At 36.7% G+C, this 72,089-nt stretch overlaps 3 protein-coding genes, 1 non-coding gene and 1 pseudogene across 13 annotated transcripts; 4 read left to right on the forward strand and 1 right to left on the reverse strand.

Annotated features, from left to right (window-relative positions):
• Window positions 1-9,428: 9,428 nt before the first annotated feature.
• On the reverse strand, window positions 9,429-10,891 carry LOC132302737 (cytosolic sulfotransferase 12-like). Its single transcript, XM_059799660.1, has one exon. It carries the CDS (start codon window positions 10,765-10,767, stop codon window positions 9,778-9,780), a length of 990 nt encoding a protein of 329 aa, XP_059655643.1. The 5' UTR covers window positions 10,768-10,891; the 3' UTR covers window positions 9,429-9,777.
• A 1,764-nt stretch (window positions 10,892-12,655) lies between these two features.
• On the forward strand, window positions 12,656-12,728 carry TRNAV-UAC (transfer RNA valine (anticodon UAC)). The gene has a single exon. It is a non-coding gene; the product is annotated as a tRNA-Val (tRNA).
• A 7,155-nt stretch (window positions 12,729-19,883) lies between these two features.
• Window positions 19,884-27,288, forward strand: LOC132302738 (D-aminoacyl-tRNA deacylase). The gene is made up of 9 exons (XM_059799661.1): window positions 19,884-20,146; window positions 20,284-20,464; window positions 20,734-20,876; window positions 22,089-22,152; window positions 23,208-23,260; window positions 23,793-23,848; window positions 24,800-24,874; window positions 25,281-25,466; window positions 26,931-27,288. The coding sequence occupies exons 1-9, from the start codon at window positions 20,045-20,047 to the stop codon at window positions 27,016-27,018; spliced, it is 948 nt and encodes a 315-aa protein (XP_059655644.1). The 5' UTR covers window positions 19,884-20,044; the 3' UTR covers window positions 27,019-27,288.
• Window positions 27,289-39,960: 12,672 nt separating this feature from the next.
• On the forward strand, window positions 39,961-45,551 carry LOC132302742 (uncharacterized). 10 transcript variants are annotated; one of them, XM_059799670.1, is made up of 7 exons: window positions 39,961-40,140; window positions 40,244-40,407; window positions 41,113-41,194; window positions 42,506-42,607; window positions 43,235-44,153; window positions 44,719-45,098; window positions 45,200-45,551. In XM_059799670.1, exons 4-7 carry the CDS (start codon window positions 42,543-42,545, stop codon window positions 45,306-45,308), a joined length of 1,473 nt encoding a protein of 490 aa, XP_059655653.1. In that variant the 5' UTR covers window positions 39,961-40,140; window positions 40,244-40,407; window positions 41,113-41,194; window positions 42,506-42,542; the 3' UTR covers window positions 45,309-45,551. The 10 variants fall into 10 exon arrangements, with proteins under 10 accessions (XP_059655653.1, XP_059655654.1, XP_059655655.1 ...); XM_059799671.1 differs by having other exon boundaries at window positions 42,510-42,607; XM_059799672.1 differs by lacking the exons at window positions 39,961-40,140; window positions 40,244-40,407 and adding an exon at window positions 40,509-40,602 and having other exon boundaries at window positions 42,510-42,607.
• A 148-nt stretch (window positions 45,552-45,699) lies between these two features.
• LOC132302740 (cytochrome P450 CYP749A22-like) lies at window positions 45,700-48,516 on the forward strand (annotated as a pseudogene).
• Window positions 48,517-72,089: the final 23,573 nt, after the last annotated feature.

The following is a 72,089-nucleotide window of genomic DNA, read 5'->3' on the forward strand; positions in this document are numbered from 1 at the left end:
TATAAACGCCTATACAACGTATCATTGTAATAGATGAAACGAGGTGCTCATCTTCGTATTTCAGTCTTGTGGCATAGGTCTTCAGGAAGCTTTTTATGTTCCAGATAATCAATGATAGAGAGCCTCCAGTCTTCTTCCTCTTGTGTCCAACAAGAAACCAAATTACTTTCTTCAAATTTATCTTCCAGGACTTGTAGCAAGACCCATCGTTGACATACAGGAACATCAACCAGGTCCTCATCAGTTAACGCCAATGTTGTAGCTAAATTTGCCAAAGCATCAGCTATCTGATTTTCTTTCCTCAAAATGTATTCTAGCATGACGTTATCAAACCGTTCCAACAAATGAGAGGCATAACAATGGTACAGCACTAGATTATCTTTCTTAACCTCATATTATTTAAGAAATTGGTTGATCACCAACTTAGAGTCTCCATATATTTCTAGATTCGTGATCTTCATCTCATTCGCCATTTGAAGTCCGATGATCAAGGCCTGATATTCAACTACATTATTTGAGCAATTTTCAGCGAGCGCAAAAGAGTATGGCATAACATGTCTTTTTGGAAAAACAAAAACTGCGCCTGCTCCGGCCCCGTCTGATCATGCTGTCCCATCGAAAAACATCATCCATGGAAGGAGGATATCCACAAAAAAAACTTCTTCATCAGGAAAATCTTCAGAAATTTCCCAATCGACTGGAATAGGATGGTCAGTTAAGAAATCTGCTAGGACTTGTCCTTTCACTGCTTTTTGTGGCACATAAACAATTTCAAACTTATTGAATAAAATTGACCACCTCGCCAAGCGTCCAGAAGGACTGGTTTAGACATGAAATTTTTTAGAAGATCAGCTCTTGCAATAAGATGTATCGTATGAGCCAAGAAATAATGCCTCAATTTTTTAGAGGCGAAAACAAACGCGAGGTATGTTTTTTCAATTGGAGGATAATTTCGCTCCGTCGGGGTGAGCCTGTGACTTAAGTAATACAAGGCTTTCTCTTTATGTTCTTCGTTGTTCTGAGCAAGTAGGACACCCAGTGATTCTTCTTGCGTAGTAATGTAAAGTATGAGTGGTTTTCCAGGTACAGGTGCTCCTAATACCGGAGAATTAAGAAAGTACTTTTTAATGCTATCAAAAGCATTTTGGCAAGATTGGTCCTAGATGAATGCACGTCTTTCTTCATGAGTCGGTTAAAAGGCTGACAGCAACTAGCTAAATTTGGGATGAACCGACGAATGAATGCAAGTTGACCTTGTAAACTTCGAAACTCGCGTAAATTCTTTGGTGGCGGCATCTTTTGAATGGCCTCAACTTTATTAGGATCAATTTCAATACCATGATGATGTATAACGTATCCCAGGAATTTCCATGAAGTCACACCAAATGCACATTTAAGAGGATTCATCTTGAGTTAAAATTTTCGGAGGCGATTAAAAACTAGATCCTGTAAATGATTTCTTCATTCTTTCGTCTTATCCACCAAGTCATCAACATAACATTCAACAATCTTGTGGAGTATGTCGTCAAAAATCCTTTACATGGCACGCTGGTAAGTTGCTCCCGCATTCTTAAGTCTGAAAGGCATAACTTTGTAGCAAAATATGCCTTTAGGAGTGCGAAAGGCAGTTAACTCCTCGTCCCTCGGAGTCATTCTTATCTGATTGTACTCGGAGTAACAATCCATGAAAGAGAGAGCTTCATATCCCGTGGTTGCATCTATAGTAAGCTCGGGGATGGAAGAGGAAAATCATTTTTTGGGCAGGCCTCATTCAAATCACGAAAGTCCACACAGATTCGAATCTGTCCATTTTTCTTGTTCACTGGAACAATGCTCGAAATCCATGTTGGATATTTGACCTCATGAATAAACCTCACTTCAATCAATTTGTTGAGTTCTTCCTCTATCCTCTGAACTAGCTCTGGACGGAAAAAACATTGAGACCGCTTAATTGAACGTGTTCCATGTTTGACAGCAAGATTGTGCACTGCAATTTTAAGGTCAAGATCGGGTATCTCTTTGTATGTCCATGCAAAGACATCCTTGTACTCAGACAATAATTGAAAGTAATCATTTTCTTCTGAGGGACTTAGGAATGCACTAACGAAAACTGGTCTGGGTTGATCATCAGTCCCTAAGTTGATTTCTTTGAGTTGATCAAAGGTTGCTTGCCCCCCATCTTCTAATGTTGGTGGAGCTTTCTCGATTTCATCTGATTGTTCAGAGTCAGGTTCCTCTTCAACAGTGATGTGGTATGAAGTAACACAAGATGATTCGCCAGTGCATTCTGTTCTATTCACTTATTCTGATTGATTAGTGAATACAATGGTTCACCTTTAAACTTTTAGTGTAACATCATTAGTGACATCTATCTCTGTCTTACGTTTTATTTGCGAAGGCACCAGGCTCCGAACTTCACTATTGTTCACCATATCGATATTAACTTTCTCTAACTTTCCACTCTTGTTATTTTTTAGCGGTGCATCATTAATAGTACCAATTCGAGAAAATACTGACATTCGAGATTGAGGTTGTGGAGATTTTCTTCCTTGGTCATGAAAGCTCATTCTGTTAAAAACACAGGTACGAGGCAAACTGCTGACTTGAGACTTTGAAACATTTGACCTTTGGCTTAACAACCTGTTAAATACAGATATTCAATCACATGGAGCTCCTATATGATCGAAGACTGATTTTTGATGCATAGTCTGTTGGTTTTGTTCATCGTCAACTTCTTCAAACCCAATGTATAAAGTGTTTGACTTATTATCCTTTTTTGTGATTTGAATTTGAAGTGACTCAGAAGTTATGAAACCGAGACCGGACTTGGGTGGAATGATCTTATATCCTTGTTCTTTCAACTTCTTCTTTGTATTGAGGTCATGCACTTTCTCACCGGTGACCTCAGAATTCAATTTTCCAAGGCTTGCAGGATTTGTAAAATCATACCTCGACTTAGTCATGAGTTGGTATGCTTTAGGATCTGATCCTTAATCAATCTTTTGTTTTTGAAGTGATCCATGATCGACTAGAAATTGAGAAGGTCGCACGAACCCTTTTAACAGAGGCTTGGAAGGTGAAGACTTTTGAATCTTGGTGAGAAGAAAAGTTAACTCTCCTTGTAACTTTTGCATATCTTCTTTTTCTTTGGTTTGTGACATCTTCAATTTAAATTCCTTGGTTTCAAGTATCTCGATGACAAGTGACTGCCCTTTTTGTTGTTGAGATTTTGGAACATACTTTAAAATAGGTTTCGTTCGATGTGATTTTATCGAGACCCCTTGCGTTTTAGCTACATTTACAATGTCTGTCACTGAAACATCTAATGAATCACTTAATACTTCTTTTGTTTTTGTAGATTGAACCTCTTGTGTAAACGGATGGCTTGGGATGGGCACTTCCAAAGGTGTATCGGGATTGATATAGAACTTGGCATCGGCAAAATGAGACTCTGCTTCTGTAAATGGCTTATGGTCTGCCACAATCGTTTGTACATCATTCTTGTAGAATTTGAAACACTGATGAAGAGTTGATGGAATAACGTCATTATTATGTATCCAAGGCCTTCCCAACAACAAATTTTAGGACGTCTTTGCATCAATAACATGGAATAAGGTTTCAGCTTAGAGCTCGCCAATAGTTTGCTTTGCCCGAATCATGCCAATAGCTCTTTGTCCTCCTTGGTTAAAACCTTGAATAATAAGACGGCTACGAGATAACTCATCGACGGTGATGCCAAGATTTTTCATTGTAAATTTTGGCATGAGATTCACCGCTGATCTACTATCAACAAGAATCCGAGTAACTTTTTGTTCTTTTATGTAACCAGAAATGAATAGAGGACAATTATGCGACTTCGAACCGAACTGAAGATCCTCGTCAGTAAAAACAATTGGTGCATAACATGAATCAAGTGTACCTCTGGCTACTTCATTATCATCGGACTTTTCAATGATGGCTGCATCCTTTACATGGTTCTCTATAGTCTGGGCTTCATCTTGATCCTCACTATTCTCATCAACGGGGCTTGCTTTCTCAGTTAAAACCATGTAAGCTATCATAACTTTGTCATCTAGATATCTTTCTGGAAGAACTCTTGCAAAGTAATGGGCTTCTGGATCCCTTTGCTCATAGAGGCGTGTTTGGATGACTGTGTCTTCTTGACCCATTTTCTATTATGGTCATATTGTCTATTGCGATATTGAGGTTTCTTCTTCCTTTGTCCCCTGTCAGAATAACTAGTCTGAAAAATATCAGCTCGTTACTTCCATGGTTTCTTTCTTATCACCGGAGTCCATCATTCTTCATCATCCTGAGGAAAAACTATTCCAAACGTTGAAACGTCAAGTACACTTCCTTGGCCAAGATAGATGGGGATTGGTTCTAATGAGCCAAACTAGATGGTTCTGTAATATACCTCAGAATTTGAAGGTTGAGAACGAGCACTCCCTACGATAGAGGTTGTCAAAATAACAGTAGTATGATTTGAAGTTACAACTTCGTTTGTGTCCAATAAGATTTTTCCTTGTTTTGCCAGATTCATCACCACCTCCTTAAAGATAAAACACTTCTCAATTGGATGACTGACAATACGATGATATTTGAAGTATTTCGGGTCGTTAACACGTCCCATCTCTTGAAGGCGTTTGCATTCAAGATGTTCTATAACTTTACTTTCGAGTAAATAGTCCAATATGCTAGGGACATCAGAATCGGGGAAGGGGTATTCCTTCCTCTCTAACTCTTTTAGCGTAGGACGCTGTCTTTCCCTCTCTTGAAACTGGCGAGGCTTTTTATCATTATTCTTGTCATCTTTAACAAATATCTTGATTGGGGTAGTTGAGATAGCCATGGAATTTTTAACATCGGTCTTTGACGACTTGTCGTCCTTCTTCCAGTCCTTCTTGTCTATGCGTGGTTCTATGGTTACCGGACCTTTGTCGTCATGAGATTTTATACTGATCTCCATGTCATGGGCACACGTAGCCAATTCTTCGAATGTGTGAGGTTTTATGCCTTGGAGAATGTAAAGAAGGCCCCAATGGATTCCCTACATACACATCTCTACAGCAGAGATTTCTGACAATCGGTCCTTGCAGTCAAGACTGAGTGCTCGCCACCGATTAATGTAGTCAATTACAGGTTCATCCTTTCATTGTTTCGTGTTAGTCAATTCTATCATACTAACAGTACAACGAGTGCTATATAACCAATTCAAGAATTCTCATTCCATTTAGTCCCAACTGTCAATTGATTCTGACTTTAGGTCAGTGTACCACTAGAACGCATTTCCTTTAAGGGAGCGAACAAACTGTTTAACTAGTAAGTCCCCATCAGTTCCAGCATTATTGCAAGTTTTGACAAAATAGGCAATGTGTTGCTTGGGGTTGCCTTTTACATCAAATTGCTAAATTTTCAGAGGTTGGTATCTTATATACATCCTCATATTGTCGATTCTCCTTGTATAGGGCTTTGAGTACATGAGAGTGCTCTGTAAGACGCATCCATATTGGGCTCGGATTGTATTCGTTATCATATCTTGCAATTGTTCGACAAATAATAAAGAGACTAAAGAAGCATGATTGGTTTGACCAGTCGCCTGTTCTATCACCGGCAGCTGTTTGGGATCCTCCATGCGAGTACCTTGTGCTATCGAATTAGGATTCCCAGATGGTGGTGGTGTGAAAGTTACAAGATTCCCAGGTGGTGCTGCTGTGGAAGATGTAGGATTCCCAGACTGTATTGGTGATTCACCGAAGGTCTGAACTTCCAATTTGTTCATCAGTGTAGCAATTTGCAAGTCCTTCTCTTCAACAGTCTTTGTGAGGTTCTCAATGGCACGAGACATAGTTGCTAGTTGTTCCTCCACCGTGGCGGCTCCAATCATTATAGTAACGACCACATTTGAGTATGATTGGCCTTGAGAGTCAACATTCCTTGAAGTGATTGATTGCTCCGAAGTTTGACGAGGTGACTTTAGGGGTGAACCGACACTAGAGTGAGCATCATAAATGGAATGAGGTAAATCTGGTGGCGAAATCTCCTCTGGAACAACGTCAGGGTTCTTGACATGTTGAGTTTTCATGTTCGCCGGTTTTACAGGACTGGTTTTCACCAAATCTTTCTGATGTTTAGATGTCGCGATTGCTTGGGACTTGCTACGTGTCACAGGGCCCGCAAAGGTACTTCCATCACTTGATTTGGCTTTCATGCCACTTTTCATGGTGGCTTTGGCGTCGACCTTTGCAGTAGCGATGTTCTTTTGGGCTTTCTTGTCTGTCTGAGTCTTAGGGGGAGCCATAAAATCTGATAAAGAAGAAACTTGATGGTAGGAGAAAGAGATGAGAGGCAAAGGAGGTCTCACCGGGTGTACCAGAAATTTGTACACACAAATTTTGTAGTATGCAAATAAGAACAAAATATGGAGCAAATATAATATTTTATTAATTTATAAAGATGGAGTACAATCCTTTGTAATAATATTCCAAAGAATAAGATCCTCTAATCCGATCTCCTTTTTGGTTGATTGGATCCAAGGGTTGCACGAGCTTAATCTTGAATCACTATGGAATTTGGATGAAGAACAACACGTCTTTGAATGTGCTTGTTGTTGATCACTGTGGAATTTGATGAAGAACGGCACGATTTGATGTGCTTAGTGTTTTTCGCTTTTGGATTTGGATGTTGGGGATAAGATTTCTTGGATCTCTGAATTCTGAATTTGATGTCTCTAAATTTCTGGACCCTCTGGATTTCTAAGTCTCTGAATTTCTGGACCTTCTGGATTTCTAAATTTTGTCCCTAGATTTTCTGGACTCTGATTGTGTGCCGTCCTTCTTCCTTCAGGCCTCTATTTATATGTTTTTTAGATTAATAGGATGATTACACGTGTCATCTTCTAATAAAGATAAAATAATAACTGAGCCGGGCCGGTTATATTATGATAATTATCCTTAAAAATAATTATTCCAAATATATTTTATTAGGAATAATTATTCTTTTTATTTAACCATCTGGGCTGGGCTAATTAAATAATTTAAATGGATCAAGCTTGGGCCAATTAAATAACTTAATTAAACATTATGCCCATATTTAATGGGTCCATTTGTCAAAACCAAAGTCTACTAAAATTTTAGTGTCTACACCCCTCAAGAGAAACCTGGTAGGAGATTCTTGAGGAAATTGATTGAGTCTTAGTGAAACTCTTCACACGTTAACTTTGATCTTCCACTTTTCGTAATATTAACTCGATTATGTCACTTTCTTAAGCAACGCACTATAGAAAGGAAATCTCTCCACCAAGTTAGGTGGGGGCCAAGCATACAGACCTAATGATTGAGAGGCACAGTGTGAGAATAGGCCCATTCCGGATGATGGACAGGCCCATCAGTTTGAGGAGGAGGCCCAAGCCCAGCATCGAAGTCGAAATTCAATTCTTGCAAACCAAAGAAAGGATTCTGCATCGAACCTAGGAAAGAAGTTGGGCAATATAAATAGGGATAGAGACTCCAATAAAGATCTCTAAACTCTCCTAAAAAAAATTCTCTTTTCTTCTCTTTCTCCACTAATCTAGTTCTACGTCTTCTTTGCACGTGTCAAAATCATATGGTCCTAGCCAATCACAAAGTTACATACAAAAGACCAAATAGTCCTCCCCAACCTTATACCTAAATATATATGGTATCGGGTGTTTTTTCTTTTTCTTTTTTCTTTATTTAAAAAATAAAAAGTCTTCTTAATATTAGATAACCCTTCATTCATACCAATCCCATGACACACGTGACATTTAAATCGCAAATTTGCCCAATGAAACGAATTCGAATCCACACTATGTACACTAGATACGTCATGCGTTTTGTTTCTGCTATTTTTATTTTTTTGCTGTTATAGTGTCGATTTTAGCAACAAAAGTATGTTTGGTGCGGCCTTATTTTATTTTACACAGTACTAAAACATTTCATAAACAGTAGCCTAAAACCAAAATATCAAAAAATTATTTTTTCTTACTTTAATAACCGTTCATGATCCAAAACCATAAAAATTATTATTTTTTTTTCTTCGACATTTTCACAATAAAATATCATACTTAAATGTGTTTTTCATTTTTTACCAAAACACTACTATTAACTTTAAATTTCTTATTTGATACAAAATGCACATAATATTCTTTAAATTTCTTATTTTATTTTTTAATTTTTTCACGACAAAAATTTTAGGAGTTAGTGATTAGAGGTGAGGGAGAAGGTAGATGACTTGAACACGAACTCTCGGATATAGAGAGCAACCCATGACACTTGCTTCCATTAGTACCCAAAAACCATAAATCTAGAAAATCTAATTTAAAATTATAAATCTTAAAAATACCCAATACATTACAAGTACAAAATTAGATATACCAAGACAAAAACATTCCCACCAATTATATATATAAATACATGTATATGCATAATATATACATTTATTATGTGATATATAATATATTGAGCATATGATAATTTATTATGAATAAAAAATATTAAATAATATATCTTATATGTAATAAAATATATGTTGTGTTATAATATTGTAAATTAATTATAATTTAATATTTACATATAATATAATATGGATATGATATATAATAATATAAAATATCTACTACTTAGTAATTTAATAACATTATATTCTATATCAAAAATGATTTTGTCACAAAAAAAATTTACATTATTATTTAATATATTATATATTAAAATATATTTTTATCAAATAAAAAATAATATACCATATTTAATATATTATATGTTAAAAATATATATTTTTATTGACATTTAATATGCAACTTAGTATATAACACAAATAATATGAATTTTATTTGAAATGAATAGTGCATGTGTAGTGATATTAGTGAAAAAGTTGTTGTGCTACAGTGTCAAAAAATAGAAAACATCATTTTTATGTTTCCTCTTTTATTCACAAAAATTAAAAACGTTTTCTGTTATAAAAAATAAAAATATTTTATTAAACGTGATTTTTATTTTCGTTTTATTTTTTTAGAGATTGACAATAAAAATAAAAAATATTTTTCGTTACTAAATGCCCCGATGAGATTTCAAAACAAGGTTACTCCCTGATTCGTCCAAACTCCCAAATCATACTTAAACCAAGATACCAATTTAAATTCAATTTCTCTAATCCTAAAAAAAATTAAAAAATAAATTAAAAGCATGGGACTAAATTTATGACAATGCATGATTTGATAACATGTAAAGTGATCTGTCACTTGAGCCTTAGCGTACCGACATAAGTTTACATCAACTTTTCAAAAGATACTAGCATTTTATTCAATAATTCAGAAATAATTCAACTTCTAACAATGTACATTAACTTTTCAAAACTTAGCATTAGAAAATAATATTTCAGCAATTATTCAGCTTCCAACGTCACAATCATACAACAAATCGATCCATATTAAACAATTAATAATGCCGTTTTCGTACAAGATTCGAAAAGCACCAGAAACATACAAATACATGCTAACCTTTCAAAAATAAAAATTAAATAAAATAGATTTTTTTTTTCTTTTCTTTTTCGATAATTAGGTAAGATTTTATTGAAAGAAAACCCGAAGATTACAATCCGAGGCAAGCCAAAGAGAGAACAAAGAAGCAATCCAACTAAATCTACCAAAGCATCAGTCAACTGGAAGTTGACTTTGAGCTTTGACAGCATAAATATATAACACAATCTTTATTTATTTTTTAGGTAATCATTAAAACACATGAACATTAGGAGACCGACCTAAAATTTTAAACCAGAACCATGCAACTTTTCTTCAATAATCTGATCAAACTGGTCAATCATTTCAGCAGTCAGATAATTGTTGGAGTCTCCGACCTCGCCTCGTCGGAAAAATGCTTTATTTTCCTCACCGGAAGGCAACTTTCCGTTCACATTCACCTCCAAATTGCTCAAATTATCGAAGCTACACAACCTCAACAGCTCATCCAACACCCCTTTGGTTTCTTCCTCTGCGGAAAACGCGCACCCCAAGAACTCAGCTAGTCTCCTCAGATGAACAGTGGGTGTTGCTTTCATGTCCTCATACTTCAAGAAAAGAACCTTTTGAGGATTTTCCAAACTTTCCTTCCAGTAACCCAAAACATGGTCCCAAAAGGGTCCATAGAGGCTCACTCCCCTACAAAACAGATCAAACACCTCTTCAAGCGAATTTGTGCCTGTGTTTTGGGGTCTCAACTTATTTGTGAAGTGCCAAAGCGAAACAAAAGTGTCCCTAGGGTTCCTGCAGAGATACACAAGCTTGCATTCCGAGTCCCCCACGGATTTTGGGACCGACAGGAATGGCAGATGAGTCGCAAAGAGCCTTGGGGATGCGAAGGAAGTGAGGTCGGGGACTTTGTTTTCGAGGTAGAGCTTGAGCTCCAAGAAGGGGACGAGAATGTGAGGGTTGTTGGTGAGTAGAGGGTGTGTTTGGGTGTCGGGATAGCGAGTCCGGTTCACCAAAGCGAAAAGGAGTGCCTTCAGCCAGGTTGTGCCGGATTTGGGGGTGGTGACAAGGAGGATGTCTGTATCTTGTGCTTGGAAGTGTTGTTGACATGAAAGTACACCTTGCAATTGCCTGGGGTGGTGCCAAAAGCCTTGGTATTGGTAGAGATAGGTTGCAACCCACCCTCTCTCTTTAGGTAGGGAGGACAATAAGTCCTTGCATTCTTGGGTCACCACATCTTCTTCTACATATTTTGGAGGAGGAAGAGGCTGAGATGTAGGCATTGGGATGAGAGGTTTTGGAGCTAGACTTGACTATCTTGTTTTGTGATGTGCAAGAACCATTGATGGGGTATGTATATATATACTATAGTCCAATCTCTAAGCGTCACCACCCAAAAAATGGGGAAATTTTCAAATTAGATAAAAGAATAAAATATGAGTAATGCTCTTAAGTGAATCGAAGAATTATGAGCTCCTTTTTTTTTATATAAAATCAAAAAGTAATAAATAAGTAATTCAATTTTTCACATATCTAAAAAAAAAAATAGAGAGAATTCATGAGATAATTCTATTAGAGAGAAGGTAGTACAAGTACGATTTGGATCAACCAGTACTTAATTGGTGTAGCGCACCCACCCATATCTATTCTCTCTTGGGAACATTACTCATATATAAAACATAAAATAATTTTAAAATGCATGCATGTGAGGTACACATGTGGTTGGCCCATTTTGTGATGTCCAACAATTATTGATAGGTATGTATAGACCAGTCCAATCTGTAGCATCAAACCCCTCCAAAAAGGGGAAGAAAATTCAAATAAAAGAATTTTCCTCACTTTTTCAAGGACTACGAGCATCATGAATCACATTGAACCGAATTACCTTCAAATCTCAATTTTTTTTAAAAAATATTAATTGGCAGTGTAATGTTCCACAATGGAAAAAATATATCTTAGAAAGAAAATGACTACGGCTTCTACCAACTAAAAAATTTTGTTTTTAGAAAATTATCTTTTATAACTCTTTGTAATTTTTTAATTTTTTAATTTTTGAAAATATATTTTAATAAATCAAGAAACCCTAACCCTTTAAGAATCTCTCATCTTCAATAAGTACGGATAGTTGATGAAGTAATTTCTCTCTTTTTCGTTTTTGGTTTATCTCCACCTTTTCCATCATTCAATCTTATTTTTCAAATTAACTTCTTTCTCCATGAGTGAACGTCGCCATATGGGTTGCTCCCCATTATCCTAGGAACGTTTGACACATCCACATTTGCCACCCAATATGGTCCCTCCTCCATGATTGAAAGTAGTTTTGACATAAACTTTATAGAGTAGACCAGTGCATCATGAATCACATTGAACAACATTACCTTCAAATCTCAATTTAAAAAAAAAAAATTTAATTGGCTGTGTAACGTTCCACAACGGAAAAAATATATGTTAGAAAGAAAATGGTTACGGTCTCTACAAACTAAAAAACTTGTTTTCAGAAAATTATTTTTTATAGTTTTTTGTAGTTTTTTATTTTTTATTTTTGAAAATATGTTCTAACAAATCAAGAAACCCTAACCCTTTAAGAATCTCTCATCTTCAATAAGTATGGAGACTAAGTAATTTCTCTTTTTCCGTTTTGGTTTATCTCCACCATTTCCATCATTTGATCATATTTTCCAAATTAACTTCTTCCTTTATGAGTGACGTCACCGTAGCCTAATAATTGGGTTGTTCCCGTTGTCCTAGAAACCCGATTTCGAGTCTTTACACCCGCTAATGTCTAATGTAACATTATTCTTTTCCTTAAAAAAAAAAAATCTTCTTTTATGACACATCTACTTTTGTCACCCAATATGGTCCCTCCATGTACAGCCTTACTTAGTTCAGAGTGATAAAAGTTTGACATAAACTTTATTTTCATGTCTTAAAACAAGGCTAGTTTAATGGACGAAATTTTCATCAATGTAGTGTTTAAGTATCTGAATAGGGTCAGATATACGTAATTTTATATTTTTAAGTAGAGGCTGATTAGTGTCTCATGTTTAAAAATAATAAGTTCAAAAGTTTGTATAACATAAATGAATGGAGCTTCCGAATGAAACATCATGGATTACAAGACCATTATAAAAAAGAATTACAAATTATAATTAGAAAAGTAGGGCACAACTGGTTGCCGTGGTGTAGTGGTTATCACGTTAGTCTTACACACTAAAGGTCCCCAGTTCGATCCTGGGCGGCAACAGTCTTTCAATTTTTTTTTTTTGGAAAAACTTTTGAGAACTAATTCATACTAATTTGATCACATATTTTTGCATAAATTTGTCTTTAATTTTTAAAATTAATTATTTAAATAAAAATTTAAGTAATTTTTTAATTTTCATGAATTTATTTCATGAAAATGAAAATGATGATATTTTTTTATTTAAGTAATTTATTAAAATTTTAAGAATATATTTTATGAGAAAAAGTATTTTTAATAGTAAAAAAGTTTAAACTGAATATAATAAGTTTTATTATAAATAGTAAATTTTTAGTAATAAGTTAATCATTTAGAAAATGGTAGTTATAATTTTTTTTATGATAAATTGATACTAATAATAAAATTAAGGTAAATGATATAATTAATTTTTAGATAATAAAAATATAAAATAATAATAATAATTTAATAAAAATAACAAATTTAATGAGAAATGACGAAATAGTTTTTTGTGATGAGTTTGTTCTTAATTATAATAAATCAATAATTTAGGAGGACAATTTATAATTCAGAGTTATTTGTAAAAAAAAAAACAATAATTCGGTGGGTCTTTTTTTTTTTTTTAATTATTGGGAGTTGGCGCTCTGTTATAAGTGAAACTTGTTCCACATCGGATTTGGATGGGGGTTGAAGTGTGTATAAATAGGTGGGTATGCAGCACTACCCAATAGTTCGAGCTTTTGGGTAAATGGGCAAGCGCCCACCCATTACAGTTGGTATCAAAGCCAGACCCAGTCCTTAATCCGGTGTCACGCCAAGTGCTCGGCCCGGAAGGCGTCCGGGTCTGTCTCCGGGTAGGCAGGGTGGTCCGACAGCAATAAGGGCGTTGCGTGGGTTCGGGTGGGAGAGAATGTTACAAGTGAAACTTGTCCCACATCGGATTTGGATAGGGGTTGAAGTGTATATAAATGGGTGGGTATGCAGCACTACCCAATAGTTCGAACTTTTGGATAAATGGGCAAGCGCCCACCCGTTACACGCTCCCACCTCTTTCTCTCTTCAAACGAAGTTACCAAAGAATCCTTGCACCGTAAAATATTTCATTCTTACAATTTCTGATTCCGTAATTGTCATTCCCCCTTTAACGCTCCATCTCTCCCTTTCTCTCCGCGCAAATTTAATGGTGATTTTTTTATTTTTTATATTTGGTTTTCCTTTCTTCTCCAAAGTATATGTTTTTGAGTTAGTTTTAAAAATATTTTTTCTTTGTGTTGAGAATAATAAATACAATTCATCCAAAGATCAAATAGGAGAAAGATATTATCGTTAATAGAAGTGAAAAAGTTTAGGATTCAATATCATGATTTGAGAGAGAGCACATATTAATTAGGATAATAAAATGCATGTAATTACAATGCATGTGTATATAAAATAAAGGGGAAGATCTGAAAAACACCCCTTATAGTTTTGATTTTGTGTGAATTACACCCCTATAATTTTATTTGTTTATATAAATTCATATTAGATATAAAAATATGCAACTAAACACCTCGAGTCAGAATTTTGGTAGAAAATGCACGTTAGTTGGTCATGTACATGGCACATCACCATTTTAAACACTTTATTCTCAAAATTACCCTTCTTATATTCCTTTGCAATATATATATATATATATATATATATAACCCCAGTCTCTTTCTACCTGATTATTGTGCTTCGATTCGACAAATTGCAGAAAATGACATTAGCTATTTGCTAATCACTGATCAATCATACACAACAATCTTGGTTAAGTTTCAACAAATATATACTGTACACTGAAAATGACATTAACATTTCTCTGCCAACTTGGTGCTGCTATTCCTCAACCTCTCTACTTCCATGGATTTCGTATCACTCTCTCTCTTCCATGGCAACCTCGTTGAGTCCCTGTCATCACTAGAACCCTCAAAACTATGGAATTCTCTATCAACCCTCGATAATTTTCCATAAAAAAAAATGCCATTATCGGCCCCAACAAGCACAGCTTCTTCCTCCTCCTGTAACCCAATTGGGTTTGAATTAATTTGAACTCTTTCTTTTCATTCGCCGTTATAATTTGCTCCTGTGGATTCTTGACCTACATTATGATAATTGTTTTTGAAATTTCTGCCAAATTCATTAATAATTTCGCCCTTTTCCCAAACATCTTGTGGATTTCTAGTTTTAAAATCAAACTGGGTTTTTTTGGAATTGCTTCCATGAACCCAAGGAGATGAAATTATGCGAATTGAGGAACCGAAACCCATCGGGTCACCAACGGGATATTTATTCTCAGTTTCCAACCTAGACCCCGAAAACTACAGACTCTGTTCTTGCACTTCTTTAATTGGCTCTCTCTGTTCCTGTTCTTGCCATGGAAGTTTCTCTCTCAAAGAAGTGGGTTTGATAGACTGCAGGCAACCTCTAGCTTAAAACGATGTCGTATTGACAAAGAGTTTCTTTTTCTTTTCCCATTTTATGTTATTTTATTATTATTTTCAAATCATAGCTAAAAAGCTATTTTAGTCTTTTTGTAACTCCAATCAATAGAAGTCAATACAGGGGCGGTGAACAAACAACGGGGTTATATGCACTATATCGATATTAAAGAAGTGTAATTCGCACGCGACCCTAAAATAAATTATACTTTTGTAATCACAACTAACACCTAAACTTCAAAATAAAAATTCCAAACTAAAAATTGATGTCAAATTTTAAACTTTTGAGAAAAAATGTTGATAAAGAGAGGGTATACGATGTGAGATCATTTCCAACTCTTTTTTATTTTATTTTGAATTATTTATTTTTAGGGTTAATTTCACTGACACTCCCTCAAGTTTAGCCAAATATCACTTTCAAATATTTTTCGAAAATAACTATCACTTAGGTCCATTTTCACTTCTCTGTCACGTTTCCGTTAAAAAATATAAAAGACAATTTTGCCCCCTAAATACCCTTTGACTTGGTTAAAAATCTCTCTAACCTTAAAAAAAAAAAATTAAATAAAAATACGACTACAAATTTACACAGACATATATATATTTATATCTATGAAGCACAGATACGCGTGGTAGGGGTGACGTACCAGTGTCGGACACGTGTCCAACACGGACACACGTATCCCAGCTTCTGACACGTGTCCAACACCCTTCTACCGATGTCCTATTTTTTTATTCATTTTTTCAAGTCGAACATGTCATAAGATACGGCCGGGACACACCGGAGGACATGGTTGGTACATCGGAGGACACCGCAGTTCAGATTGTTGTTTGAAAGAGAGAGAGGATGAAGAGATATGTGTGTGTTTTTTGTGTAGAGTTTGTGGACTGATCGAAGACAACAAACCAAAAGCTATAAAAAAAAATGGAGTGGATGAGAGAGAAATTGGAAAAAAGAGGGGAAATCAACAAAGTGATGATGAAGAACCTGATGATCATGCTCTGATTGGTGTGGATCAATCGAAGGCAGAATGAAAGCAGAAATCTCTTTAATTATTTGTGTGAAAATTTGTTCGTCTATTTTTAGAGAATATGCGGAGGAGAAAGAAGATGGAACATGGAACATGGAAGTTCAGAGACGGAGTAATGTGTTTGGCTAGAGTAGAGAGAATATCAGTCAAACGTGGGAACCGAGGAGATAAGATTACAATCCTCTTTCAGTGTGTTTGGTTATAACAATAAAACTATTATAGTATTGATATAAATTCTAATGTTGGAAGTAAAGATATACTACATATTTATTGTTTGAATTTTAATAGAATTTGGACTGGACATAATTTAAATGGATCATATCTATTAATGTAAATTAAAAATTAAGAGAAATTAAAATTTTATATATAATAAAAATATATATTATTATTTTATTACCGTATCCTTGCCGTGTCCGTATCCTATTTTTTTAAAATTTATCGTATCGCCGTGTCAGTGTCATATCATATGCGTGTCCCGTGTCGGTGTTGGTGTCGGTCTCCGTACTTCATAGATTTATATGTATGTGCTGCAAATAAGTAGGAAAAATCGAAAGAACATTGGCTGAAAGGAAGATACAGAATCAAATCGTACAATGGTCCATGTTGACCAGACAACTGCTATCTGCGACCGAACTAATAATAATGACTAGATCGATGACTCTTCGTCAATCAATGGAAGAAGGGGTGGTATAATTCTAATGTTCCACCTGGCCGCCATAGCTGCCCTAATTGAAGCGATCGGATGACAGGGAGAAAAAGTGGATGATTGGGATTAGAGCCTGCATCTCCCAAATTGCCATAGGCTTCTTAGGGCCCGTTTGGGAAGTGTAGTGTAGTGTAGTGTAATGTTCTAGCTTAGAACAGAGCAAGTGTTTTGTAGTGTGCTATTCTGAAATGAGACCAAAATATGTTTGGTGACAAAAATTTGCTATGAGAATTTTGGAACAAAAACATTGTAGAACATGTTTGGTAATGTATTTCGTTCCAAGAAATATAGGAACAAAACATGTTTGGTAGAGTAAAAGTGTAACCAAAATCACTAAAAAAAAATCATGAAATATATATTTTTTTTAAGTGACAAATTCCAAAACTTTAAGTTACCAAAAAAAATTGTTGGGTTTCCTTTGTTAAAAAATTACCAATAAAAACCTATAAATATTACCAATAAATTTCATTGCATGAAATTAGTATGAGTGTTGGGTTTTTTTTATTAAAAAATTACCAATAAAAACCTTTAAATAGAAAATTTGCTTCTTCATAGTACCTTTTTACTAAAAATAGAAAAACAAATTTAATTATATATTATATTATCTAATAATAAGTCACAATTATTTTCTTTCTCCATTTAAATTTAAATTTTTTAAATTTCAGATAGACAAATATAAAAAATGAGGATTCAAGCTATTTTGATATATACATATATATAGAAAAACAAATTTTATCATATATTATATTACCTAATAATAAGTCATATATTATATTATTTAACAATTTTTTTAAAATTTCAGATAGACAAATATAAAAAATGAGGATTCAAGCTATTTTGCTATATATATATAGCAGGTGAAGAAATTGCAAGAGATTTGAGAATTTAGATCAAACAAAAATTCAATTAAAAAAACGCAGATGTGGGGTTCGTCGGAACTGAAGCTTTGGGTTCGCCGGAAAATGCAGAGGTGGGGTTCGCCGGAAAACGCAGAGCTGAGATAGAGATCGTTTTCAACAACTCACAAATCGTATTCGGTAATTTTTGGGTTGATCTACCTGTTTACCTAGAGAGAACGGATATACAAGGAGGAATAGAAATAGTCAAATAAGATCAGAGAGCCAAAAGAGTCCTTTTCAATTAGCTGTAAAATGCTAAGTCTGAGCTTATCTATGTATGAATCAATGGGGTTCTTGGAGGGGGGGGGGGGGGGGGGGGGGAGATGGAGGTGGGTTTCGAACTTCTGATGGAGGTGGGTTTCGAACTTCTGATTCTTGTAGATTTTGTAGCTTGCAGTTGCAGAGAGAGAAGGCAAGTTCAGAGTGTTCTTTTAGAAATTAGGGCAAGTTCACAGTTGAGAACGAGAATAGAGATGGAGGCAAGTTCACAATTAAGGGCAATGTTCCACCGATTCTTTAAATATGTGTTCTTAGAATGCTCTAACTTTGGGCTGTTGTTCTGCTTTCTACAGTGAATAGTGGGCCGAATTTATTTTGGGTACACTTTGGAACACGAATTTTTTGTTCCGAAAATTGGCCCATTCTTGCAAATTGTTCTTGCACTGTTGGACACAATACAACCATGCCAAATAAGTTAGTATCCTCAATAGTGTCCATTTGCACCGTAAGGAAGGGCACTGAACAAGTTAGAGCATCCCTCAATAGTGTCCATTTGCACCGTAGTCTCCTGTCTACCTAACTTTAACCTAGTTTCCCTTTCTCTTAGCCTGGCAGTATAGTAGAGCAGGTGAGAAAATGAACATTCCATTTAAGTCAGCCAGTAGCGCAGCCCCATTTTGACATCCGCAATTTTTGTCTCTTCGATTTTGTAAAAGAGGCAAGATCTCGCTGCCAATTCTATGCACAAAATCATCTATTGATGATCAAAAGAGCTATATAAGACAATACTTGTAATAGACGGCGGACGATTCGGCAAGAGAAGGAACCGAAAGCAAGCGACCCGGAGACGTCGACGTCAACGTCTCACTCCCTCCCCGGCGACGTGTGTGTATATATATATATATATGTCTGTGTATGTATATATATATATAATTTGTAAATTTACAATAAATTGAGGGATCTCTAATAGTATGTTAAAATATTCTTTTGTATAAAATATATAATGCCACTTATGATGTGTAATTTTTTTTTTCATCTCTAATAGTCTGTTAATATACATTGTCACATCATCAATGTGTAAAAGAATCAACCATATATGAAATATGTTTATTTCCTTTCCCATCATTTTTCTCATTTCATTAAGAATTAACCATATATTAAGTAGGTTTGTAAAAATTATGTAGGGTCTGGCATGACAAACCGTTGTAACTAAAATTAAATAATTCAAATTTTTTGAATAAATTCATCGTGACACATCAGATTTACAAAAAAAAAAAAAAAAAATATGCACAACGGTTGGAGATGCTCTAAAATACATAATAATTTTACACATTGGTGACGTGGCAGTGTATAGTAAGAGTATCTTCATCAATATGTTAAAACACTTTTTTGTGTAAAATATATAATGCCAGCATGATGTGTAAATTTTTTTTTTTATCTCCAAAATAAATTGCCAACACCACCTCTTTATACAGCCATATCAACATATTTCTTTCCTCCTCTCTCTTTCTCTTATCATTAAGAATCAACCATATATTAAGTAGGTTTATAAATATTCTGATTGGTTGTTATTGGGGGATATATTTTTACATAAAAGATATAAGATATCCAAAATTTTTGTATAAATCTATTATCACATATTAAATTTATACAAAAAAAAAAAACACTAAAAAAAAAAATTTAAGTTTATATTTTACACAAAAAAAAAAATATATTTTAACACACTATTAGATATTCTAATTGTCTTCAATAATAATAAAAAAAAATGTTAAATTTTCAAAAAGGAAACTTACTGTTGACCGAGGAAGTAATTTTTTTTTATTGTATTATTAATTTTCAATTTTATTCCAATGTGCTGAAAACACCGTCTGATTCCTTGTTTTTGACTTACCAAATTTTGTAAACCTATATTCAACTTCTTCCTCAAGAATTCAACAATTTATAATACTCCTACTAATTTTTTTTTAGCCTAGCGAAACTATCGGAGTCTCACCGATACGCGCTTATATATATATACACACACACAATCCTATATAGAGAAAGAAATATGGTGACTTTAGTAGTTGCCACCACCACCGATCCTGCCTCAATCGGCCCTGCCACCGCCTTATTGGCCATGCCCGGCTGGCAACCTGGCGCCTCCTTCCAGGTTTGCCCATCCCCCTCTATGTATCATTTGATTAATTTTTCCATGAAATATCTATACATATATCTATATTGATATATGCATGTTTGTGGGTTTTCAATTGTACCCTTTTAATCTTCTTTGGGGAATTGGATCAAAAGGGTATCAGAAGTTTCAGAAATGGAGAAGTGAGACTGTTAGAGCACGACAAAGGCATTGTGGAAGAGGATGACTTGGACATGCGTTGGGAAGAAACCACCGGTGAGGTGGTCGACGAGCTCATCTTCTTAAGCAAACACACCGCCGTCTCTAACCGCCCTGCCCTCACTGTACACCCAATTGGTATACATATATATGTGTGTCTAGTTTTATGAATTTAATATATATATATATATATGTTTGTGTTTTTATATGCAATTCATTTTGTTGTTGTTGTGTTTTTTATTTTTTTTATTTTTTATTTTTTTTGTAAGTTTAAACAACTGCGCACATACCCACAATATTGCCCTTAGTCGGTTCGAACACTCAACCTCCATTTAGAATGATAGATTATACCTTGTCAATGCATTCATATGTTGTTGTTAACGGGACATGTTATTATTTTTGGTCAGGAGTACCACATTTGAGGGAAGGAGATGTGCCACCACAAGGTGGGAAGCCTGGATGGGCTGCACCACCGAGTCCTCGGATAGCACCATGGCTGAAACTCTTGAAGAAAATCGCTGAATCCCATAATCTAATTCCTGAATTTGAGGTATATTTGTATTATGCTTTTTACATCAGTCAATGTTTTACGTCGCGGTTTGTTCTAGGTACAGTTTTGAGTAAGTTAAGAATGTTGAATGTTGATAATGAGTAAGTTAAGAACATTGATAATGTACTGAAATCCATTAATTTTTTATAATCGCGTCTACCAAAACTGCAAAGAACTCATTTTGAATTGCAGAAATTCATTACTGATAGGAAACGGCCTGAAAATTAATACTCACAAGATAATACATGAGATATGTTGTTGTTTGGCCAAATTTCATCGTATAGGGTCCCAAAATCACAAAATCACGATTTTCAGTGATAACTTGCAGGAAGACTGTCAATTTTTTTTTGGTGGTCCAAACAGACTCGGATTCTTCTAAAATTTGGCAGTTATATTAGTTTAGTCATTATGAATGTATCACTATTTTTTCCTAATTTTTAGGGAAGTGCCAAATTGGACTTTTTTTGTATTACTTTTGCTCTTAGGATTTCAATACTAGTATAAATAGATGTACTGAGCATACCTAAACATTCATTATTCATCAATAATAGAATTGGTTTCTTTGAACTTTGTGGATTCAAAGCTATTATCCATTTGTGAACTTTCATGGCTTCCACTTCATCAAATAAGGAAGGCACACTTCCTACTAGGGCAATGTTGGATTTGTTAAGTAATTGTGCTTGTGGTGAATTTTAGTCATTTTAAACAATGCAGGTTTAACACACATTATAACATATGTTAGCTTAATGTGGACACAAAAGCCGTCCTTATTATTACTGCAGTCATTTCTGTTTCCATTGTTGTTGCTGCCAAAAGTGGTGTTGATGGTAGTTGTGATGGTGGTGATGGAGTCTTTCTAAACACCAACACTGCTTTTGCTTGCGGGCATCAATAGTATCAGCAGAAGAAACTGCAATGTTTATGTTAATAAAGGCTTAACTGCCACACCCACCGCTGCTTTTGCTTGCGGGCATCAATAGTATCAGCAGAAGAAACTGCAATGTTTATGTTAATAAAGGCTTAACTGCCACACCCACCGCTATCACCACTTAATTCGTTATACTAAGTTAATTTTGTGTCGTATTGTCACTTTTTAACTGACATTACTCAGGCAGACTTGTTCTTTTCACTGGTGAAATTCAATTTTTTAAGTTATATGGCAATGTAGGGTCAATATTTAAGTAATTCTTTATTATCTTTTGGTTGATGTAGATTACTCTTGAGGCCACTCATCATGGACCTGTGACAAATAAGCCAACCATGTTTGCGGAGATTGGTAAATTCTTCACTGTTTTATACCATTTTGATCAATTTAAATTAATGTTGTTTGGATTGGTAAATTTAGTACGACATTGTGTAGATTGACGAATGTTTCAGCATACTGAAATATTATATCTTTCAGCATTTACAAGATGATCTCCCTCTTTTCCTAGTGATTGATCTTTTCCTTTATGTAGAGTTAATATGGATGTGGTTAACCGATGGAAGTTAGATAGTGTCACTCATCTTGTTTTAACACTCCAACATGTAACTTCTCATGTTCATTGTCATACTCCATTCTTTCATTTCCACCAACTTTTCAGTGGAAAAGGATTTAGTCGTCCAAGTGGAAAATTTTCAGTTCTGCTTTTCCTTTCCTGTCCATTTTCCTTCCTGCCAAACAGTAGGCACTCCATCCTTCCCTCCCCTCTCCTTTCTCTACTTTCCTTGTACTCATCCCTCCAAGTATACAGACAATAACAGATACTTGCCTGTCTTGTGGGTTTAATAAATGGACTTTATCCTTGGTTACTACCGTATTGTTTTATTTGTTAGAAGTAAATTCTTCCTTTTATAAAATCTTATTCATATTATGGAGTGTTGTAATTATACTTTCCTAATTAATGACCGAGTGGTACTTCCTTCCCTTCCAAAGTATAAGGTTGATGGTTATACTCTCCTTAGAACCAAAGAGGGTGTGTGAGTTTCAAATAGGAAAGAAAAAAAAAGTGTAGAGTTTGGTGGATATGTTTATGTCTATTTAGTAATAACTGAACTTAAAGCACTGTCTACCTTTGGGCTGGTTCTGAAAATGTTCTCTCTCTCTCTCTCTGTCTCTCTTTTCCCCAAATTTTCCTTTACACAGGGCTTAACATTAGGGTAAGTGTTGGTCTTCTGGTTTAACAGTCTCAACTCAATTATTCTGGCCTTTCCATCATCCATCTATTTACTTCAGCTTGAAACATTCTTGATAATTGCAATTATTAGTCTTTGTTGGATTGACTTGCAAATGATGAAAACATATTGAACTTTTTGTTCTTATTTCTCTTATTTTCTCTTCCTTTGATCTAGGTAGTACAGAGGAGTACTGGAGGAGGGAAGATGCTGCTCATGTTATTGCTCTAGTTGAGTAAACACTCATCCTTTCTAATATTAAAAGGAAGCTATGGCATTTCGCTGCTCCCAGTTGATTTTTATTTGATTATGCTTGAGTTTGTTCTTTCTTACAATTTGAAAGTTGTTATCATATTTCAACTTCCGTTGAGTGGTATAGCATTGCTTCTACGTGTTACTTGTCTTTTCTCTTAAAATGGGGGGAAAAGTCAGATTAATGCAGAGCATTAATATACACATCAGATTATGTAGTTTGTTAAATTCTATGTAGTTTGTTAAATTCTAACGACTCTTTGTGTTGAAGCATAAATTGGTTCACCAGACCTTGCCAGTCAGTGATATTAGTATTTGATGGTTGCATTTTGATATCACAATTTCTTAAAATGTCACTATTTTCCTAACGATCTCTTTTTCATGCTAAACCTTAGTTTCAAATGCAAGCATCATGTAGCTCATTGATATTTTTATTAGGTTCAAAGTGATATTTATTTGATTTTTTTTTTTTTATTCCACTTAATAAATTGGGATTGTTTCTGTGTGAAGTTAGTTTGGGAAGGACTTGGGCTTGGAGGAGGTGGTGCTGTTGGAAACTGGAACAGGTACCATTGGCTTGAGCGAGACCTTAGGCTTCTTTCATGTTTGCTTCTTAGACTTGCATTTATTTCTGCTCTTGTAATTAGTATTATTACTATTTTTTGTGTGAGATGGTATTTCACTAAAAGGCACCAAACAGAGGTGGAACCATGCACTGTAAAGGCACGAAACTATAAAACCCTAGAAGGGAACAAAAGAATAAGAATTCTCTTCAAAATCCTGAAAACTTATGCATTCCAAAAAAGTCTAATAATAAATAAAGACCGTCTCTAGCTACTGTACATGAATCAAGAGATGCTTCTCCGACTCTGCTATCTCCGTACACTGTACACACACAGCTCCAATGATAAAGTTCTGTTTTCTATCAAATTGTCTGTCATTAGAATCTTCCCTTGAGTTGATGTCCATGTAAAGGCCACCTTGGATAATATGTAGTATTCAAATCTCCAATCATGTATCACATTATTAATTCTAACATAAAGAACCACTGCATGCCCATCTGGCTGAGGTAATATGACTCAAAAAGCATCTTTATTCCACTGAAATCATAAATAATTCTGTACATATCCCTTTAGAGGATTGCTCTACATCTGTCATTCCAAAAGCTCATCCTGTCCCCTTCCCAAACTAGAAATTGAACATGCTTATAAAACTCATCCAGCCTTTACTGATGCCATTCCACAATCCACAATTAAACACTGTATGAGGCATGCGCCTCAAGAATTTCACTCTGCTCCTGCATTATTACTAGCTTCTATTTTGTGGTTTGCTCTTCGCTTTCTCCATATGATGGTGCACTAGGCCAACGTTTATGGTCAACTGTTCTCCATTTATTTGGTGATTAAAGTTGTACTTTTCATCTTTCTATATATGCCTGTTGAATTAACTTTGTGATAACCTGTATATTACTGTTCAAGATTACTCTCTGACCTCAATTTAAACTCTTGATGTTTCAGTAAGAACGATAAAAACAAGGTCCTTCTTGGATTAGGAGGTGGACATTATGTACCTCGGCACATGGATATAGTTCTGTAAGTTACCTGTTAGCTTCTCTGTTCTATGGTAATTGGTTTTGAAGCGTGTTTCCTATACCACCAGCAATCTCAGTGACTTGTCTGCTGTCATCTCTCAGACTAGCTCATTCTTCTTTAAGAATGGTGAGTAAATGTGGTAATATATAAATATAGGAGAAATTTACTAGACTCGAATCTAGTCATTTCTATGAGGTTTGTTAATTACATTTTGTCCAATTGACATACTGCATATACCAAAGTCTCAATTTCCAAAGGAGAAAGTTGAGATAGTAATAAAACAGTTGCACTGATCTTCGAAATTTACTGATATTTGAATATTAGATGAAAAGTAGATATAAATGTAAATACTGTGAGATTTTGTATGTACCATGATGAGAAGACATTTCTTTCTTATTAATTATAGGAAAGATGGTGTTTGGGTGGGCCATCTGCTTTCTGGATATTCCTTGCCGATGGAAGATCCTAGCCAGTCAAAAGCAGAAACAGATGCAGATGTTGGTGGGACTTGGAAGCAAGCAATAAAAGTTTCATTTGATGCTACAAAAGCAGCTTTCCCCGGTGGGGAAATTTTGGCACATCTTGATCAGAAGTAAGTTTGTTAAACAGAACTTTCAATGACTCAACATGTCATTAAAACGCCATTCCAAGTTTTGCTTAATTATAATTATTACAGAATACTTAGATTGTGAAATGTGCATGTGTCCCAATACTTAAAGTGCTTATCTACTTTTCAACCTAACAAGTAAGCACTTGATGCTAAGACATGTAAAAAATGAGTACATGTTCTGAGGTTAGGAAATTATTGACATTCCTGACTATTGTTCCTCTTCCAGAGGATTTAAACTCCACAGTTATATATTTAACATACAGTAAAAGATGGTCTATTGTGCATGTACTGAAAAAAGTGCCAACACCCTAGTGATCTCCAATTTGAAAAACACATTTTAAAACATTGTACACTACTTATTCCAAAAAAATTTAAAATGATCTGAAAAATATATCCCCATTCTTTTTGTTATCTTCTTTACAATGGTTTGAAGAAATGAATTGAAATATACTAAGATTGAGTTATTTAGGGACAAATTTGAATCCATGTAGATTTGATCCATTTTTATTTTTTGGGAGGGGAGATTTTATTTCATTTTATCCTTGGCAAGAAACTCACACACACCCAACTAGGCTGCCCTTGGTTGAGAGGGGAGATCTTTTTTTTTTTTTTTGGTTTTTTAAATAAGTAGTTGGGAGGGGAAATTTGATTTAGTTAAGATTTGAGTCTCTCCAGATTTAACAAAGCAATGTTTTATATATCCTTTAAGGGGATATTTTATATAATATTACATAATACAGTACCATAGTAATTTATATTTTTAGATCCTCACATTTTATGTTAATCTCAGTCCTGTTGCCTTCGAATTGAATTTGGATTTTCAGATACTTTATCATATTTGAACTCTGTATTATATATGATCTGCAATTCTGATTTGGACTCGAGTCTTGGTATATATAATCAGAATAAATTCAAATCTTTCTACATCTGCACTGCTTGCAACCCATTGATGATAGCCCTAAAAACGTATTGATAGTATCGATTGAACTCATGGTAGAAGTTTGCCTAATGTAGATGCAATAAGGGGCAAATTCAAGTGTCATATTTTGTAATGTAGAAATGGCTGATTTAGGGCCAACATGGCGTTAACAATCAGCAAGAAAGATCGATCAATAGATGGAGTTAACCAGGCACATGGAGAAATGTAGTGTTTTCTGTAATAATTTTTTTTCTTATTGTTTTTATTGTTGCTGAGAACAACGCATGATCCAAAGTGAATTTTCCAATGCATTCAACGAGGGAGAATTTATATGGAAAATAAGATGGGGAAATTTAAGAAACATACTCTATATGTTTGTTGTGATAAATAAGAAGTAAAAAAAAAAAAAAAAAAAAAAAAAAAACCGTTGGCAGTCTTTTAACCCTACTCTGTAGATAACCTGATGGAATTCTAAGTTGGAAGAATATCGGCCACTTTATTCACATTACGTTGATAATTGGTTGCAGGAGTTTCAAGGGCTGGCAAAAAAATGCTGTTACAAGGTTTCTAGGTGAACAGAAGATTAAAATTGGCAAACCTGGGGACTTCAGCTGATTGTGAAAATTGGTCAGGGCGATTACTTTTCCCTTATTTGGGCAAATCTCGGATTTTGGCAAACTTTTACCAAATATACTTTTACCAAATATATTCATCATCGATATAAATTGTTGTTACAGCACCAGCACTATGTTCTAGTTCATTTCTCTAGTAATTCCATCACCATATGCTATGAACAAGTGCAACAGAAAGTAGAAAGTAGAGAAAATGCGAAAGAATTTGAACTCTGTATGACAATTGAGCATAAGTTTTGCTGATTTTCTGGTACTTCCGTTTTTATCTTGTTTTTCCTATGCATGTTGATTGAATCTTAATTATTATAGAAAATGTGACGATAACGGAAACTAGCAAAGCCTAAAGGTGCTTTGAGTTTACGTAGTCAGGTTTTCTGGCATGTTTATTGCGCATAGAAATTGTTTTGAAAAAAGCTTGTTTGCACACTGGCTTTGTTCAAACAAGTTCTAGAAGAGTCGCGTTGTAGCGTCGTTTTTCCTCTTATTATTGGCAGAAAATCGAAAGATGAAGCTCATTTTGAAGTGTTCTTCCTTGGAAGCTTAGCACATTTTTGGTGCAAATATGAAATTGGTCAGCAGTTGGATGGATTTGAACCCATGAAGATGTCTACCAAGAGCTTCAAAGACACCCCCATCTTCCTTAGTTGAAGTGTCTCAAGTGTGTGTGTGTGTGTGTATTTTTTTGTTGGGTTTCAAATTTCAATTATTTATCATTTCCGAATAAGTAGTCTGCTATTAGGTTGCAGAATTTTTGCCCAAGTGGGCTGTGCCCTTCCTTTTTTCTGGTCCAACTGATCTGGAATGATGGGTTACACAACAGGTATAGAGAAAGTGAGTTCTCAACCAATGTCTTTGTTATTGCCTTTTCTGTCCAGTTGGCATAGGAAGTTATATTGTACCAATTTCTAGTGTTTTGAGTCAGGGCCAATCACAACCCGACATGTAAAGAAAAAAATACATATATATCGTTGACGATTAATTGATAAAATTCTAGTTGAGAGAGTGGTAGTCTATAATGCATGTTATAATCATTGATTATAAGTTATAACCTACAATGAATTAAAGATCATTATCAATAATATGCTTATCAAGAATATCAAATCATATACATGTAAATTGATTAAGGCGAGTTTTGAATTTCACCTTCGAAAAATATATATATATATATAAATTTAACAAAAATAACTAACTCGCCCAACCAATGAATTCAACTTCTATCTAGATTGATAGGCCAATTTGAGGTTTAAATTAAAGGAAGTTGCAATGGCCGCTTAATTGACAAAATTCTAGTTGAGAGTGGTAGTCTATAGTGCATGTTATAATCATTGATTAATGATTATAACCTATAATTAAAAAAAAAAATTCATTATCAATAATATGCTTATCAAGAATATAAAATCTTATACATGTAAATTGATTAAGGAGAGTTTTGAATTTCACCTTCTCAACATATTCAATACAGAAATTATGTTAAATATATTTGTTTGGATGTAAAATAATTTTTAAAAAAATATTTTTATTTTTATTTTTTAGTGTTGAATTATCGTAAAATATTTACAAATATATATATATATATATATATATATATATATATATATATATTAAAATTTAATAAAAATAATTAACCCATTAATTTCCGACAAATCATTTTACACAGCGGACTGATGAATTCAACTTCTGTCTCTATTAATGGGCCAATTTGAGGTTTAAATTAAAAGAAAACTTCCTTTGGCCATTCACATTGAAAGTCAAAATCAATCCAAGGGCCAAAAACCACCCATTGACTTTATTCCAACTGTCGAATTGGACCATCAAATTCTCGGATAAGGTGTTGTCCATTTAATATTGGTTTATAGATCCAAGAAAATAATGTTGAGGTTAACAACTCTTATCTGTTGCTGCTCTCTATCTCTAGTCTAGGGTTTTCTTTTTGTTGGCAGCATTATTTCACACGTTAGGATATAGTTGGGATGTGAGGTCAACATCCAATATTTTGGTACCATGTATTCCAAACAAAATTTATGGGCTACAATAAATATATTATTGTGTCGAAGAGAATTTTGATCCTTATTTCATGAGTTAATTATTATGATCTCTTAAGGTTAGTGTGAATTACACATATTTATTATTGAGGGTCTGTTTGGTATGTGTTTTGTTTTTAGTGCTTTTATTTTTATCGGGTACTATAACAACAAAAAACTATTTTGTTATACATAGTGCCAAAACGTTTTATGAATAATGGCCAAAAAAGAAACATCAGTTTAGTTTTTTTATATGTTTCTGCAATATAGTGTTTGGTATATAGCAATGAACAATATTTAAAAAAAAAAAAAAAATCCTTAAATGGCATTTTAAAACTTGTAAGAAATGGACGTTACCAAACACTCTATAACAAAATACTTGTTTTGTTTCGGGTTAAAACAAAATATAAAAAATAGAACGCGTACTAAACAGGCCTTGAACGTTTGTTACTTTGATTTCTTTTGAAATTTGTTAAGTGCGCTAGATGATACTGAAGGGGCATAAAATCCCACTCGGCTGAGGCCACCCCAGCACATCAGTCCAGAGGAAGGCCTAACGACCCTTTAGCCCGCTGACTCTCATTCAAGGCCTACCTTGACCAAGAGTAAGGCTCGCTTCGAACGAGAGATCGGTCCTAGAGGTAATCAAGCTGGGCCGAGGCTACCCCGGCCCATCAGTCCAAAGGAAGGCTCAACGACCCTCTAGCCCACTGACTCTCGTTCAAGGCCTACCTTGACCAAGAGCAAGGCCCGCTTCGATCGAGAGATCGGCCCAAGAGGTAATCAAGCCTGTTTGGAAGAAAGAAAGCCCACAATATTTGAGGGTTCGAGAAGAACAAAAGATTTTTAGGGTAAGAATGGATTTCTATAAATAGAGGAAGATAAAAAATATAAATGATTCAATTGAAGTGTAAAAAATATACTTTCTTAACAGAGAGCAATTTCTTATACATTTAAATACCCTTAATTTTTTCTTTCTGATAGAACTGTTAATCAAATTTTATAAAATAATAATTTCATCATTTCCTTATGTAAGATGTAATATAATATATTATTATAATATAGAGATAAAATTATCTTTCCACGTTCAAGGTCACTTTTCTATGATTAACAAGGAGTTTAGGAAAAATCAAACTACTAAACCATAAATGATCTACTCCTCAAGCTAATGTAATTTACCTTATTTTATTTAGAGTACTGATAAAGGAACCGAAAAAGAAATTTTGAATTAACATTGAAATTTTTGAATTAATATCGAATTTGACGTGATTGGTTATACTTATCACGTGTTAAATAATAATAATTATTATTATTATTATTTTTTATGATAGATACAGACAGCGAAAAAACATAAATAAATAAATAAATAAAAGTTACAGATCTCTCTATACACACCAAAAAAAAAAAAAAAAAAAAAAAAATCTTTTTGTTGGCTGCATTATTTTATTGGGTTTTGTATTGTGGAATACAACAGATCTCTCTGTACATAACAACAGAAAAAAGGAATGAAAGTAATACATTGGCCGACCAGGTCCCCATCACCAAAAAAGTGTGTCCAATTGTCAAAAAGTTTTGTTATTTGTGTCCCCCAATCCCAAGTGTCCAATTCAAATACAAGAACCAAGCTTCTCATATAATCTAACTGCCCCTGTTTCTTGCTTGCTTGTCTTTTGGACCGGAAACAATGAATATATATATTATATTGTATTTTTCCACATTATACATTGCGGTACATAAATATCTCTTATGTGGAAAGTGTTAGATTACATAGGCTCATAATTTAGGGGAACGATTTTGGACGGGTGTTTCGTCTCTCGTCTTCGTAACTGTTTAGAAACCTTTCTTTTATTTTTGTCCAAAATTGCTTAAACAGAGGTCTTTCTACCTTATTTTTGTCCTGTTCAAGGATATGATCGTTCTTAATTCGCAAGACTCTGTTACTCTCTAGAACGATTAAGACAGTGACTGAATATAACTTTGAGATTTCTAAAACTAACTACATATATTAATAAAATTAAGGTAATTTGGTAATTTATCTAACTAAACGGGGCGGGGCAGGGTGAGTTGGCCTCCCCCCTCTCTCACTCCGAACCCGTGCGAATTTTCATTAATAAAAATCATCTCTGCCCAAATAAGTTAAACGGTTCCCAAAATCGCTATAAACGGGACAGGATGGGGCGGGTATCCGTCCCCGTGGGGGCAAATTGCCATCCTTAGACATACATTGAGTCTCTCTCATTTCATTTCATTTGCGTTAAAATTGGATCTTCTCTTGTGATACAAGATGTCCCGTGTTATCATAATAATTTTACATCACATGTTGCATAATTATGTAATGTATTGCATAATAAGTGATAAGATTTATGATAGAGAAAAATAAATCTATCTTGACCTAACGATAGAGGCAACCAAGTGTTGACCAGCCGCCAGATCTTTTCGGTGATCAACGATAATATTTTATTATTAGAGGTAACGATTTCCATGGATAAGAATGATGACAAATCTTATGCAGGATAAGATTTCCATGGGGATGATGATCAAGGATAAGATTTCCATGGGATAAGTCCCGTGGGATGAGGATGATGAAATTCCCTTATCGAGAATAAGGGAAGCGACGATAAATAGGACGACGACTCGGGAATAAGGGACGATGAAAAAAACTATTATTAAATTCCTACCTTATTTTTAGACCTCCGGTGACTAACTTGACAGTCGGAGAGCTCTTGGCAGGCACCACACCGGTGCCCTCAAGGTTCATCGAACTTCTCCTCTCTTCCTTGCAGGAAAACGGTGTCGTATCGGACCGCGTGAATTTCACCCTCAGCAGTTGGCGCCGTCTGTGGGAAACGACGATTCCCTTGAATCAATTAATTACTCTGTTGGGTATATATGTTTGCAGTCCGGTATGGTTACCGAAGGAACACCGTCGCAGGGATTTGGTCAAAGGGTAGAGTCGGGTGAAAACCTAGACGTCCCAAACGACCAGACACGGTTTGCAGCGTTGGAACTGCAGGTCCAAACTCTGAGTCAGGATATGGACCAGTTGATCCAGCAAAATGTAGCACTCCTGCAACATCTTGTTCCACCGGTTCAACAAAACTTGCCACGACAAGATCTCTCAAATCCAAACGGAGGGAATGGGAATCTTGAAGAGCAAGATAATCATTCCCCCCAAAATAGGACTGAAGTGGAACAAAGCCAGGTGAGAACCCAATATAGAGAGGTGGTCCACCTATCTCTCCCACGGAGTTCCCGACCTCCTGAAAGCACAGCCTTCTGTCTTAAGGAAAAGACAAAGAAAGTTACCTATCTCGACCTGCAGATCAAGGATCTCAAGGGGAAAATGGAAGATGTAATGCAGGCTCTGAAAGGGAAAGGTCCTGCCGCCTAGATGACCTGGTACAAAGGACCAACTTGCCGTTCAGCCCCGCCGTTATGAAATGTCCACTACCTAGCAAGTTCAGGATGCTCTCGTTCGAAAGCTTCGATGGGTCCAAAGATCCCCTCGATCACCTGGAAAACTTTTCAAGCTCTTATGCATTTACACTTTGTGCCAGACGAAATCATGTGCCGAGCTTTTCCCACTATACTTAAGGGATCAACAAGAGTTTGGTTCAACAAGCTGAAGCCAGGAACCATCAACACCTTCGAAGAACTGAGTAAGCAGTTTGTGAGCCACTTCATTGCAGGTCAGAGGCATAGGAGGCCGGCTACCTACCTGTTTACCATGGAGCAACAAAAGGAAGAGTCGATTCGGGAATACATCACCCGATTTAAGGCAGAGATGTTACAGGTAGAAGAGGTGGACGACAAGGTAGCTTTGACCGTTTTCATAGGAGGACTCCAAACCTCCAGATTCTTGTTCTTCTTATCAAAAGAACCTCCCACCAGCATGATAGAGTTGCTGATCAGAGCGCAAAAACACATCAACGCTGAAGACACCATGAGTGCACGGAAGGAAGGAGAGGACAAGAAGAGGCCAGCCCCTCTCGCTAGGGATGAAAATAATACCAAATATAAGAGATTGTTCTTCAGCCAGAGCAATAGCACATATCACGAGAAGGACTCAGATGAGTATACCGACTAGAAATTGTCTCACGGCTGGAATTAGCCTTATCAAGTCATTCACAATAAAGACTAGGGGCATCTTAGTTAATCATTTTAAATGGAGGGTAGCTCCCTCACTTGTTATCTTGTTTTTAATAAGCCTTGAGGCAATGATGACCTTTAATAAAATTCTTTTTAGTTGCCTTGACTCTTGGTTAATTATCTTTATACGTGCAGTATCCCCGTATTATAAGGGATAGTAAATGAGTATCCTGTATTATAAGGACCCAGGTTGAGTGAATTCCGTAATCCGTATCCCCGTACTATAAAGGATAGTAAATGAGTGTCCTATATTATAAGGACCCAGGCTGAGTGAATCCCGTAATCCGTATCCCCGTACTATAAGGGATAGTAAATGAATGTCCTGTATTACAAGGACCTGGGCTGAGTGAATCCCGTAATTCGTATCCCCGTACTATAAGGGATAGTAAATGAGTGTCATGTATTACAAGGACCCGGGCTGAATGAATCCCGTAATCCATATCCCCGTAATATAAGGGATAATAAATGAGTGTCCTGTACTATAAGGACCCGGGCTGAATGAATCCCGTAATTAATATCCCCGTACTATAAGGGATAGTAAATGAGTGTCCTGTATTATAAGGACCCGGGCTGAGTGAATCTCGTAATCCATATCCCCGTACTATAAGGGATAGTAAATGAGTGTCTTGTATTACAAGGAGCCGGGCTGAATGAATCCCGTAATATATATCCCCGTAATATAAGATATAATAAATGAGTGTCCTGTACTATAAGGACCCGGGCTGAATGAATCCGGTAATTAATATCCCCTTACAATAAGGGATAGTAAATAAAAATCCCTTACTAAAGGGGTGAGCTGAGTAAAGCTCGTAAAGTTCAATTCCCTTATTAAATGAGTGACGATCTGAGTAAAACTAGTACCCAGGGGCAGAGTACCCAAGGGTACTAAAAATAGTACCCAGGGGAAGTGCACCCCAGAGAAAGATTACCCAAGGGTACTAAAAATACCTAGGGGCAGAGTACCCAATGGTACTAAGAATAGTACTCAGGGCAGAGTACCCAAGGGTACCAAAAATAGAACCCAAGGAAACAGTACCCAAGTGAAGCGTACAAAAAAACAAAAAAAAAAAAGAATTACTGTTCATATGAATAGTACCCGCGGGTACTGTTCCTAGGGCAGGGGGAAAAAAAATTATTATTCTACTGTTCATATGAATAGTACGCGCGGGTACTGTTTCCATGGCAAGGAAAAAAAAAAAAAACTTATTCTACTGTTCATATGAACAGTACCCACGGGAATAATACCCGCGGGTACTGTTCCTGGGGGCAAAAAAGAAAAAATCTTACATTCCCAAAGCTAGACGAGCAAGCTTGGGAATGTGGGGCAACTGATAGGGAAAAATAAACCTATCTTGACCTAACGATAGAGGCAACCAAGTGTTGACTAGTCGCCAGATCTTTTCGGTGATCAACGATAATATTTTATTATTAGAGGTAATGATTTACATGGATAAGAATGATGACAAATCTTATGCAGGATAAGATTTCCATGGGGATGATGATCAAGGATAAGATTTCCATGGGATAAATCCTGTGGAATGAGGATGATGAAATTCCCTTGTCGAAAATAAGGGAAGCGACGATAAATAGGACGACGACTCGGGAATAAGGGACGATGAAAAAAATTATTATTAAATTCCTGCCTTCTTTTTAGACCTCCGGTGACTAACTTGACCGTCGGAAAGCTCTTGGCAGGCACCACACCGGTGCCGTCAAGGTTTATTGATCTTCTCCTCTCTTCTTTGCAGGAAAACGGTGTTGTATCTGATCGCGTGAATTTCACCCTCAACAATTTACACGAAACGATTTTAAGATGCTCCCTCCGTCTCATAATAAGTGTCATGTTTTAGGAACCGTAACTCATAACAGATCTCCGCATATTGCATAAGCGACACAGAATACCTTGTGTCACAGAAGTTGATCTTGATTCTTACACATGATGACCATCAAATGTAAAAGATTGAATCCTCTTATCACATATAGAATTCAACAGTTCTTAGCTCACACGCGTGTAAAGGCCATGGCTAAGCCTGTTAATGGATCCGATTCGGATCGGATCAATCAAATTTATATACGATTTGTCAAGTTAACGGATTATCGAATTCGGATCATTAACGGGTTATCGGATTGAATATTCTAATTCATATCTTATTTAGCTTGGATTCGGATTCGGATTATTTTTTATTTTATTTTTACAAAGATTAAAATGACATGTATAACTATAAGGTAAGGTGGAATGGGAAATTGTTAATATATAGGATGATGCATAATATAACCATGTAATTAGATGAATATATTTATGAATAATTAATATATAAAAATTTAATTCTAGTAGATAAATAATATATATAACAATAATGTATAGTATATTGTAATGTAATAATATATATATATAATCGGAATGGATTATTATCAAATTGGATTATTTATAATTTATATTTAATTTTTTAACATAACGAATTGTCGAATTTGAATCATTATCGAAATATTGAATTTTTTTTCTCAATTCATATCTGAATCGGATTCGAATCAGGTGGGCTAATTCGGTGCATAAGAAGTAAGAACTAGCAGATGGTCCATACATGCATGCAGTCAATGTTAAATGTGATTCAATTTTTAAAAACTTTCAATCTTTTGTTTTCATTTCCTCATTTTTCAAACGACATGCATGCTTTGCTTATGCATATGTAGACAATCACACGTGTGTGTAGATAATTACAAATATTATATATATATATATATATATAGATTGTCAAAAGATGAAAGAGTCAAACGCCCCATGACGTGTTCACCAAGAATTAACATAACATTAATAGAAGAATTTAAAATGGTTAATTTGTTACACCAACTCTGATAGAGATTGAGTCGTGAGAATGACTGTAGACTTTTTCAATCTTACAATGTACCTGAAATTAAAAAAAAAAATTATAGTGTTTAAATTTTACTATGTCTGATAGTTTAGTGAGTATCATCTTTGATAAATTATAAAGTGTCAGATTTTGACTATATGCATATATTGATCTATTTATTAGAAGTTATTTTCTCAATATGTGATTTTTGGAGTTTTCTCTAAATAATTGTGATTGTGATATTTTTAAATAGCTATTTTCATTATTAAACATTCATAGTTTTGTGTTTCCCAAACTTTGTGAATTCAAAGTGGATCAATTTTAGTTTCGTAGCCAGCTTTCGTTTCATCAATTAGTTATGATATATAACTCAATTTTACTTTATTTTTTTTTCAAAAAAAAAGAATCTAAACCTTTTTTTTTTTTTAATGATTATATTATAATATCATATCTGAAAAAATTATATTTTAATGTTCATAAATTGTTAAATATATATTTGGAAGGTGAGAAGTAAATTTAGGTTTAGAAGAAAATAGTTAAAAAGTGTCAGATATGTATCTTAGTTGGAAATGTTAGACAGAAAAAAAAAAAAAAAAATTCCAGATACACTTAATATATGTATTCATAGATCAACCTTTCCTATGGGATGGCAAAATATTTCATCCTCGGTATCAACAGAATAGTTATGCGAGTGGTTAAATGATTTTGGAGTAGGAATGGAGTTATGATTGAAAACTAGCATGTAGGAATGAGTAAAGGTCAACTCGCTTCGTTCCGCTTATAGTAATAAATTATAATTTTATTCTTATACTTTATTTTTATATTCAATATATTAATTATATATTAAAAAAATTATAATTTCTTCTATTTCAATCACTAAATATCCTTTTGTATTATTTTTACTTTAGAAATTCTATGTATTATTTTAATACTCCAATAATAATATCAAGTCTCAAGTTTCAATTGAAAAATTAAATCTTATTTGTATATGCACAAGAGAAAAACAAATATTACCATGATTGAAAAATTATTTCATTATTTACTTTTTTTTTTTTTAAAATTTGTAATACAATTATCAAAATACTCTACTAAATCCACCCCGTTCGATACACCGTGCATAGGATTGATCCAAGTAATAAGTATTATACACGCGCGTGTACGTACGACTTAAATAAGCCCCGTGCATAATACCTTCTCGTCCATCACGGTGGGCTCCATTTGCGTCTTTTATAGGCGGTAGATGATTCAATGCACCAGTTTAGAATATTGTGCATCGAACTTATCCAAATAATAAATATTATACACGCGTGAACACGTGTTGTGCATGTACGACTCAGATAAGTCGTAAATAGTACTTTCTCGCTCAGCACGGTGGGCTCCATTTGTGCCTTTTGTAGGTGGTAGATGATTCAATGCACCAGGTCAGAACATTACTAATAGCTAACACAACGATAAAGACAACAACTAGTGAGCTTTATGAATTGTACATAAAGTTATTGTTACGAATATTAATTATTTCCTATCCAAAGTGCATGACTTGAATACATTGTCCTTTGGTAGGTTGGAGGGTTACTTTAGCTATTAACGTTTGATTCTAATTATGTATTGCCATTTGATGATTCTATATTTTAATTGGTCGGTCCCATTTAATTTCTTTATTTTTTTCTCACTGTGTTCATGTTTAATGTATCAAGTACATAGACTATGTTTAGCTATAGATTTTAATACTCTTTTTATGGTAGATATACATACGAATATATAAATGTACAACTTGAAAGATACCATTATTAATTTACCATGGGATGACGGTAAAAAAAAAAAAAAAAAAAATTATGAGAATTTTAATGAGTACTAATGGCATGGTACCATTAACTAATTAAACATTGACATATAGTATTGGGACTCACAAAATTAGAAATAAATATTCATTGTACACGGTACACCGGACGCACCGGATACTTACTTCTCAACTGGTTGCATTTTTGTTTACGCAGCAAGATATAATTGGTTAATTTGTTATTCCTCATACAAAAAATAATTTCTCAACTCACACAATGAAGTACTAGGTGGATCGGGACCTTGTAGTCCCGAGCAAATAGAAAGAAGTCATGCAACTAAATGCGTTTATTTTATTAAAAAAATTTATTGCATGGCTTCACTTCATTGAGCGAGACTTTATGATCCTGAATTATTTGAAGAGAAATAAAGGGGACTAATTTACTGTAAACAGAGAGAAGGTTGAATGGGTTAAAAAATTCTCATGAATGAGGAAATTGCTTCCACTGCACCCCAACTCTGTCACTAATTACATGTAATTTCTGCATATTATAAAATAATTTGAGAGTTATTAATCAATGAAAGCCAATTTGAAACTGCTTCACTTGACCAAAACATTAAAATAAATTTGAACAATATATATATATATATATATAGTAGTCAAATAGAATTGTTATTAATCCCATTTAAAAAAATCCAAATTACGAAATATTTTGGTACTCTTTCAACTTACAAGGTCGGTGTGATTCTTGTACAAGTTATTAGGTGGTCGGAGATCATATGATCCCAAACAATTAAAAGAGGCTATGTAATTAAATATCAGTTTTATTAAATTTTTTAATTAAATAACTTTTCTTCATTAGCCGGAACCATATGATCCCAGACCACCTCCAGAGAAGTAAAGGAGAGACTAATTTTAGGATTAAGAGTGAGAAGTTTGAATGGGTTAAAAAATTCTCATGAATGATGCAATTGCTTCCCCTACACTCTTACTCCGTCACTAATTACATATAATTTTTGCATATTATAAAACAATTCGAGAGTTGTTATTATTAACCCATGAAAGCTAATTTGAAACTTCTTCTCTTGATCAAAACGTTAAGGCCTGTTTGGTATATGCTTTTGTTTTGCGTTTTTTTGTTTTTGTTTTGGCGTAGTATTATAGCAATGTTTTGGACGGCAACATGTTTAGTAAATAAAAATTTATTTTGTACAATACTCAAATGTTCAATAAATAATGAATCGAAGTCAAAACACCAATTTGGTGTTCTTAAAAGTTTTCACAATGTGTGAACAATACTAAAATTTATTTTGTACAATACTTAAATTTAAAGACCAATATCAAAAAAATAATATCATAACACACTCCAAAATATGCCTTAAGAAAATAAAAATAAAAAACTCTTAAATAACAGTTTTAAACTAGTTATTATATATTTTTTTATCAAACATGTTTTTATGTTCTTGCTTTAAAAAATCTTGCAGCAAATTTTAAATTACTAAACATATTTCTAAGTACTACTAAACACATTCCATAACAAAAACGTTATTTTTATGAATGAAAACAGAAGCACTAAACGTTTTCGATTACCAAATAAACCCTAAAATAAATTTTCTCTAATATACATATATACCATTAGAGAAAATTGTTATTGATCCCATAAAAAAAAATTGACCTCTACAATCTCTATCATTAGTTGAACTTAAATAACCTTAAAATTCAAAAGAGCTACTAATAACTATTTAGTAGGAGTTGCTTAGTAACTTTCATAGTTGCATATCATTTTGTCCATTATTATTGAAGAGTTACAATCATAACTATATTTTAACAAATTATTTATTAAGCAATGCTAGTCACAGTTGTAACCAATCTAACCATTTTTTTATTCTTTCACCTTTTACCATTTTTAATTCATTTTTTTTTTTTTTTTGATATTTTTACGTTTTTATAATAGTTCTATTAAGGATTAAAAAAAAACATTCGTGTAACACAAAAATAGTAAATAAATAATTCTTTTATAAATTTAAAAAGAGATTGTAAAATATAATAAATAAATTAATAAAATAGACCACCAGCTCAGATCGATTTGTCAGAACCTGGACACAGCATTATATCTGACTCTCAGAAATGTATCTTAGCCTTTTCTCATATTTTGCCGTCACTTTTCCAACCGGCCAAACAGACCAACCAAGGTACAAAGCTCTCTGGCGAACAAACAACAACTTTGACTTTATTTTTCTCTCTTTTTATATATCCACTCCAATCATCACAACATCTGATATTCTCCGGCATCAATGTCAGACTTACCGGTACTTCTCAGTTCTCATCTTTTCAGACCGATACACACCTACATATATGTATATGTATATATATATATATATGTGTGTGTAAAACAACAGGTCTCTGTTTCAGATCTTTTAATTTGGATGAATGAACGAGTTTGATTTTGGATCAGAGGACGCGGCTTTTTGCGGCGGTGTGTGGCGGTGAGATCGACGGAGATCGGTTGTGAATTAAGGAATTTACAGCCGTGTGCGGCGGAACAGAGGTGGCGGAAATTGAAAGCGTGTAGAGAGGTAAGTAGCTTTAAATTTCTCTGATGGCGATATTTACTGCTTTGAACTGCCTATTTATTAGGCTCTTTCCGAAGGATGCTTTTTCTCTTCTCCTATCTCTAACATTAATTACACACATAATATATATATATACATATATATATTATATACATTCACACATGTAGAGAGAGAATTGACTTCTTATGTGGCTAGAAGGTGAGATTATTGCTACTTTCTCTCCACTCTGCACTCTTCCATTTGTTTCATCTCTCTCTCTCCTCCCACCTCTCCATAACACCTTTTCCCTCTCTCTCACTCCCTAAAACTTCATTTCTCTCACTATATAACCAACAGAAGATGCAATTTTACCCTCCTTAGCTTTATTTTCTTTTGCAGTATAATTCAATTACTCATGTCTATCTTTTTCATTACTGCACAACAAGCTGAGGTTCTCTCTGTGACTATATATCTAATATACACACACATACACATACAGATTCTCTCTCACAGAGATCTATATATATGTATACATATATATATTTTACAGAGAGACACAAACACATCTATGTGTAACTTTTCTCTACCATATTTTTGATTAATTGATCTCTTTGCTATATTTCTCACGGATCTACTCTGTTTTCTATTTTATACTATGCTTTTTTTTTTTTTTAACCGTTGCATTTGATAATTATGATTTTTATTTACTTAATTAATTTGGTTTTGTAGTGAATTACAGACTCGGTTCTCTGTTTTGAAGCAATACGGATAGAGCAGTTGTTTTTTTGTTCAGTGTTCACTAATCAAATAGGTACTGTTATTTTTTGTATTATAGAAAATGCCCTTTTTTCACCGTCCTTTCATTTTTTAATTAATTAATTAATTAATTTATTTTGTACTTTGTGCCTTTTAGGGCTGTGGTAATGTGAAGGTCTTGGGATCTGATTAAGATCTCTTTGATTCTATCATTTTGGGATCTGATTACTAATTTTATTTGTGAGAGTGTAAAGTAAACCCTAGGTTAAAACATGGGTTAGATCTGTTGAGAGCTAAAGAAGGATGTGGGTTTATTGCAGAAGATGCCTCCTATGTGTTTGATTCAAAAGTTGTGTTATATTTTAGTGGTAAAGGTAGTTTTGGTGGAGGTTTTGTAAAATAAAAGTTGACTTTTTACTGGCTCTTTTTGTTTTCTTGTTGACAAATTTAAGATTCCATTTTTTTAATCCAAACCTTTTTCAAGGCTAATGAGTAATCAGCGCCTAAGATTATGATATATTTTAGTTTGGTCACTTTATACTTGGTGAAGCCCTTTAACCAGAGTCAATAATTTTCATTTGTAGAAAAGAAAGAGAAACAGGAAAAAAAACAGAAAAGCAAAGAAATGAAGTAAGGATGAAAATACAGTTCAGTTTTATTTTGTTAGAAAATGGATCAATTGGTCCTAAAATTTCCAATTCATCTGCAATTTGCTCTCCTTGTTTTGATGCAGCTAGTTATTAGGCATCATTTTCTGCTTATCAGTGATCTAATATTGTAAATTGGACACTTATTTATTTTCATTTTGTTTTGGTGTTCAAAATCTCACAGACCGGAGGTTATCTTTTTCTGTTAAACTAATTTGGCGTTCAGCTAATTGTTTTTCAATTGTGTATCGAAAAAATAGAAAGATAACGGTGATGATCTGATCCTTTCCTTGTTAAATTTAACCAGTCATTGGATGTAGAATTGTAGATAATAATCTTAGTGTTACTCTCTTATGATACATCAATAAATTTGTTTAGCAATTTTTCTTGGTCCTTTATTTTTAAGATTCATTCTATGATGTTTCAGAACTTTGTTTGCTCTATTGTTGTCTACACCGTTTGATTTCTCAGTATCCTTTGGACTTTGCAATGATTTCCCAATTGCTGATTCATTTATTTCCCTTTCACTAATATATGATATTCACTAGTTGGTGAATTGCGAAGTTAACTTGAGTGGTATGTTTATGGTTTGTCTCGGTGATCCGACTTTGCTCATTCCTTACTGCACCTTATATTCGATTTCGCTTTCATGTTTTTGCAACATTACCAAGTTGTGCTTGGACTTGTGTGCTACACTAACGTGACCATCCTTGTGACAGACAGGTTCCTGAATTGTCACACTTGCCAGAATAGTGGATGAATGCTTCGCAGCTGCTAAGAGTTCTTCAAAGTCTCCCAACCCATGTAAACCATGAAGCCTGGTAATGTTGCAATCCTTTCATTTATCTTGAAAGCCTGCTGCTTTCGACATTCTATATACGTTGTCTCCTCTTAGCGGCAAGTAAACCTTTGTCATATATATATATATATATATATATATATATATATTGTGTTGTATTAAGTTGAGTATTATGTGGGCTAAGATATATATATATATATATATTTCCAATAAAATATGTGGGCTAAGGCTTGAGTAACCTACTGATTTATTTGTGTATTAGTTCTTTTTTTTTTTTTTTTTTTTTTTTTTCTTTTTCTTTTTTCTGTGTATTAAATTTAAGGAATTAGCAGTCATATGTTCCAATTATCACACAAGCTTCCGTCTTTCAGATGGACCAAGTGCTATCAGTATGTGTGGTTTTCATTTCCTCTCTTCAGGTACTGCTATGGAATATAAATGTTGGTTTTGTGTCATACGTTTTCAAATTTTCACCTATCATTCAATTTACCTTGTCATGCATTGCTTTTCAAGATAAAACAGAAATGTTGTTTTTGTGAGTTTTCAAATGTTCACAATCATCGACTCTGTACGCACATGCTAATAATGAACCTGTGTTTTTTCATTCAACTATAGTGTATAAGCATGATTCTAAACCAATTAAGTACAGCAACAGCGCTAATGACACAGCTGGACCGAAGGCAACCATGAAGGAAAATCATAATGTAATCTTGTGTGATCAAAAGGACTGTGAGAGGGATGAAGATCTATTAGCATCTGACACAGCTGGATCGAAGACAACCATGAAGGAAAACCAGAATGGGACTTTGTGTGATTTAAAGGATTGTGAGAGGGATGCTGATCTATTAGCATCCGAGATGAATGATAAAGATGAATTTTGGAACAGTCCAGATATTGACTCTTCTATGGTTGTGGGTGATCATACCAAAGTTGATAAAGATGATGTCAAAGATTCTGTCACACCATGTACAATTCCTTCTGGCAAAATAGAATTGTTAGAGGAGACGTATTTTTACACCGACAAAAATGTTATGGAGTGTGAACTGCCGGAGTTGATAGTTTGTTACAAAGAGAGTACATATCATGTTGTAAAGGACATTTGCATTGATGAGGGAGTGCCTTCTGAGAAGAGGATTTTGATTGAAAGCAGTAAGGATGATCGCATGGTTGGCTCTATCTTTTTACCTTCCAATGTAGAGGAAAATGGTGATATTATCAAAGAAAGAGTTGACACTGAATTGCAGATTCCTGATGGGTTTAAATCTTCATCTGAAAAAGATTGTGACGAGAATACTGCTAATGATTCTAGGACCAAAGAAAAAGTGGATAATGAATTGCACATTCCAGATGGGTTGAAATCTGAGTCAGAAAGCAAGGATGATAACAAATATCCAACTAGGAATTCAACACATACAGGTGAAACAAATTGTTGTACCACTGACTCAAGAGAGAAGTATGTGGCCGATGGCATGCTTTTGGTGCAAGAGTTCAGTAATCAGAAGTCCCTAGAATCTCTCTCCAAGTCATCCGATCACCATGGCGATGAAGTTGAACAACTGACTTGTCAGGTTTGTATCTACTACTACCTGCCTAAATCTATGTATGCATAATATCAAGCTTTTTATATGACTGCTCGCTTAGTAAGTCGGCTTGGGATGGACTGAGCCCTTAGCTCAAGCGGTATGCCTTCCTCCTTCCCAATGGAAGGTTGATTGTTCAACTCTCCTTGGAGACAGATAGTGTATTGTGTGAATGACTTACCTACCAAGAAGAAAAATTGAGTTGGCTTGGGATGGTGGGACATGATTTCATTTAATTGGAAATTTGTTATCATGCTTAAATTTAGCAAATTTATTCCTCGAGGAAAAAATACGTGTCGACTCTTTATACTGTTTACCGAGAATTCATTAGTTGCAAAACTGTAACCACCCACTGTGAAGTGGATCTTTATTAAGAGAAAGCTATATTCATTGTCAATTATCTTTGCTTGTTATTGGCTTCCTGGTCTGCAAAAATGATTAATCCAATAGGAAATAGTGCTTTTTCTTTATTCTTCTAGCAAGAGTTACCCACATGTTGTACATGCATATGAATGCCACCAAATCCTGGGATTTAATGTAGATGTGATTGCAGATTCCATGCGCAGAAGTGACTTCTGGAAGCCCTGCTGCGGTATCTGCTGCTGAAGAACCAAACAGTAGCAAGGCAGAGACCGCCGCCACTTCTGATTTCAATTCTTCTACAACCGCAGCTAGCAGCAGAGATAAGATCCCTGAAAATGAAGATCATCGACAACCCTGCGAGTCACAAAATGTGCCTAATCATGAGGATGGGTTTTCTGACAGTCTTTTGGTTGTTAACCAATTTCAATATGCTGATGGAGAGTCGAGTTTCTCTGCAGCAGTTCCTTTATCAGGTCTTTTAACTTACTCGGGGCATATAGCGTATTCTGGCAACATCTCTCTTCGATCAGATAGCAGTACAACCAGTACCCGATCCTTTGCCTTCCCCGTGTAAATTTCTTCCCAAATCCTTGTCTATTGTTCTTTTTTTGGTCCCCATGTGTAAAAAACTAATGTTTAACAAAATTGGTGAATCCTTTCTGTATTTGCAGATTACAATCTGAATGGAATAGCAGCCCAGTAAGAATGGCAAAAGCCGATCGGAGACAATTACGAAAGCATAGGGGTTGGAGGCAAGGCCTTCTATGTTGTAGATTCTAAATGCTTCTAATTTATTCTTAGGCTCTTAGCTCAAATATATACATCACAGAAATTTTACACAATGGTCCGACTATGATCCATATACATCTTGATCTTTTTCTCAGGCTTAGTTTGTCATGTTCAGTAGGTTGTTCACTACATTATGGTTTGAGTTATGGTTTTGTATTATAAGGGTTGAGATGTAAATGATGCATTATATTCTGTTTTAATCTTCATCTATTTTACCCAGTTGTTCCGAAATTATATATATATTTTTGTCTGTAATGATTAATTCTTCGACCAATTCCTTTCCAAATTGTTCATAAAATTAATATTGCACTGCTAAAGTTTATGCGTTACTTGTGCTTTTAATACCTTGGAATGTTCCATTATTGGTTCTTAGTAACGACAGAATGCAAACTTTATTATATGAATCTTAAAATGTATTTTGAAGTGTTATGACCTTAAATGTGTATTTAAGGAAGTATGTGGAACTTGGAAGAATTAGATAATCATTGTCCAGAGACCAGAAGATGAAGCAAAGAATGAAAACAATTAAAAAAGAGGGAAAAAAGAAATCAAGGTCAGATGTTCCGGAAAGTTTTCCAACTCTGCTTCGATAAATTGTTACATGGTCCCTACCAATCACTGTCTGACTAGTGGTCCCGACCAATGGTCTGGGGATCATGTAGTAATTTCTCCTCAAATCTTTAATGAAGTAATCCCTTTCAGCACATCAGCATGGCTCCATAGTTTATAGTGATCATCATGCTGAAAGTGAATTCCTAATATGAAGCCAAACTTAGCAGTTCCTTTCAGCAAACTTATTGCCATTTTATATTTGTTTTTGGTGTATTTAACAATTCAATGTAATCTATACATACTTGTCTTCTACTTTGGACAGCAGGATTCTCCTGCCCAATATATATCTATATATTATGTGTATATGCATTCTCAACCCATTACCAGAGAGCAAGATATGAGATCACTGAGGAATGTGTAAAACACTTGCTTGATCTTGACTTTCGAGTTCATAATTGATGAGGTATGGGTGTAATGGAAGTTCTTATAATCCTCTTTTCAAGCTGTGTGTGTGTGTACCTCCTCTGGACTCTATAGTTTCCTTCACAAAGCATTTTGGACGCCAATTCGCATACAGAACATGATGAGCTCACAGGGGATCAAAGGACCGCGTTACAAGTTCCCCCATGGGAACACGAAAGACATCTCTGACATGAGAAGCCAATCCATGGGCAATCCCATGGAGATATCACATGATATATTCCCAAGAATTCAGCCTCATGTTTATGTATGGACAAAGATCTATGGTAAGAAATTCATACTCTACACACTGATTTTCAATATTGTTACTATTATTATGCAAAATGAATTAATTTAAGCTTCTTGCTCTTTTCAATTGATTTTCATTATTCTTGTTATTTTGGATGAGTGATAGGGATGAATTTTCTCAACTGATTCGGTTCAAAACCCCATCTGTTTGTTACGGAATCAGAGCTTATCAAAGAAATACTGAACAACAACGAAGGTGGTTATCCGAAAATGGACATGGAAGGCAATCTAAAGAAGCTGTTAGGAGAAGCACTTATTACAAATGAAGGTGAGAAATGGGCAAAAATACGAAAACTGGCCAATCACACTTTCCATGCCGAGAGCTTGAAGGTAAAGCTTTCTGACTGCATTGCCATTACTAATCTGCTATCATTATTGTTTGCTTAAACTTGTGCTGATGACAGTAGCAAGAAGTGTGTTATGTAAGCAGAGTATGATTCCTGCAATGAGTGAAAGCGTTGAGAAGATGTTAGAAAGCTGGAAAAATTACGAAGGAAAAGAGATTGACGTGTTTAAAGAATTCGGTGTAATAACAACAGAAGTGATTTCCAGGACAGCTTTTGGGAGTAGTTACTTGGAAGGGAAGCACATATTTGAGATGGTAGCGAAACTGACCTCCGTTACTGTTAAAAATATTTACAGCACTGGTTCCCTGGTATAAGGTAAGCTACTCTTTGATACATTATGGGGACATGTAGTCCATTTCACATTAATTCGGGTATTGATTGATCTTCGGATATTTCTCTTCATTGTCATTCTTGTCCTCATTTTGATGATCATCCATTCAATTTTGCAGCCGAGTACTAAAAAACAACGATGAGATTGAAGCAGAGAAGCTTGAACAAGGAATAAGAAATTCCATTCTAGAGCTTGTAAAGAGCAGAGAGAATTCGAAGAACGGAGAAATAAAGGAGTATGGGAGTGATTATCTTGGACAACTTGTAAATAGCTCACGAATCTGATATAAACAAGAGGGTTACGCTGGAACAAATGATAGACAAGATCAGGGCAATTTATGGTGCTGGACATAATACGACGACAAGTTTGCTTTCGTGGAGTGTTGTCCTTCTGGCAATCCATGAAGATTGGCAAGATAAAGCAAGGAAGGAGGTGGTCGAGTTATTTGGACAGAAGAATCCTACTTCAGATGGCATTGCAAGACTAAGAACTGTAAGCAAATCATTCTCTGATCAAAGACACATTTATTAAAAAATAGGAATTTTTATTTTTTTAATTTCTGCCCCATTCTTTCTTGTTTGAATGTAGATGAACATGATCATTAACGAGTCTCTAAGACTATATCCTCCGGTGATTACCATGACAAGGAAAGTTCGGAGAGAAGTCAAGTTGGGGAACCTCACTCTTCCAGCTAATATCAACATTTTCATTTCGATTCTGGCACTTCACCATAACCCTCAAATATGGGGCAAAGATGTACACCAATTCAAACCAGAGAGATTCATGGAAGGGGTTGCTAAAGCCACAAACAACAACGCGGTGGCATTTTCCCCATTTGGTTTGGGACCTCGAACTTGTGTGGGATTGAATTTTGCAACCAATGAAGCGAAGATTGTCCTTTCGATGATTCTGCAGCGGTACAAGTTTTTCCTCTCACCAAATTATGTTCATTACCCTGCTGATCTATTTATTCTTAACCCCAAAAATGGAGTTCAAGTTATCATCCAACCTATCTTAGTGTAAACAAGAGTCGGCAATATGTACATGTATAAATAAGGTGGAGAACACTGTTTGTTAATATTTGAGTTTGTTATGGGGTCAACTGTTATTTGAAATGATGCTGCTACTGTTTAAGAAGAGTACAAACTAATTATTTGTTGGCAAATATAATTATATGCTACCATTTAATTAACTAGCTTATAAAGAACTTGTATTTATTATAGGGTAAATTGCAAAAAAAAAAACACTCCTGAACTATGGGGGGTTTTGCAACTAACCCTCTGGAATTACAAGAAACTCTCCTGAACTTTTAATTTATTGCAATTTGCCCACACAGGCCACCGGAAAAAGAAAAAGACGATGCTACCCTTCTTATAAAATGACGCAGTTCCCTTTAAACTCCATTTCACTTGACGTGGCAAACACAAACCAACCCAAACAGCTTTGTATAATACACACATATACATACATACATACATACATATATATATATATATATATATATATATATATATATACATATATATTGTGATGTTTCCATTTTTCAGTTTTTTTTTTTTTTTTCCAGAATTTTGTTGCCGCAAGGGTATTTTGGTCATTTCGCATATTGCGTGCGGGAATTTAGTTGAGCTCATGTGCATTTGGTGCATTTTAATTTATGTGATGATGTAGCATTTTAAGGTGGTATGCATTTGAGCGGTGTTGATTTAATGCAAAAAGAAAAAGAGAAAAGAAAAGAAATTGGGTGGTGGGACCTACCACTATGCACAAGTGGTCTAGAGACCACCTCACTTTTTCTCACTTCCTCTCTCTCTCCACGTAATTCTCTCCCTCTCTCATTCTTCTCTTCATTTTCTTCTCATTTGGTTTCAAGCTTTGAGATTTGATTTCTCCTTCATTTCTTATCGGATTAAGGTGCCGTTTGAGGCAAAACGAAGAGCACGACGAACTCTACGCACTAGTACCAGCAATTTCAGACTTTGAGCACCCTATGGATTTCGAATTTGAGGACCCATTTCAAGGGTTTTTTGCAATCTTGAGGTAGGGGCTTCCTAATCCGTATATTCTTGCTCCTTTGTGAGTTATTCTACTTGAAATGTGTTAAAGCATGTTTAATTGTGTAAATGCTTGTTTTAAAGAGCCTTGATTGTATATGTATGGGTATATGGAGACATGTTTTGGTTATGCTGTGTGATGAGCATGTTATTTTATGAAATTTATGTCTATCATATTATTTACATGCTATGATTGATGTATGAGAACATGTTCTATTGTATTTTGTAATAATCTTTCATTGATTAAGCATCAAAGGCATGAGCAATACATGTGAATCATGGGGTTGCATGATGGAAAAGGTTTTGAAATGAAAATGGGGAATTTTGGAGAATTGTTTTGATGAAATGGTTTTGTGCAAACCCAGTCGCTGCGGGGTTACCAACGGGCCGAAGGTTAATATAGCCTAGAGGGGACTAAGGAGTCGCTCTAGCGTGGTTGAGCTAGCTGGGCCCCATAATGACGCCGCGGGATTACCAAGGGTCAGGGACATTAGTCAATCCTCCTCTTGTGTCGCGGCGGGGTTACCAAAGGGCGGGCTGTATTAACAGTTGAAAGTGATGGTTTTGGAATATGACAATGGGGAGTGACACTAGCATGCATTGCATCTCATTGCATTGCATTGTGTATACTTGAGATTGAATTGTTGTGCTATACTATCCCGACATTGTATAACCTCGTTCCCTATTCGCCTATGCTTTATTTGGATTCATGGGGCTTCAAGAGGTGAGTCTTAGGCGTCACCTACTGAGCATTACGCTCACCCTACTATATATTATTTTTTTTCAGGTCTTGGGAAAGAACCGGTGGACGATAATCCACCTCAAGCTTAAGAGACGCTAGAAGATTACTTTTGTTATTTTTGTAACTAGGCCATTCCTTTGTATAAGGAGCATTCTGGAAATGTAATTAAAGTTATTCAAATGGCTTTGTAAATTAAGAATGGAACTTACTTTGTTGATATAAATGAACTTGTTGAAGTTATTGTATATATTTGATTCTATGTAATTCAATTAATTGGAGTTGTAGTATGGTCTCATGTTGGTACTCGAGTTCTTGATCTTGGAATGGAAGATTTTTAGTCGTTTAACTCAAGCACGGACCATTTCCAAGCTTCCATTTCTATTTTCCTTCCCTTCCATAGCACAGCAGGTTGGCATTTGGAATTCAGGCTCGGGATCTCCATTTCGGTCGACCAAAATGGTGCATCGGTCGACCGAAACAGTTGAGGGTGCTCTCGGGATCTTCATTTCGGTCGACCGAAATGAGGTTCGGTCGACCGAACCCCTCACACCTTCTCAGGATCTCAGCTTCGGTCAACCGAAGTAGCTCTTCGGACGACCGAAGTAGTGGAGCTCATTTCGGACGACTGAAGCTCCACTTCGGTCGACCGAAATGAGGCTGTTGGGCAATCTTCTTCTCTCATTCCGGATTTTGTCACTTTGAGTTTATCAGTGTTCATGGAATCACCTCTAAGTGTATTTCAAGTGTTGTAATGGCGTGTTAACTTTAGAAATGTCGTGATGGACCTAGGTAACCTCGGGTTCGAGTAAGGACCCGTGTAGTGATCCGGGCCTTCAAGTCAGGGTCGTTACAATGAATGGTATCAGAGCCGTGGTTCGAAAACCTTTAGGACGACGGGTAGAGGCCTGCATAGGGTTGTATGAAATGTCGATTGCATTGTTTATGTGACTACTTGCTACTTGCTTATTACTTGAAGAAACATGCTTAACTGTCTATGTGCTTACGGGCTTACTTGCTTACTTGTTAATGTTAAACTGTTTCTTGCACAGCTGTGCATGCTAAGTGTTGGTATGACGCCATTTCATGTTGAGTCATTTTCAGTGGACCTTAATGTTATGTCATTGGACCGTTTTCTCGTTTTATAGTACGATGTCACGACGTGAGGAAGCAAGGGAACTTGGCCCCTGGCCAACAAGGGGTGATGTTGGTGAGAGCTCGAGCTCCAATCCGGAGGAGCTAAATGATGAGAACACACTTCTTAGGGACTTGATTCCCCCAAGAGTTGTTCCCACAAGAAGGGAAAATGTTAAAGCACCCGTAGAAGTGGGTGAAGGTTCTGTGGCACTGGAGTTGAATCGTTTGTTGTAAAGTGCCGTGAGGGCCACCATTACTACTCAGTCGCAATTGGCACCACAACCTACAGTTCAAGTTGAAGAGACGCCAGCTCAAAAGCGTCTCAAGATCATTAAAGGGTTTTCTTAGTTGATGCCAGTTATGTTTGAGGGCGGTACGGATCCAATGGTAGCCGATGATTACTTGGATCAAGTGGAGACTCAACTAATCTCAATGGATGTGACAGAGGATCATTTGAAGATCATCTTAGCTACTTATAAGTTTGCTAAGGATGCTAAACTATGGTGGAAGTCGGTTACGAGCCGATACAAGGTGGAAGAGATGAGTTGGGATAAATTCAAGGAATTATTTTATGAAAAGTACTTTTCATTTTCCAAAAGATGGGAGTTACAAGACCAGTTTCATAATCTTATTCAAGGGAGCATGTCAGTGGCGGAATATGAGAATAAGTTCACCTCACTTTCTCGTTTTGCTCCAGAAATGGTGAAAGATAAAGCTAACAAGACTCGGAAGTTTGTTTCTGGTCTTAATGATCGAATGAGACCGATGATCACAGCACAGTTCATTAAGGTTTACTCTGAAGCAGTGGAAAGGGCTTTGATGCTGGAGGCTGATAATAAAGAAAAAGACGCAAGAAGAGAGCAATTGAAGCAAAAGAGAGGTGTAGGGCCATCTTCGAAGGGATCTTCTTGGAAGAGGAACAGAGGAAGCTCGTTTCAGTTTTAGGGGTAACAGTCTACATGATCTGCTCCTACCACTCCTATGCCAGCTGGATCTGACAAGAGTGGAGTTGTTTGTTATCAATGTCAGCAGCTTGGACACTACAAGTCTAGTTGTCCCATGAGATTGTTTTCAGTTTCTTCAGCTCCAAGGGCTTGCTATGGGTGTGGCCGGCAGGGTCATTTGATTCGGAATTGTCAGAGTCAGGGAGGCACCGGTAGTGGCAGAGGGTCACGACAGAGGCCGTCACAGTTGGCTACAGTTCAGTCAGGTTTTAGACCACCACCACCACAGCCTGCCATGACTTCTCAGGGTTCACGACCAGGTAGGAGGGATACTCCTACTTTGTCGATGTAGCAGTCTGGTGTTCAGGGTGACAGTTCTCAGGCACAGGCACCACAAGGATGTGTCTTTGCACTCGCACCGGCGGATCCATCTTCTGGACCGTCAATTCTTCGAGGTATCTTTCCCGTGTTTGGTTCTTGGGCTCGCATTCTCTTTGACTTTGGTGCATCTCATTCCTTTATTTCATCATCGTTTGCATTTGCATCGGGGTTAGAGATTAGTTTTATGGATCGGGCGTCATCAGTTGATACACCAGTGGGGGTTTCTGTGTCTTTGAGCCAAGTTGTGAGGGATTGTTCCATTGTTATCGCCGGGCGAGCTTTTCTGTTTGACCTTATCCTCCTAGAGATGACTAGTTTTGATGTCATTCTCGGGATGAATTGGTTAGCCTTATTTCATGCCACGATTGATTGTTTCAGAGGAAGAATCACAGTTTGCACTCTTGAGGGAGATTGTTTCTTTTTCATGGGAGATCGGAGTGATTCCCAACCTTCATCGTTGTATGGAATTCATGGAAAAAGACGTAGTGATTACTTTTTGGCTAGCCTTCTAGCTAAAGAAGATGGTGTTGTGGAAACAGATTATCCGGCAGTTGTTCGTGATTTTCTGGACGCGTTTCCGAAAGATTTGATGGAGTTGCCTCCACACCGAGAAGTGGAGTTCACTATTGATTTAATGCCCGGTACAACACTGATTTTTATGGCACCGTATCATATGGCACCAGTTGAATTGGAAGAGTTGAAAAGATAGCTTGATGATTTGAGGATGAAAGGTTTTATTCGACCGAGTGTGTCACCGTGGGGCGCACCGGTCTTGTTTGCGAAGAAGAAAGATGGTTCTTCGAGGTTGTGCATTGATTATCGGAAGTTGAATCATGCCACCATCAAGAACAAGTTTCCTTTGCCAAGGATAGATGATTTGTTTGATCAGTTGAGGGGAGCCAATTGTTTCTCGAAGATCGATTTAAGGTCTGGCTATTATCAGTTACGGGTTAGGGATGAAGATATCCTGAAAACAGAGTTCCATACACGGTATGGACACTATGAGTTCCTTGTTATGCCTTTTGGCTTGACTAATGCGCCAGCAGCATTCATGGACTTGATGAACCGCGTCTTTCACGATTACTTGGACCAGTTTGTGGTAATCTTCGTGGATGACATTCTTGTGTACTCATGGACTCGGGAAGAGCACGAGGTCCATTTGAGTACTGTTCTACAGATTTTGCGGGAGCACCGATTGTATGCCAAATATGAGAAGTGTGAGTTTTGGCTACAAGATGTAAACTTTTTGGGACATGTTGTTTCAGAAGGCGGAGTGTCGGTTGATCCATCAAAGATTGAAGCTGTTTGGAATTGGGAGCAACCCAAGAATGTTTTTGAGATCCGTAGTTTTCTTGGTCTAGCGGGTTATTACCGGAGATTTGTAAAAGATTTCTCCCGTTTGGCAACGTCTATGACCCGTTTGACTCGGAAAGGGATCAAGTTTGTGTGGAATGAAGCTTGTGAGTCATCTTTTCAAGAATTGAAGACAAGGTTGACTACGGCTCCAGTCTTGGTGTTACCTGAGCGTGGCTTGGGTTATGTGATCTATTGTGATGCTTCATGCGATGGCTTGGAATGTGTGTTGATGCAAGATGGTAGAGTAGTGGCTTATGGGTCTCGGCAGTTAAAGACTCACGAATACAACTACCCTACTCATGATCTGGAGTTAGCGGCAGTCGTGTTTGCTTTGAAGTATTGGAGACACTACTTATATGGTGAGAGATTCGAGGTGTTCTCGGATCATAAAAGTCTCAAGTACCTTTTCTCCCAAAAGGACTTGAACAACAGACAGAGACGATGGGTTGAGTACTTGGAGGATTACAATTTTGATTTGCAGTATCATCCGAGTAAGGCAAATGTGGTAGCTGTGATACCCCTCGGATCCGAGACACGGGTTGATCAGGCCCAGGCCCAAACCCGAGGGATATCAAACAATTAATTTGTTAAAGCGAACACGGAATACAAAATAATGAATTAAAGAAATAAATAATAACGCTGAACGAATACTAAATAATAAATCCTCAATTATTAATCATTAAAACTAAACTTTCCAAAACCTCTAATCCATACAACTCGGGAATCCATCCTGTGGACCCCTAATAAAATCTCAAACTGAAACTGAAACAACAGAAATGAAAACTAAAGCTAAACAAATAGAGTAGTCCTATGTAGTCGGAGGAATGAGTGTCTGTATTTGCTCTGCACGTCTAAGCTCTAACCCTGGAACTGACGAACACCTGGAAAAATAAAAGAGTGGGTCAGGCCCACATGCAAGTCCTATTCTACTACGATCCAAACAGTAATCCGATACGCAGATATATCCTAGATAGCTCAACAATATCTAGAGTAATCCATATATATATATTCACACTAAGGGACATTCACTGGACTACAGTAGGGGTCTCAACCTGAATAGAAGGCAACATGCGAAAACGCACCCAAGGGTGGGCATGAGTACCTAGACCTAACAGGGTACACCTTAACCTATTATAACCAGCTACGCATCCACTGCATATACGCACCCTAACCAATGAGTCTGAGACTCAAGCTCATCTCGTGGTATCATAACCATATATCTAAAATCCGTCCATCCGAAGTATGTCATTTCATAATTTACTGAGCTGACATACAATATACAAACTAGCTCACTCAACTTATTCAGTTGATATGACTTAACTACAACCAATTAATCCAGAAAGTCATTCAACTTAGTCACAGTTGATTTGACTTAGTCACAGTTAGGATTCAATATTTTTCAATCCATTCCTTTAATCCGGTAGGTTAGGTTTAAGCGTTTTGAGCTAAACCATCCCTAGTATGTCACCATCCCATACCGGTGCATACAATCCACAAGTCCGTATAATTGGCAAAGCAATATTAATAACTCATCAATCATATTCCAAAATATGCCTCAATATAAATTAACACATATCCAACAATATTAGGAAGTCATTATAGAGCCTAAAATCCAATTCCAATAATGTATACAGCTAAAACAAGTATAAGCGTTCACATCCTCCAAAATATCCATACACTGATGCAGTTGAAAAACAAAGTGAATATTAATATGATCCAACACAAGCATGCTTAAGTTCAAGTAATTCATGTTACTTACAATCCTATCCAAATATGATTAATTAAAATTAAATCACATATAAACAATCCTCCAAGTTCCAATGTGTAAGCTGATTAACATTCAAAGTTCAACATGTAGGATCTTCCCCTAACTGTACACTGTCCACACCTTAATCCATTTATGAATCATTGTTTACCTATATTCTTACAAGTCTAAAACAATAATATACATCATTTAAGACAATTTAAACGAAGTGCTAACACTCTGTGTAGTCCAAACAGTGCACAAAAAACCCAAACTAGGCGTTTAAAACCAAAAATCCCAACTGAGCAAGCTAAGTTACAACTGAGCAGACTCAGTTGCTAAATTAGGGGGCTGAATTGCTAACTTAGGCGCCTCAGTTGCAAACTTAGGCGCCTCAGTTAGTGCTGAGGTCTTCTTCTTCTTCCGTTCAGCCTTTGTAAACCCTAAAACTTCATTGTTAAGGCCCCTAAGCTTCAACCTAAGTCCCATACATCCATACTAAATTATTTTAAGTGTTTTAGTAGGCAAAGATTCAAGTTAAACCACAAATCATACATAAAGATCTAAGAAAATAATAAAATCACGCACAAGTATATATAACCATAAAACTCTCAGTTTTAGTCCATTAAGCATGCATGATTACTTCGTTTTATCATTAGTTAAACCCCTGGAGTCTAGCTAGGCATGCACAGAACACAGATTAAATGGAAAGAATAGAACAAAGACTTGCCTTAGATTTTAGTCCAGAAATCTTAAACCTCCGTCTTTGAGTTTTCATCAAAGTCCTAGGTTGCCGTTAAACACCTCCAGCGCTCTTGGTTCAACCCAGAAGCACTCCACCCCTTCCTCCTTGAACCTCTCTGTAAACCTCTCAAGGTTCACTATCTATTTCTCTCCAATTCTTTCTCTATTGCTCATTGTGTTTTCTCTCTGTTACGTGAATAGGGTTAACAAACCCTTGGCAGACGTATACCTAGGTATTTATAGGCTTTATGGGAAACCCTAAATTAAATCCTAGACCAACTATATGTGTCGGCTTAAATCCTAGACACGATTTAATTACAAGCAGAAAGAAACCCTAACACTAATTAATTAATTAATTCTCCTAACTTAATTCAATTTAAAACAAATAATTAACAATAAAACAAATTATTCAATTTAAAATAAATAATTAACAATAAAACAAATAATTAACAAACAAATACAATTAAAACCCCAATTAATTCAAGTAACAAACCAATAAAACAATAGAAATCTTAAAAAAATGCAATTAAATAATTAATTAAAATACCAGGACTATCCTTTTAAAATTAGGGGTATTACATTCTTCCCTCCTAACAAAAGGAATTCCGTCCTTGGAATTCGCTCTTACCTTCTTCCCATAATTCAGGAAACTGCGAGCGAATGACATCCTCCCGCTCCCAAGTGGACTCAGCCTCATTGTGATTACTCCACTGAACACGCACCAAAGGAATAACCTTATTATGAAGAATTTGATCCCTACGGTCGACAATACGACACGGTGGCTCCAAATATGTTGCTTCCGGATACAACGCAATCTCCCCTACATCGATATGTTGATACCGATCCTCATCTCGCAGAAATTTCCGCAACATGGAAACATGGAACACATTGTGAACACGATCCAAAGTATCCGGAAGTGCTAACCGATAAGCAACAGCTCTAACGCGATCCGTGATCATGAATGAACCGACAAACTGCGGTGACAATTTCTCTTTCTTCCTAAAGCGCATAACACTTTTCATAGGTGACACTTTGAGGAGAACCTGATCTCCAACCCTAAACTCCAAAGCACGAGTACGACGATCAGCATAACTCTTCTGCCTACTTTGGGCAGTGCGCATGCGATCCCTAATAAGAGCAATCTTCTCAGAAGTATCGTTGATGAACTCAGGACCCAAAAATCTGCTCTTGCCAACCTCTATCCAACAAACAGGTGATCGACACGGTCGGCCGTACAACGCCTCAAACGGTACCATCCCAATAGTCTTCTGAAAACTATTGTTATAGGCAAACTCCACAAGCGGTAAGTAATCCTCCCAGTGGCCCTTGAAATCAAGAACACACGATCGAAGCATGTCCTCCATAATTTGATTTACCCTCTCAGTCTGTCCATCAGTCTGAGGATGATACGTAGTGCTAAGATGCAACTCTGTACCCAAAGCCTGCTGAAAACTCTTCCAAAATCCTGACACATAGCTCGAATCCCTGTCTGAGATGATAGACAACGGAATGCCATGCAGCTTCACAATCTCGGTAATGTAAAGCCTTGCCAACTGCTCCGAAGTAAAGTCAGTGCGAATAGGTAAGAAGTGAGCTGATTTCATCAATCTGTCCACGATGACCCAAATGGAATTTGATCCTTGAAAGAATTAGGCAATCCCTTCACAAAATTCATAGAAATACTCTCCCATTTCCACCCCGGTATCTGTAGTGGCTGTAGAGCTCCTGGCAGCCTCTGATGATTAATCTTAACCATCTGACAAGTACTGTATTGTGAAATAAAAAGAGCAATGTCTCTCTTCATACCTGCCCACCAAAACTGCCGCTTCATATCCTGATACATCTTATCGCCTCCTGGATGAACAGAGAACTCAGAGTGGTGAGTCTCAGTCATCACATCCTTCCTCAAATCATCAGCAGAAGGTACCACTAACCGTCTCTTGTACCTCAAACCTCTATCAGCCCCAACATAGTAGAATGGACCCTTTCTGGAAGCTATCTCTGTAACCTTGTCAATGCACTGCTGATCCGTGAGTTGTGCCTTCAAAAGCTTGTGAATGATAGAAGATGTAACTACCATACAAGCCATGAACGCATCTGATAATTTATCCTTCTTCTTCAACACATTCTACTCAGCAATGAATAGAGCAGAAAGACTACCAACAGGTCGGCGACTGAGTGCATCCGCCACCACATTCGCTTTCCCCGGATGGTATTGTATAAAAAAATGATAGTCTTTCACGAACTCCAACCACCTGCGCTGTCTCATATTCAGCTCCCGCTGAGTGAACAAGTACTGCAAACTCTTGTGATCACTAAATAACCTAAAGGACTCACCCAACAGATAATGCCTCCAAATACATAAAGCAAAGACCACAGCTGCCAACTCTAGATCATGTGTTGGGTAATTAAGCTCATGAGGCTTAAGCTTACGAGATCCATACGAAATCGGTCGCTCCTCCTGCATCAAAACACATCCAAGACCCTACAAAGAAGCATCTGTGTAGACAAGATACTCTATCCTGCTCTGTGGGGTAGACAAAACCGGTGCAAAAGTCAACCTAGTCTTCAGCTCATTAAAAGCTTTCTGACAATGTTCATCCCATACGAACCGTACACCCTTTTTAGTTAAATGAGTGAGTGGTCCAGCTATCTTGGAGAACCCCTGGATGAACCTACGATAATATCCTGCCAAACCGAGAAAACTCCGAATCTTGGTAGGTGAAGTAGGCTGTCCCTACTCAACCACTGCTGAAACCTTGGCTGGATCTACCGCTATTCTCTTTTTTGACACCATGTGACCCAGAAACTTCACTTCCCTCTGCCAAAATTCACACTTCTCGAACTTGGCATATAATTGGTGCTCACGAAGTGTCTGCAACACAATCCGAAGATGTCTAGCATGATCGTCCTCAGACCTAGAATAAATCAAAATGTCATCTATGAAGATAATGACAAATTTATCTAAATAAGCCCTGAAGACTCTGTTCATTAAGTCCATGAAAATCGCTGGTGCATTAGCTAACCCGAACGGCATCACCCGAAACTTATAAGATCCATATCTAGTGAGAAACGCTGTCCTCGGAACATCCTGCTCCCGAACCCTCAGTTGATGATACCCAGAACGCAGATCAATCTTGGAGAAGTATGTGGCTCCCCGTAATTGATCAAACAAATTATCGATCCTGGGTAAAGGGTACTTGTTACGAATAGTAACCTTGTTCAACTTCCTCTAATCTATACGTAGGCGAAATGAACCATCCTTCTTTTTCACAAATAAAACCGGTACTCCCCAAGGTGATGTACTCCTACGAATAAAACCCTGGTTGAGTAATTGCTGAATCTGATCCCTCAGCTCTCTCATCTCTACTGGTGCCATCCTATAGGGTGCCCTAGCAATAGGCGCAGTGCCTGGAGCTAAGTTTATCACAAAATTGATCTCGTGACTAGGTGGCAACCCTGGAATCTTCTGACATACATCTGAGAAATCCTGTACAATCGGTATGTTATCCAATGATACAGTAGTCCCCTCCTCCGTTTCTTCCTCCATATGGAACAAATAGGTGTTACCGACCCCGCTAGAACGTGGCATAGCGATGACATACATGTCCTGATCAGGTAGGGTAAACATAATAGACCTATCAAAGCAATTAACTTGGGCATGGTAGTGAGACAACCAATCCATCCCATGTATCACATCATAAGTGTGCATGTCCAGGACCAATAGGTTGGCTAGAAATCTGAGTCTGCCAATATCTGGTGTCATAGGCCTATCACTCTCATGTATAATAGCTGTATCGACCAATGGTGTAGAAATACCCTGAGGTCTAGTGCATACCCTCGTACTCATCCCAGATAAAACAACAAAAGTCCTAACTACAAATGAGTGTGTAGTACCCGTATCAAATAAAACCCGTCCATGAAAACCATGTATAGAAAACTTACCCTCAATAGCCTGAGGTGCCTGCATATCCTGTGGCTTAGGGTTGTACACCCTGCCATAATGTAACTGCTGCGGTGCTTGTCCCTGAGGCTGCGGCAGTGCCGGTAAGGCTAGATGTGTCTGTCCCTGAATTCGTGGAACCCGTGAAGCTGGTAAAGGCACTGACGCCCTCTGCCCCTGCTGCACATGCTGTCCCTGTCCCCGTCTCTGTCTAATTGTAGGACACTGCCTGGAAGTGTGACCATACTCTCCACAAGTGTAACAACTACCCTGGAAAGTACCAAATGGCCTCCTCTATAGGTTAGCCTGTGGCTGACCCTGTCCTGCCTGTGGTCCCCCATTCTGCTGTCGCTGAACATGTGCCACATCCCTGGGAGCATCTGAACCACCCTTGTGCTTCTTCTAAGGCTGATGTCCTTGGAATCTGCCTTTGTCATTCTGTCGGTGTCCGTTCCCATTCCCTTTCTCAGCTGACTGGTTAGCAGAGTCTCTGTCACCCCGCTTCTCACCCTTGGCCTATCTGATGTCCACAGTCAACTAATACTGTTGTAGAGCAGCGTTTACCACCTTAGCATTGGTAGTATATGATGAACTACCTGTAATGGCTCTCTTGATAGACCACATCAGTCCCTTGACGAAACTGTTGCACTTTTTCTCCTCTGTATCCACTTCCTCTGGAGCAAAAAGAGATAAGCGTGTAAACTGCTGCTCATACTCCGCCACTGTCATGTTCCCCTGCTGCAGATTAAGAAACTCGGCCTTCATAGCTGCCCTGACTGCATAGGGAAAATATTTCTCGTTAAAGCGAGCACTGAACTCATCATAAGTCAGTGTCATCCTCTCCGCTGGGATGGTAACCGACTCCCACCACTGTAGTGCATACCCAACTAGCTTGAAAGTAGCAAGCATCTGCTTCTGCACCTCCGTGCACTGAACCAAACGAAGATGACGCTCAATGTCCTGTTTCCACTGGTGAGCTGTTTTCGCATTGGTGGAGCCTGAGAACACAGGTGGACTCCCCTTTGTGAAAGAGCTCCTAGCCTTTTCCCAAGAATCCATCTGAACCACTGGTGTTGGTACAGGTGCCTGCTGAACCTATGGTTGGTTCCGAAATGCAGCTGTTACCCTAGCCTCTGTAGCCCGAGTAACAAGGTCATTGAGGTGTGGAGGAATTTCTGGATCTCTGACCTGACCCTGAGCCTGTTGAACGTCCTCATGCTCCTTCTGAAACCCTGGCATTTGCTACTCTTCCTCCATTTGCCGACGTTGTAGACGTTCCTGCTGTCTACGTGCCGCTTTCCTCTGTCGACTGTTCATGTTCTGTCCTCTTCTAGTGTTGACCATGCTGTTAACATAGAAAGACAAACATCAGTACGAGTTTAAACGAACCGTAAAAGAATTCAATGATTCCTAAACATAAGCTCTTTTCAAAAGAAAACGCTACGCGGAAGTCTTAATATGAAACGTCCTAGAGACACTTGAACCTGAAGTGCTCTGATACCAACTGTGATACTCTTCGGATCCGAGACACGGGTTGATCAAGCCCAGGCCCAAACCCGAGGGATATCAAATAATTAATATTATAAAGCGAACACGGAATACAAAATAATGAATTAAAGAAATAAATAATAACGCTGAACGAATACTAAATAATAAAATCCTCTATTATTAATCATTAAAACCAAACTTTCCAAAACTTCCAATCCATACAACTCGGGAATCCATCTTGTGGACCCCTAATAAAATCCCAAACTGAAACTGAAACAACAGAAATGAAAACCAAGTGAGTCGGCGTTCTTGTTCAGTCTTGTGGCTCAGCCTACTCTTGTTATACGAGTGATTGAGTCATAGAGACAGGATCCAGATTTGGATGCCGTTCACGCTTTGATCTCCAGTGGTGAGACAGTGAAATATTGGACCTTGCATGAAGATGGAGGTCTACGGTTCAAGGGTTTGTTGGTGGTTTCCACAAGTTGTCGTGAGGACGTCTTAAGGGAGTTTCATATTTCCCGCTTTTCAGTTCATCCAAGTGGTACCAAGATGTATCACAGTTTGAGACGTCAGTATTGGTAGAATGGGATGAAGAAAGATGTTGCACAGTTTGTGGCTAAGTGCCTTACCTGTCAACAGGTGAAGGCCGAGCATCAGAAACCGGCAGGGTTGCTGCAACCATTACCTGTAGCGCAGTGGAAATGTGAGCATATTGCTATGGATTTTGTGACAGGTCTTCCAAGGTCACAAAGAGGCAACGAGGCCGTATTGGTCATCATAGACAAATTGACCAAGACGGCTCACTTTTTGCCTATTAAGGCTACTGATGATACGGAAGCACTTGGTGTTCTTTATGTGAAGGAGATTGTAAGGTTACATGGAGTTCCGGTAACCATTGTTTCGAATAGGGATGCAAAGTTCACTTCCAAGCTTTGGGAAGGACTTTAAGCAGTGTTTGGCTCAGCGTTGCACCTGAGTACAGCATTTTACCCACAGACGGACGGCCAGTCGGAGCGTACTATCTAGATTCTAGAGGATATGCTTCGGGCATGTGTGCTTGACTTGGGAGGTAGTTGGGAGGATCACCTTCCACTTATTGAGTTTGCCTACAACAACAGTTATCAGGCAAGCATTGAAATGGCTCCATTTGAGGCGTTGTATGGCAGACCTTGTAGATCTCCAGTTTGTTGGACTGAGGTAGGCGAAACAGCTGCCTTAGGACCCGACATTGTACTCGAGACTACAGAGAAGATTAAATTGATCAGACATAGGTTGCTCACAGCTGCCAACAGAAGAGCTATGTAGATAAGCGGAGACGACCGCTATCTTTTGAGGTGGGAGACCATGTTTTTCTAAGGGTTTCTCCACGGAAAGGATTGATGAGGTTCGGGAAAAGTGGCAAGTTGTCGCCACGATTCATTGGGCCTTTTGAGATTCTGGACCGTTTAGGAAAAGTGGCCTACAGACTTACTTTGCCACCACAGATGGACAAGGTTCACAATGTTTTTCATGTGTTGATGTTGCGGAAGTACGAACCAGATCTATCTCACATTTTGGATTGGGTTGATGTAGACGTTGATGAAGATGTTTCCTATGAAGAGGGACCCCTTGACACACGACAGAAGGTGTTAAGGGGCAAGACGGTGCAGTTGGTGAAAGTTCTTTGGAGACACCACGGAGTCGAGGAGGCTACTTGGGAGCTCGAACAGGAGGTTCGCTCCAAGTACCCAGACTTGTTTTCTTCCCCAGGTATGGCTTGATTTCGGGGACGAAATCCTTTTAAGTTGGGGAGATGGTGATGTTTCCATTTTTCAGCTTTTTTTTTCATTTTTTCGGAATTTTGTTGCCGCAAGGGTATTTTGGTCATTTCACATGTTGCGTGTGGGAATTTAGTTGAGCTCATGTGCATTTGGTGCATTTTAATTTATGTGATGATGCAGCATTTTAAGGTGGTATGCATTTGAGTGGTGTTGATTTAATGCAAAAAGAAAAAGAGAAAAGAAAAGAAATTGGGTGGTAGGACCCACCACTATGCACAAGTGGTCTAGAGACCACCTCACTTTTCTCACTTCCTCTCTCACTCCACATAATTCTCTCCCTCTCTCTTTTTTCTCTTCATTTTCTTCTTATTTGGTTTCAAGCTTTGAGATTTGATTTCTCTTTCATTTCTTATCGGATTAAGGTGCCGTTTGAGGCAAAACGAAGAGCACGACGAGCTCTACACACTAGTACCAGCAATTTTAGACTTTGAGCACCCTTTGGATTTTGATTTTGAGGACCCATTTCAAGGGTTTTGTGCAATCTTGAGGTAGGGGCTTCCTAATCCGTATATTCTTGCTCCTTTGTGAGTTATTCTACTTGAAATGTGTTAAAGCATGTTTAATTGTGTAAATGCTTGTTTTAAAGAGCCTTGATTGTATATGTATGGGTACTGATGAGCACTGAAAAGTGCGTATTTAAACCCGTTAAGCTTAAGCATTCTAGTACCTTTATCTATCTTACTTTGCCGTTTTAGACTTATTACGTGTTATTTATATTTTCAGGCACTAATCCCAAAATTGAGCTAACTCAGCCAAATAAGAGCTTAATTGAAGCAATCCTGAGATAAACCAAAGGAGGGAGCAAAGTGGAGAAAGAAAGGAGCAAAAAGGAATCAAGTTGTGTAGCTGAAAAGTTCGATCGATCCAACTTAGAGTTCGATCGATCGAACATCTATGATCGGTCACAGTACTTCTCGATAGATCCAACCTTGGCCTTTGCTGAAATTCCAAGTTCGATCGATCGAACATCACCTTCGATCGATCGAACCCTATTTTATCCTATTCAAATGATTGATCTTATCCACAGCTGTACGCCTACCAACCACTTTTGTTTTTTTCCCATTAATATCTTGAAAATATCCCAGCCTTGTCATTATCCGGAGGAGTCAGACCACTTCGATCGATCCAAGATGCAGTTCGATCGATCGAACCCATTTTCGATCGATCCAAGTTAAGGTTCGATCGATCGAACTTCCTCCAGCGAGAAAAAGTTAAAGTCCAGCTCATTTATTCCGTCCTTCATCCAATCATTGGAGAATATGCCTTGCACGACCACAGCTCATCATGGGGTGTATTTGACCTACCTATATAAGGAATATGATACACTTTTTGAGGGAGTCTCTTATCACATATTGAAAATTGATCTTAGAGGCTATTCTTGGAGAGGAGGAAGGAAGGAAGCTAGAGCACCATTGGAGGAGATCTTCACCAACAAGGAGCAGCCATGGAGTTAGCCCTTGAGGGTTGGATCATCACTACTATGAGTGGCTAGACATCCTCTTGGGGCTAGAGTTAGCCCTAAGCATGCTTTCTATACTGTAATCTTCTGTATTATTGAAGGATTAGTGTTGTATGATACATCTTGATATTCATGTATATATAAATCTTGATTATTTCATGGTTTGTATGGTTTAATGCTTCCAATTGACTATTCTATTCTATCCATATGTCTATGTATGCTAGAGTAGGATATTCATGTGCTTATCTCTAGATTTAGTGTTTGTGATGCATGTCTATGTGTATTGATACTATAGATCTATAGATTATCAAGATGATATGCTTAATGAATGCTATTTTGGTTCATTTGATGGTTTATGCCTATTCTTGATGGTTTGTGCCTCTCCCTTAGTCTAGATAGCTTTATTTTCATGCTAGTAGTGTAGATTTAGTGTAGTGGTAGTGTAATGTTAGATGGGAGGACAATCTACTCTTGATGTTTGATGTTCCATGCTTGTGAGTCCAAATGGCATATTCCTCTAATATTATGTTGTATGTGGATTGTGAGCTTAATGAAGGATTAATGACTTGTTTTGATCTATTGTGCTATCCCCATGTTGTCTAGACAATATATGCTCTATTGTTTAGATATATTGTGCTCTTCACATGATGTTTAGACAATACTTACTTGATTTGTCATCCTTGCCAATTGAATCAACCTAATGCACACACACCCTTATCATATTGCAAAACATCCATTACCCTCAATTGATCACTTGTTAGTAGTATAGAAAAGTATTGCTTGGTGGTAATATCACACCCCAAGACCTCTCTCTCTCTCTCTTGTTTACTTCATATTATTTTATTTAGTTGAATTCAATTTAGCTTAATCAACCAACCAATCAATTGTGTGATCACTAGACCTACTAACCCTAATTACCATAGTTTCACAATTCGATACACCATCAAATCCCTTGGGACGATCCCTACTCGCCCTATCTATATTTTTATATAGAGAAAGGTAGTAGTGGCTTTCTATAAATGTAAAACTTGGCCACCTCCTAAATTCACAACTCTTCAAGCTTGACTTGGTATCGCGACCCTTGTAAAGGACCGGTCAGGTACATGGAGACATGTTTTGGTTATGTTATGTGATGAGCATGTTATTTTATGAAATTTATGTCTATTATATTATTTACATGCTATGATTGATGTATGAGAACATGCTCTATTGTATTTTGTAATAACCTTTCATTGATTAAGCATCAAAGGCATGAGCAATACATGTGAATCATGGGGTTGCATGATGGAAAAGGTTTTGAAATGAAAACAGGGAATTTTGGGGAATTGTTTTGATGAAATGGTTTTGTGCAAACAACGGGCCGGAGGTTAATATAGCCTAGAGGGGACTAGGGAGTCACCATAGCGTGGTTGAGCTAGCTGGGTCCCATAATGACGCCGCGGGGTTACCAAGGGTCAGGGACACTAGCCAATCCTCCTCTTGTGACGCGGCGGGGTTACCAAAGGGCGGGCTATATTAACGGTTGAAAGTGATGGTTTTGGAATATGAAAATGGGGAGCGACACTAAAGTGCATTGCATCTCATTGCATTGCATTGTGTATACTTGAGATTAAATTGTTATGCTATACTATCCCAACATTGTATGACCCCATTCCCTATTGGCCTATGCTTTGTTTAGATTCATAGGGCTTCAAGAGGTGCGTCTTAGGCGCCACCTACTGAGCATTACGCTCACCCTACTATATATTAATTTTTTTTTCAGGTTTTGGGAAAGAACCGGTGGTCGATAATCCACCTCAAGCTTAAGAGATGCTAGAAGATTACTTTTGTTATTTTTGTAACTAGGCCATTCCTTTGTATAAGGAGCATTCTGGAAATGTAATTAAAGTTGTTCAAATGGCTTTGTAAATTAAGAATGGAACTTACTTTGTTGATGTAAATGAACTTGTTGAAGTTATTGTATATATTTGATTCTATGTAATTCAATTAATTGGAGTTGTATTATGGTCTCATGTTGGTACTCGAGTTCTTGATCTTGGAATGGAAGATTTTTAGTCGTTTAACTCAAGCACGGACCATTTCCAAGCTTCCATTTCTATTTTCCTTCCCTTCCATAGCACAGCAGGTTGGCATTTGGAATTCAGGCTCGAGATCTCTATTTCGGTCTACCGAAATGGTGCATCAGTCGACCGAAACAGTTGAGGGTGCTCTCGGGATCTTCATTTAGGTCGACCGAAATAAGGTTCGGTCGATCGAAATGAGGTTTGGTCGACTGAACCCCTCACACCCTCTCAGGATCTCAGCTTCGGTCGGCCGAAGTAGCTCTTCGGACGACCGAAGTAGTAGAGCTCATTTCGGACGACCGAAGCTCCACTTCAGTCGACCGAAATGAGGCTGTTGGGCAATCTTCTTCTCTCATTCTGGATTTTGTCACTTTGAGTTTATCAGTGTTCATGGAATCACCTCTAAGTGTATTTCAAGAGTTACAATGGTGTGCTGACTTTAGAAATGTCGTGATGGACCTAGGTAACCTCGGGTACGAATAAGGACCGGTGTAGCGATCCGGGCCTCCGGGTCAGGGTCGTTACATATATATATATATATATATATATATATATATATATATATGCACTGTTCATCTTCATCATCGATCTCCCTCTGTGTGTTTTGAAATTCAAGAAATCAAAGCATTACATGAATCACTCGAATTGGTGGAGACTTATCTGAGCCGATTATGTCAAATCGTCACCTAGTCGCATAATTGTCTGCAAAAACCTAACCCATTTTTTACAAAATCCCAAAATTGAATCATTGTATATACCAGCGGCGGCAATGAAGAAGGACAGACATCGGGATGGATGGGGTTTAACAACAAAATATGTATGTGTGTTTGTGTGTATATATGTGTGAGGTGGCGGTGAGGGTAGTGGCAGAAATTGGGTGATGGGGTTAATTTAAGGTGTTCTGATTCTCTGAAGGTTCAGCCTGAATTATTTGAACTTCTAGAGAGAAGGTCGTGGTTGGTGAGGAGGAGGCAATGGTGGTGGCATGGTGGGTGGTGGCTTGGGTTTGTATGGTTCAATTGAGAAGATCAGATGAAACCTTCGGTGTGAGTTCTTCAATAGGTCTTCAACAATAGAGTTTCCGGCCATGTTCTAGTCTTCAATCAATGGAGTTCTTCCGGCCATATGCTAATCTTCAATCAAATGATGAATACCCTATTGATGACATGATTCTGAAGGGTAGTAGCATGGCCAAATCCAATCGCCGCGTGGCAATCGACGGCAGCGCCGAGTTCATCCTTTGTCTTCGCCGGATACCTCGTCGACGCCGTTTCTGTAAATGGGATATTGTTTTGACCAAACCAAACCTAAACAGCTTTATATCACACACATAGTATTTTTTTGCTCTTATTTATTAAATATGTTTTACACTTATATATATATATACATATATTAAGGGCACTCTTGTCTTTTCATGCTTTTAAGGGCAATATGGTCTTTTAAAAAAATCTAACAGAATTTAACGGCTAATTCTCACCGGACATTGGCCGGATTAGGTGATCTGCAATTTTTTTGCATAGTTCAGGATTTTTTTTTGCATTTTTGGAAGTTCAGGGGGTTAGTTGCAAGTTTTCCCATAGTTCAGGGGGATTTTTTGCACTCTACCCTTTATTATATTGAGGTTAGAATTGAATTCTATTGTTTTTTTAGACAATATTCGCTCCACGTGATGCTAAATTGTGAGATCAGCAAATCAAACTTTATGTTATGCTCCTGAACCACTCGGATTCAAATTTGAACCCATAAAAAATGGACTCAAAAAACATAAATAGAGAGAGAAAAGCTATATTTATAGGCAACCAGGTACCTACTAGTACGGTCCAAACCAGAATTTGGCTGTGATCTGGCTGTGAGTGTTTTTTGATGGGTTAGGACCCAACCTTGCCTAGGTCGTCCACATCCTCAACAAAACTTGGAAGCCCATTGGGCTCAACCTCAATCTTCCTATGTGGGAACAAATTCATTTTCACTCCTAGAAACTATGACCAAATACCTCACTTTGAATATAATTTTTTATTCACCCTATTTTGAGCAAGTACCCATATTATTATGTTCACGGGGTAACGCATTTTACCATGAAACTACCGCGAAAGTTTATTATTGTGAATGGAGGAGTGGAGAAAACAGATAGTAAACATTGGCTTGTATTTTTATTTTTTTAAGCTTTTCTTGTGGAATTATACATCAATGTCTCAGTTTGAGAATAGTGACTTCTGCAGAAAGTGATGGAATATGCCTTATATTTATGTAATGTTTCTCTCTCCCTGTTTTTTTTTTTTTTTTTTGGTACTGTTTATAGTTATAGTACCATTGCGACAGTGCGGAAACATTGAAAAACATGTTTGAACTTTTGGCTACTATTTCACGAAACAATTTCGCACTGTATACATTTTTTTTTCCCCTCACTGTTCACTATTACGAAACTGACAAAAATATAAAAAATAAAACACGTAACTGTTCTTAATTTTCTTTGTTTCAATAGAATAAGGGTCCATTTGGCATGCGCTTTGTTTTAGGGGTTTTGTTTTTGGCTAAAACAGAAACAGTATTTTTGCTGTAGGAATGTTTTGAAAAAAAATCGGAAGCACGTTTGGAAACGATATTTTAAGCTTTTTGTTTTTGACCTATGGTATTGCAAGTGCAATCTAGAAGCTTTTTTATTATTGTTTTTAAATTATCAAATTCAATAATGGACTTCCTAGGCTTGGAAGCCCATTCCAGGCCCGTGTTGGGCTACTGTTATGGTTTTGGGCCTTGAACAGTTATCAAAATAAGAAAAAATAATTTTTTGGTGTTTTAATTTTGGGCCATTGTTTACGAAATGTTTTAGTACTGTGTAAAATAAAATAAGACTGCACTAAATATGTTTTCGTTATCAAAATCGATACTGTAGCAGTCCAAAAATAAAAATAAGAGGAACAAAATACATGCCAGACGGACAGAGCAAGAATCTTGGAAACTTTTTTCATTAAAAAGAGTACAAGTTGGCACAGTCGAGAATGTAATAACTCATGGTTTGAATGAGAAAGGTCAAAAGGGCCACAATTGTCGAGGAACTAGTAATGGGCTAACCTGGGCTATAGCCCAGGTTTAATTGAAAAAAAAAATTTAGTACTATTATTCCTATAAGCTCATGTACTACTCTTCCTCTTCCTATCAGCTCAGCTCAGTCCAATCCATAGTATCTGTAACGACCCAAATCCACTGGGTCCGGATCGTTAAACGGATCTTTATTCGACCCAAAATCATCTAAGGGTAATATGGTCCTTTCACGTTAAATTTGTATATTAAAACCCAACAAGGACAAAATGGTCATTTGCCACAAGTCTAATAGTATAAGATTCAAAGGGGCATACTAGTTATTTACTTATGTCACTTAATAAATGAGATAGAGTTCGGGGCAATATAGTCTTTTCTGTGATAAAAAAATAATTATTGAATTTTATTGGGTCCTAAAATAAATACTCGTAACTTTGAATAAAAGGATAATTAGGGAAACTAAACAAAAAAATGTATGGAACAGGAACCGGTCGACATGTACGTATTACACGTCAACTGGTTTGGGTGACACACAGTGACATTGCCCACTGCTAAGATACCAGTCGACGTGTGGGAGGCTACACGTCGACTGGTTCAGGTCATGCACAGTGAAATAGCTATTGCCAAGATACCGATCGATGTGTGGGAGGCTACACGTCGACTGGTTCAGGTCATCTGGTCAACGTGTGGGAATTTTACGTCGACCGGTTCTGGATTATCCAAACTCGAAATTTCTTACTGTCCGAGATATACCAACATTGATAACTAATCACCCACGCCACTACGCTCATGTACATATTTAAATACATTTTAACATCTAATACATTAACAACAACAACAATATTCACATAATTTACAACACGTTTCATGAAATACACTAAATGATTTAGTGTAAATAAGCATAATTATATTTCCCCAATGGCCATATCCAAAATGAACCTGAATATTTCACATGCTACAGAATGGTACATTTGGGTCAACACCTTAAAAAATGAGGCCTAATACAAAAGGTAGCAAAATATACATTCTCCTAATCCAAGCTAAAGCTGTGGTGGAAGGTCGTCCGCCACTTCTTTTCCCTAACATGAAAATATTAAAATAATGGGGTGAGCTAAATGCTCAGTAGGAAGTTTCTAATACACACTTCTTATGACCCCGTGAATTCATGTAAGGAATAGATAAAAGAAAACGGGATCATAGCATAGGGGTACATGACAACAACTATAGTGACAAGTATATAACAATGGTCACCCGAACACATACACACCATATATTCTAATGAAGTGCAATGTCATGCAATTGTTGCTCCCCATATCTGAAACATTTCCGTTTCTATTTTCAAACCGTTAGTGTAATTTGACCCAAGGCACCTCCAAGCTGTCACGAAAGGAGGATTGGCTAACCATCCATGACCACAAGGCACCTCCAAGGCGTCGCATCCGGCCTGGCTAGCTCAACCATACCCCCCCTAGACTACACTAACACTACAGACCACTAGGCGCCTCCTAGGCGTCCGGGTTTTCGCAAACACTTTTAGAAAACTTTTCCCAAAACAATTTCACTTGTTTTAAAGACATTTTTCCCCTTTTCTATCCCAATGAATGCATGGAATGTTTCATACTTCAATTCATCAATTCCACCATAAAACTCTCACACATGCTATATAAAGCAATTTTCTAATCTACATAATTAAAGTTCTCATTTAACATCAACTGTGCATAACAAGCATATAAGATATGGATTCAACTTCATGTAAGCATGTTTAAATACTATAAAACAACTAACAACTAGTCATATATAGTTCTATCATTTAAGCAAATTTTACAAGAATTTATACTAATTGAATATGCTAGACATCAA

Source organism: Cornus florida, unplaced genomic scaffold, assembly GCF_030987335.1.
Source record: "Cornus florida cultivar Cherokee Brave unplaced genomic scaffold, ASM3098733v1 CherokeeBrave_3.0.0_Hap2_Chr04, whole genome shotgun sequence".
NCBI classification, from domain to species: Eukaryota; Viridiplantae; Streptophyta; class Magnoliopsida; order Cornales; family Cornaceae; genus Cornus; species Cornus florida.

Coding starts and splice junctions, on each gene's coding strand:
- LOC132302737 (XM_059799660.1), bottom strand. CDS start 10,767: ATGCCTACATCTCAGCCTCTTCCTCCTCCAAAATATGTAGAAGAAGAT.
- LOC132302738 (XM_059799661.1), top strand. CDS start 20,045: ATGGTGACTTTAGTAGTTGCCACCACCACCGATCCTGCCTCAATCGGC. Junction 20,147..20,283: donor AACCTGGCGCCTCCTTCCAG/GTTTGCCCATCC, acceptor TTGGATCAAAAG/GGTATCAGAAGTTTCAGAAA. Junction 24,875..25,280: donor CGGCACATGGATATAGTTCT/GTAAGTTACCTG, acceptor TATTAATTATAG/GAAAGATGGTGTTTGGGTGG.
- LOC132302742 (XM_059799666.1), top strand. Junction 43,005..43,200: donor TTTTCATTTCCTCTCTTCAG/GTACTGCTATGG, acceptor ATTCAACTATAG/TGTATAAGCATGATTCTAAA. Junction 45,099..45,199: donor CGATCCTTTGCCTTCCCCGT/GTAAATTTCTTC, acceptor CTGTATTTGCAG/ATTACAATCTGAATGGAATA.